Below are 68735 nucleotides of genomic sequence, written 5' to 3'. Positions count from 1 at the left end.
TGGTGAAGGGCCTGGAGCATCTCCCCTATGAAGAAAGGCTAAGTGAACTGGGTCTGTTTAGCCTTGAGAAAAGACGACTGAGAGGGGACCTGATCCAGGTTTATAAATATCTGAGGTGTGGCGGCCATAGTGCTGAGGCCAGTCTCTTTTCAGTGGTACGTGGAGACAGGACGAGGGGAAACGGACATCAGCTGCAGCACAGGAAGTTTCGCACGAATGTGCGTAAGAACTTCTTCACGGTGAGGTGACGGAGCACTGGAACAGGCTGCCCAGGGAGGTTGTGGAGTCTCCTTCTCTGGAGATATTCAAGTCTCGCCTGGACGCCTACCTGTGCGACCTGGTGTAGGGAACCTGCTTTGGCAGGGGGGTTGGTCTCGATGATCTCTAGAGGTCCCTTCCAACCCCTACAATTCTGTGATTCTATGATTCTGTGATTGTGGATGATAGTTTGGGTTGAGCTGCAGTTCAGTTGCTGGTGTGACAATATGAACTACTACTGCATGGCAGTGTGTGTTTGCATGATTCTTCACGTGCTGAGGGACAGAGTTCAGTCTTAGAAATTAAAAGTAGACTTTTTCTGTTCTAGAAGTACTGCACTTTTCAGATGTAAATTATTAACCACCTCCACAGTTTAAACATAACACATTCTCCAATACACTGTAATAAAATCAGTGTCATATAAAGTCCTACTGCAACTGCTTCTATTGACAAGTGTAACTGATAGTTCAATCTGAATAAGCACTGCATTGAGTCGTTTACACATCCTACAATATGCAACAGTCAGACTGATTTTACTGATTTTAATGATTTTACCTGATGTGTCTTCAGCTTCTCCATTATATCTTCTGTTCCACAGCCTATAGAAGGCAAAGAGAAGATGATAACCTCAGAGCAATGTATTTAGATAGAGTAGTAATGCTATGTGGAGATCTGAAAACCATATTTCATTAAATTAATATAATTATGAGAAGAAAAAAAAATCAGTATTTTTGCATGGGGTTTCTATTACCTAAAATGCAATGTCAAATGCAGTGTCAGATGCCTACTCTTGATTATTTCCTGCGTTTGTCTAGAACTGAATTTTCTTTTTCTCATATGAAACAAAAGAAGAAATAACTTTTAAGGAAGAAAGGAAATCTAAGTGACTGTTAAATGTGAAAGAGTATGCTAAAGTGCCAAGCATACATAGAAAAACTGGGGAATAAGGGGATAGAGTTTTTTACTCACTGCAACAACAGAAGGAGAATTTCAGAGTAGGAAAGAGATTCTTAAAGTTTTTTTAAGCAACTTGTTCATCAAATTGTAATTTTACCCATGCTTACATGTATGTGTAAGTGAGAAACCAGAGTGATAATGATTGTTCAGAACCTAAAAAGCCTCATAAGACAAACAAACAAAAAAGAAGTCATTTTCCTTCATTGTTCTGCTTGGGTCACTTGAATAATCATGTAATATAACACTTGCCCTAGTTATTTTTAGAAGATTCTTCTAATTCATACATTATATCATACATCATTCACTAAAGGCTTCCCTTGAAGGAAAAGGAAAGTATGGCACTGACAAGAGAATATATTAATCAAGTCTGATGAATCACAATACTATGGGCAAAATTCCTTAGTGCTTGTTAGTTCATGTCTGACAAGGCTGTGAGTTCTGGCATTCCTAGACCATGTTAAGACATTTTCAACTAGTTGAGACAGTTCAGTACACACCTTGATCTAGGCTTAGTGCAGGTGAGTAAGAATATATATATATTTTTTTATTATTTATTATTTATTTTTTTTTTTTTAATTGAACTCATTTATAAAGGTCTTTCTGAATCACAGAAAATGAACTTTTAGTCCAGGCAGGGCATAAGGGAAGTTATCTTTAAAATCTTACTTTAGTTATGGGATTGAATCAGCAAAAGACATTGAAAGAAAAGTTTGAAGACGATGCTCATAAGCAAGCTGACATGGCAGCCAACCAAAATTCTGCAGCAAATAAGGATGAATGTTAATTTTCTAGAGAGGATAAAAATCAATTTTTTTCCTGTTCATGTATTAGTTAATCTAATAACTGGGTATTATTTTCAAATATTCTTCATTATGTTTACCTCTTGTAACCCAAGACAAACCAAAAGCCCGAGAAACAAAGGACACACCCACATGCTTCAGTGATGGATAAAATAATGGAAGCTATGTCAAAATGACAGATACAACCTGGTAATACAACACCAGCATTTGTTGAAGGAAAGTTAAACAGTCCTCTTGTGATGACTGTCCTGATGAAGCTACACTATACTCAGGATTAATAACTTTTCATGCACTTGGACAATGGAGAATGACCTACTCAAAAGCACTCAAGACTGAACTTGCACTAAGAGGACTGGTCTGTGGCCCACCTGTTTTCTTCCCTGTGACTTTTCCACAATCCAAACAATTATTAAAATGAGCCAGGGCTATCATACTACTATTAGATTCTTCCTCTGTAAGATGGCAGCTAAACGTCACAGGGATTTTCCCTTTCCTGCCTCCCTTTGTTTTTTTTAATTAATATTACTTTATTATTATTATTATTTATTTTCTTGCTCCTGAAACTTACATAGGAATTCAGCCACTAACTAAAATAGTGGATTTACTTGCTTCCAAATCTTGCACTACCAAGAATTAATTTATTATAATCTGTTTGTAAAATCTCTACTTACTATGTAAATCCAAATCTTTTTTAGACTTTATAGAAACTCTTCTTATCTGGTCACTTGTCCCTCTGCTTCAGATGGAAAAAAAAAAAAAAAAAAAAAGTCATGATTAGTTATATCTGGAGCTGGCTCTCAGTCAAAGAAGTCACTCACCTGCCAACCCTTTCAAGTAGTGGTGAAAAGACTAAAGTGCTAAGCAATTTCATTTGATTACATTGCTTGGCAATGTGAAAGGGGAGGAAGAAATAAGGGAAACCAGTCCCTGGGTTTATTTTTCAAAGTGAAAAGAATTCTAAAGAGTTACAGACTGGAAAAAGGATAACTGCCAGAGTCTCAATGAGCAGAAAAATGTTTATGTTGGTCAACAGTTCACATTCTGTTTGCTTGGAGGGACTGCTTATTCTGGGAATAAAAAGTATTTAAGTGATGCCTTACATTAAAAATGTTGTGCTTGTTTACATTGCCTTATTGACCTATACTTAAAATAAAATGTCTTAAATTACCAAATACTTCTGCGAATCTCAACTAAACTAAATAAACACGCACTTAATTTGTGTGTGTGCACATGTGTATCAGGTTTAATAGTGTTACACTTCCTAGCATATCTATGCTATTATTTGTATAAACAATGTTTTATATGTATCTTTGGGCCTTTTATCTTGTTCCAGGATATGATTTTCAAAAATACAAGGAAGATTACCATGTAATTACCCTTAGTGATTTTTAAGAACGATATGCTCAAGAGTGACTGATACAAGTTAGAAATACCCATAATTAGTATTGTTACTTTATCTGTAATACACAGGTGAAGGCAATTCAGCTGTGTGACCAGAAGGGGTGGAGGCTGGCTGCACCTCTTCTAGACTCCATTTAAGGGCTGACTGCTACTGGGGAAGGACATCCAGTTGGAGATCCCTTCTTTGTGGAGTCTTTCATCACAAGCCTGGATCTTTGAAAATGGGTGAGCCTTCCTTCTCTTTTTGTTTCTTTCCATTTCTCCATGATATTCTTTCCAACCATAACAATATTTGAGTCCTGCATTTAGCTAACTTATAAAAACATTAAAGAGAACTGGCTCTAAAATGAAACCTAACTAGTCACTGGTTTCTTGAGTTCAACCCATCGGCCCATTTGTTGTCTTATAGTCTTGTCTGCTGAACGTGTTGTCCAGAAGACTACTATGTCCTATACAATACAGTATTGAAAGCTTTGCTGTAATTCAAAAATATTATATCAACTGCTACCTTTTAGCAAAATGGGTGGGTAGACTTGCTATAAATGGAGGCTAAGCTTTTTGAACAGAATTTTAACCCTATGAACCCATGTTGGCTATTGCTAATGGTTACATTGTCTTTCAGGTGTTTTTCAAAAACTCTCAGAATACTCTTCTTCAGAGTACTATGTAACTTTGTAAGGCTTTGTATTCCAACTGACAGGACTGTATTTAACAGGGTTTCCTTTCTTGACCTTCTTGAATACTGGGACACTGAACAGGCGAAGCTTGGGATACTGGAGAGACAAGGTAGACTCGTGTCAAGCTCACTACTGGACTTCAGTAGAGCAAACTTTGATTTTTTTGAGGATGTGCTTGGTAGAGCAATGCAGGGTGAAGACCTGGAGGGAAGAAGGCATCAAGAAGAGCAATGCATCCTAATAAAGTTCGTTCACACCAGTCTTCTTCATCTATGGCTTGCCTTACAGCATTCAGGAACAACCTGTTCTTGTGCCTTTAAGACTTCCATCTTGAGGAGCATCCAGGCTTCCTGGACCCCTTTACCCTTAAGGAGCGACTCCCAAGGGAGCCCTGCAACAAGCATCCTGAACAGGTCAAAGTCCGCCCTCTGCAAGTTCAAGATAGCAGTTTTGCTAGTCACCCTTATGGCATCTCCAAGAACAATTCTACAATTTCATGGTTGCTCTGCCCAGCCTTCACTTCTCCCACCAGTCCTTCTCTCTTAGCGAAGAGCAGGTCTAGCAGGGCATCACCCCTGGTAGGCTCTCATACCAGCTGTGTAGGAAGTTATCTTCTATGCACTCTAGAAACCTCTTGGACTGCTTCCTCTGCTCTGTATTGTATTTCCAGCATATATCAGGGAAGTTGAAGTCTCCCATGAGAACAAGTGCTGGCGATTGTGCAACTTCTGCAAGCTGCCCATAGAATGCCTCGTTCTTCTCTTCATCCTGACTAGGCTGTCTATAACAGACCCCAGCAATATGACATCTCTACTGGCCTTCCCCTGATCCTTACCCATAGACACTCAACTTTATCAGTGTTTCTAAAATACAAATTCACTTTATTACAAACACTCAAAGAAGCCTGATTGAACTCTTGCTAAAATCTGATTTTAGAGCAGATCTGGTTTCAACAGGAAAAAAATCAGCTATTGAAAACCTCTGTTGTAGTCACAAGTTGTAGCGGAAATGCAAGTCACAGCCTGAAACAGTGATTGACACCTGGTAGGAGCTCAGATGTGTGTAATGCACCTGAGTAACCAGAAGGGGTGGAGCCAGGATCTATCCCTTCCCAGACCTCATTTAAGGGTTGGCAGTGGAGGTGAGGGTATCTCCCTGGAGATCCCTGCCTACCTGAGGCATTTTGAAGGTAAGCAGCATCTTTTCCTTATTTCTATGCTCCGTGCTGTTGTTTTTGAGTGAATCCATACTTGCTGAAGCCAGAGATCTTGCTACTCTGCTATCACTGTCATGCTTTCCAACACTAATTAAATAAAATAAATTTTATCCTGTACCAACAAGTGTTAATGATAGTTTGCCTATTGATAGTAAAACAGGCTCACGGAGAACAGAAACAGGCTTTTAGTTGTTTTGTAACAAGAGAAACAGAAAAATATCTGAAGATCTATGAGCAAAAAGTCTGTTATCCTGATCTCAGTGGGGGACGATACCCTTGCTGCCAGCAATCCAGACAAAGTCTCACGTTAAAATCCAGCCTCGTATGTAAGCGGTTAGAAAAATACCTGTGTGGTTAGTGCTACCAAATTTCATCCTGAAAGTCCTGTTCTCTTAACAAGCCTTACTTATTCTATAATGTGCATAAGTAAAATGTAAGTAAATAACTGACTTCCTACATAAGGGTAGAAATGCAAAGCATCTAATGAGTCAAGAATTTTGATAAAGCTCAAATTTTAGCAGGCATATAAACCTGCAAAAAAAAAAAAAAAAAAAACAACATTTCTAAAATGTGTTCTCAGGAAATTTTGGAAGTGTCCACATGGCATGCATAGCGGAAGTGTGAGAGACTTTGAGCAAGTCAGACTATGTTCAAAAAATGAATGCTGTTATATCACTTAATATAGTGCCCTGTTTTTACAGTCTTCTCTCCTGAGAAGGTAGGGTTCCAGACTAAGGTGCTCTGAGGCTTCTTTTTTTATGTAATGCTACCTAACTTGCATACAGATTAGATGTCTCTGCTGAGAACTGTGCCTTTTAGTACAAAAGAAAAATACAACTGTTTCTAAGCAGGAAATATTACACAATATGTGTTAGTGAAATAAATAGAAAAATATCTCCTCAAATATTCCTAAAGGAAGAAAAATTTCCCTATTGCTTCTACCAAATATTTCATAAAGACTTTCATGTTGTTTAAGTGTTGTAAATATTGTTTTACAGAATTAGTGTATACTTTGCTCAGAATTTTCTGTGTTTCTCAGATTTATGTTACACTGGCAACTGGGCATTAATTTTGTCTGATTCTGAAGTATATTTTGGGGGTGTGCCTCTGTCACAGAGATATAATGCTTGCATGAATAGCATAAGTGCAAGTACTAACAAGAAAAATATCATAGAACAAGAAAAATGTGCGTTAAGGAGGAAATACTATGTAAATATAAATGTCTAACTTGCTAAGGTGAACACTGAAATATTGGTAGCTTCCACTATATACCATTCATATGCACTGTTCATTCAAACTATACTTTAAACTGCTAAGATTTTTCATCTGTTACAATACTGTGTCCAAATCAGATGATGAAAATGTGTTGAAAAAGAAAATATTCAAATTGGCACTGAGATCTACGATAGAATTAGTTGCCATTGAGCATGGGTTAATGTGAATGTTGCAGAGCAGGTGGAAGTACAGCAGACTGTTTTCTGTGAATATTGCATTTCTCACTAGTTTTGTTTTCCTTTAAAAACACAAACTCTCTCAGCCTCTGCGAGGAGAAGGCTTGTGCCCTAAACACACATACAAGATGTTTGTATTAATAATTTATTTGCTCACAAGTCTTCAGTTTTTGTGAATCTGAACATTAACCACAGGATCTCTCCCACTCATTCTTTTAACAGCTGGAAATTTTATCTCCTGAAATTCACCATCCTGATTTTGCTCTTCACCATGTCAACGTATCTTGAGATCGTGAACTCAAACAGGACTAGGTCATTACAGCCCAGTCTTGTAAATTTAATTTTTTTTACACTCTTAGTTACAGTCAAATGAAAAGCCACAATTCACCATAACTGTCAAAGATAAAATGTAAAATCTCTTTAAATTCCATACAAGTGAATAGAGTTATACAAACCACCTGGAGACCTTGCTTAGGTACACTGCTATTCAGATAAGAATAGCAGGCTTCTGTCCTTAGCCTCTGTTATAAGGCCTTCTCAAATGAAGGTAATAAGTTTCTTTTGTATACATGCATGCTTAAATGGGGGGGGAGGGGAAAAGGGAGGAAAGAAGGTTTGTTTGTTTGCTTGTTCTCTTACTGAAATACTTTTCAGGAAAACAATGAGAATGAGAATTCAATTAACAGAAGAATTTTTTTCATATTAAAAATTAGAAGGTGTAAGCAAAAAAGCTACTAATTTATCAGCAAAGATGTTTTGGCTGTGCAGAAATTCAACAGTGGGTGTTGGCAGCTAAGTAAGTTTCCATTCCCACCAATTTAAAAAGTGGTTGGGAAAATATGATTGTAGAATCCATAGAACTGGGAGGGACCTTTAAAGGTCACCTACTCCAAGTCCCCAAAGAACAGGGACATACACAGCTAGATCAGATTGCCCAAAGCCTGATCAGCTTGCCTTGACAGCTCCAGGGACGGGGCATCTATGATATCTCTGGGCAGCCTGTACTAGTGCTTCACTACCCACACTCTATAAGACTTTTTCCTTATATCTAACCAAACTCTACCCTCTTTAAGTTTGAAACTATTTCCCCTTGTTCCTTCACAACAGTCTGCTAATGAGTCTGTTGCCTGTTTTCCTGTAGCTTTAGATATTGAAAGGCCTCTACCAGGTTACCTCACAGTTGTCTTTCCTCCAGGCTGAAAAGCCCCAGTTCTTTCACTCTGTCCTCGTAGGAGTGGTGCTATGTCCCTTGGATCATTTTTGTGGCCCTCTTCAGGAAGCACTCCAACAAACAGGTCCATGTCTCTCCTGTACTGAGGACTCTACATCTGGACACAGTACTCTAGGTGAGGCCTCATCAGCACAGAGTAGAGGGGCAGAATCTCCTCCCTCGATCTGCTGGCCATGCTTCTTTTGATGCTGCCCAGAATATGGATGGGTTTCTGGGCTGTGAGAGCACACTGTCAGCTTGTATCCGGCTTCCCATCCACCAGTACCCCTAGGTCTTCTCCGGCAGGACTGTGCTCAATCCTTTCATCCCCCAGCTTGTATTGGTAAAGGGCATTGCCTTGACCCAGGTGCAAGTCTTTGCACTTGGATTTGTTGAACCTCATGAAATTCACCTGGTCTCATTATTCAAGCCAGTCTAGATCCCTCTGGATGGCATCCTGCCCCTCTGGCGTGTCAACTGTACCTCTCAGCTTGGTGTCATCCACTATGTTGCTGAGGGTGCTCTCGACCTCACTTGCAATGTCACTGATGAAGTTATTAAAGAGTGTCAGTCCCAGCACTGACCACTCATCACCAATCTCCATCCAGACTACTCACCACCATTCTCTGGACTCAACTCTGCGGCCATTTTTTCCATCTATTGAACAGTTCACCCATCAAGTTCATGTCTTTCCAATTTGAAGAGAATGACACTCTGGAGTACTCTGTCAAAGGCATGGTAGTCTGAAGTCTAGAAGGCCACTGACTTGGTAAAGCAGGACTTGCCCTTGGTGAAGATATGCTTATTCTCCCATATCACCTCCCTGTCTTCCATGTGCTTTAGCAAAGCTTCCAGGTGGATCTGCTCAATTATCTTCCTCAGCACAGAAGTGAGACTGACAGGTCACACAAGCTATCAGGTATAGAGAAGTTTCCATAACAGGTGAAGCTAAACAAATCAGGATACTCAGACAGGAAAAGAAATAGTGGAGAGAAGTTGTGTAGAGGTCAATAAAGTAACAAATATGTTATTTTACAATGTAAGAGTTAGAATAAATCTCTACTTTCCCAAGTAGCTTACAGAAAAAACTGAGTACAAAAAAGTAGGCTTAAACTGTAGAACTTAGTGTGGACTTTAGTGGAAATCAAGAGTAAGAGAGTCAAAAGGAAAGGATAAAATCAGATACTAAATTAAGGTCCAGAAGAATGTAGAAAAGAATAAGAAATTATGTATATATAGTTGATGGTCAGATTTTCATGGCAGCTTTTTCCTCCACTTCCAGACACAAGATTAATTTACACAAGATTAATTTGAATTTACATTTCTGCCACTCAGTTTATTTGAAATAATTTCTAATATAGGAGTCCCAACACTCTATCTCAGCCAAAGCCTGGACGATGGCTGATACACTCTCTTCATTTGGTCAGTTAACATTAAATCTCATGAGTTGTAGAGCAGGGGGAAAAAATCAAATTAGTCGATGTAAAGAGAAGCATACAGTTTCAATTTTTAAGATCAGCTGCAGTGAAATACTTCATGGTAGGAAACTTGTCAAGTACTTCAACATCCTACTCAAAGCAGGCATAATAAGACCAGGTTGCTCAGGTCAATGTCCAGTCAAGACATGAACAGGGGTTGGAGACCCTATATCCTCTCTGGGTAATCTGTGATTCAACCACTCTCGTGATTTTTTTCTCTAATATCTGATCAAAATTTCTGATGTCCCAACACAGATGGAAAATCAACTACTGTCAGCCTGAACTCCATATCAGGGAAGGTATGGAGCAGATGATCTTGAGAGCAATCGCACAGCATGTGTGGGACAACTAGGAGATCAGGCCTAGCCAGCATGGGATCATGAAAGGCAGGTCCTGCTTGACCAACTTGATCTCCTTCTATGACAGAGTGACCCAGCTAGTAAATGATGGAAAGACAGTAGACGCAGTTGATATAGACTTTAGTAAACCCTTTGACTCTGTCTCCTAGAGCATTCTCCTGGAGGAGCTGGCATCCCATGACTTGGACAGGTGTATCCTCTGCTCAGTAAAATCTGGCTGGATGGCCGGGCTCGTAGAGTTGTAGTGAATGGACTTAAATCCAGCTGACAACCAGTGACAGCTGTTACTTCCCAGGGGTCAATATTGGGACCAGCCTTGTTTAATGTTTTCTTGTCCAACGCAGTAGGTTTTGAGGGAGGTGAATCTTTTCCTTTCTCTTGAGTTGAGCCTTTCTTAGTCAGAAGGAGTTGTTACTGTGATGGAGTCCTCTAAGGAATATTACACATCGATTTATTGAGAGCTTTCCTAAGAACAACTAATACTCTATTTGAAGGTAAAACTGGCTATTTGCTAATTACAATTAATAAGCATTATAGGTAAGACAATATTAGGCAATGGCTACTACAATGATTAAAAGAAGGCAAAGCGATAAGGTAGAAAATAGGAAGAGAAAGGCAGATATACAAGCAAAGTGGCTCACCATTCTTCAATCCAGCAATGTCTTGGTGTCAGGTGCTGATCTTCAGTAGTGGTGGGTTGTCCAAGGTTGTGCTGGGCAGTTGGCAATTACTAATGATGACAGTACGAGCTCTTACTTATAGACCAAAGTGGTCAAGCCTAAGCTTTTGGAGTGACAGCTTCTGCCTTTGGGATTTCAACAGGGACTCCTCTGTTCCTGTCTTCCAGGCCTTGCAAATTTAAGACAGCAGATAAGAGGAAGCAGAGAGACGCCAGCTTGTATCTTGCCTTCAAAGGTATCATCTCCCATTCTCCTGTATCAAGCTGATTTAATTTGCTCCCAGGGCAAGTCTTCAGCCAATAAACACTTCTGAGCTCTCCTATTTGAAGGCAAACAACTCTAAAGAAATGCTTTCAAATGTAAAACTGTCTACAAAGTGATGTTGATTGCCTCATGTTGGTTCTAAATGCTCCTTGCCAGCCTCCGACAAATGTCTTTACTGATGATCTGGAAGAGGGGATTGAGTGCACCATCGGTAAGTTTGCTGATGATGCCAAGTTGGGAGGAAGTGTCTGTCTGCCTGAGGGTGAGAAGGCCCTACAGAGGAACCTGGACAAGCTGGATTGATGGGCTGAGGTCAACTGTATGAGGTTTCGTAAGGCTAAGTCCTACACATTGGTCACAACAACTCAGTGCATCACTACAGGCTTGGGGCGGATTGACAGGAAAGCTGTGGGGAGGAAAAAGACCTGGAGTGATAGTCAACAGCCATCTGAACATGAGTCAGCACTGCACCCAGGTGGCTAAGAAGGCCAACAGTATCCTGGTTTGTATCAGAAATAGCATAGTCAGTAGGTCTAGGGGAGTGATCATCCCTCTCTACTCAGCACTGGTGAGGTTGCACCTGGAGTAATGCATTTGGTTTTGAGCCTCTCACTACAAGAAAGACAGCAAGGCTCTGGTATGTGTCCAGAGAAGGGCAGTGAATAGTCTGAAGTGCAAGTCTGATGAAGGAAGTGAGACTGAGGCTTGAGAAACTGTGAGGGAACAGAATTAGGACAGCTGTCTTAAACTGGTCAAAGGGCTATTTCATACCATATGACATCACACTAAAAGAGTTTTGAAGGGGTCAGGAGTTCATCTGTCTCTCTTCCCCACACTTGGGGGCTAGATGTGCATCTGTTAGGTGGTGGTGAGCAATTGCTTGTGCATCAGTATGTAGTCATAACTACTATTCTTCTCCTTTTTTCAATCTTATTAAATAGCTTTTATCTCAAACCATAAGTTCTACTTTTTTTCCCCCAGTTTTCTCCACCTTTCCAATGATAAGCGGGGAAGTGAGTGAATGAATATGTGGTGCTTAGCCACCTGCTGGGTTAAACTACATCAGCTCTGTTTTTGTGATTCAAATCCTGGAGGAACCAGGGAAGCTCAGCAACTGCTCCGGGTAGCATAAAATCACTTTATATAAAAGATATAAAAATCTTATTTTATTAAAAATCCCTATTTAAAAATGCATGGCAGACAAAGCATAGCTGATTTAAACAGTTCTTGAAAAAGCTATATAGCCTATCGTACACCTGCAAATAGGCTCTAGCCAGCTAATGAACTCTATCAGTTATAGACGTTCACGTATTTGTCAAAAGTTGGCTCCAGAGATTGAGGTTAAACAGTCTGTAGAAGCGATGGCATCACCATTGTGACAGGCTTTAAGTGGAGCAACAAAAGGAGCTATTATGTTTCCTCTAGCTCAGCAGGTGTGTAGCAGTACAAAGGGCATTCTCAGAGGAATTCCCTTACATGAAATTTAATCAAACTTAGAATGAGTGTTGAGTCTACTATTTCACTGCTTGAGAAATGAAAAGTGAACAAGTGCTCATTCAATTTACTTTGCAAATGATCTGGTAGACAAATAATTTTGAAAATCTACCAATTACTAATATTAATTCATCTCAATTTCATTGTCACTTTTCTTATTTCTCCTGCTTGTTTTGTGTCTCATATGTTTATCCTTTCTTCAGAAAAGTTCTGAAGCCCAATTCATTTGATTAAATCTAAATGTTTGTGTATTTTGTTCTAGTTTACTGTAGCCGACTTTAAAAACAGAAAATTCAGACAAGATTGCACAGACCCAAAGCCAAAAGCCCAGCTATATCTGTACCAGATACCTCATATCCTGACATTGTCAGAATTTGTTTGTCAGTCTTAATTTCACAACAAGTTAAAGTATAACTAACCATTGAAAACAATTAGTGATTGTTTAGTGAAAACAGTAGTTATGCAAGTTTCCCTTCTCTTGCTCTCTAATGGAGAGAAAAAAAAGGAAATGCATCACAGAACTTGTATGCCCTATCAGCTTACTCTTTACAAAGCTTTGATTCTTGTTGGTGTTTATCAGTGCAGTTCCTATCCTGGAATCTCCTGCCTTGACCGTGAGACATTTCACAGTCACATTTCACACTGCATGTGTGATGAGGATGATTCACAATTCTGTAATCCCACAGTATGCTCCAATCCAAACAAAGTGTGTCCCTATATCTGTTCGTCATTCTCAGCAGGTCAAGATACGCAGGATACATTTCCTGTAAGCGTCTATTGAAGTGTTCTTCCTTTCTATACAAGTGGAAGTATAAAGAATATTTTAGCTCCCACAACTTAAAACAAAGACTGGATATTAGTCATCATGCAAATAGGCTCTAGTTTCTTTTTTTTTTCCCAAGTCCTATGTCACTAGAGTAACTGAGTCCTCTCAATTCCCAGAAATGTGGTAAAAATTAGGCTGGAAGGAGGAGATAGACGGAAGAGTGAGGGGAAAGTAAAAACAGACTAAATAGCTGTGACTAATAAAATAAGCAGAAAGAGAAATAACTGATATATATTTTGTTTTAGTACGTAATGAAAATGTGGCATTGTTAGAACAGCTTGTTAATTCTGCACGCTTAAAGTGGGATGGCAAATTCATGAAGCAGTCCTGGATTAGATTCAGTATTACTGGAAATTTTGAAAATGATGTGGTGAAATTATATTAGCAGTAGCATATTATACCAAAACTCCAAACCAGCACATAATGAAAAAACACTCCTTGTTTGAAACACACGCAAAAAAAGCTTATCAAATGTACATGGAAAAATTGAAGTGCCATATGAAGTGAATCTCTTAATGTTTACATCGAATAACAGTATTGTTATTGCAGATAAACACAGCCACATATTTAAGAGAGCATGCGCAAACAAAAGAGAATTGCAAACAAGCCTCAGAGCTAATGAGCCTAACTGAGACCCTGTGATTGATAGTAAATCTCTGTGGCAACTTCTGGTATCTATCTGTTTTCAGTTTCGGGCCCTCGTGACAAGAAACGCATTGAGACTCTGGAACACGCCCAGAGCAGGGCAACAAAGCTGGTGAAGGGTCAGGAATACAAGTATTATGAGGAGCAGCTCGGGAAAGTGGGATTGCTTAGTGCCCAGAAGAAGGGGCCCAGGTGAGACCTTATCAGTTGCTATAGCTACCTGAAGGGATGTTGCAGTGGAGGTCTGCCTCTTTTTCCAGGTAACTAGCGGTAGGATGGGATGGACTGGCTTTAAGCTGTGCCAGGGGAGGTTCAGGTTGGATATTAGAAAAATTTCCCAGAAAGAGTGGTAAGGTACTGGAACAGGCTTCCCAGGGAAGTGGTGGATAACCATTCCTGGATGTTGAAGAAAATGATACATGTGGTACTAAGGAATATGGGTTAGTGAGCGTCATTGGTGGTAGGTGGATAGCTGGGCTAGATGACCTTAGATGTTTTTCTCAATCCTAATGATTTTAGTATTCTGTGCTTCTAATTAGTCATTTTTCTTCCTGTTTCACTAACTTGAATTATTCTGGAACCTGAAAATATATTACAGAAGACTCTAAAAGTGTTATGTTCTTCTTGGATACATTTTTAAATGTGACCTGAAAAGATGTTCTTATTGCTCTATTTCTGTTATATCAGAATGTGTTTATTTTTTAGTGCCAAGGTCATCTACAAAATAATTAAACAGGACTATTTACAAAAACCTTCCTCCAGGTTCACTATAAACTCATTCCAGACATTGTCAGAACCAGTTTCCAAAATTTGACTGTTACCTTCTTCCAGTATGGTATCTTTCTTACTATTTTATTTCCTCACATACTCAATGATAGCTTTGTATGTGGCACTGAATGCTAATAGCATTACAAAACACAAGAGTGAAGTCTAATTCCGGCCTACAGATGTTTAAACATTTTAAACAAAATAATTTTGCTCTCAATGCATATAGTGGTTTGTAAATGCTGAAGTTGTGCTGTAATTTTTTCTTATTTTCCGTGTTTCTAATTATTGTTCCATTCAAAACTCTCATAGTTGTTCTGAAAATTTAATCTATTGAATTTAGACAAATTTTGCTATATTTTCTGGATTATATTTATGGAGACATGGAGAACTGTTAGGCTCAAGATGTGAAGCTGCTGAAGCAGGTCCACAAAGATGATCAGAGGGCTAGAATACCTCTTCTTCTTCCAAGAAAGGCTGAGGAAGCTGGGCTTGTTCAATCTGTAAAAAAGAAGGCTTTTGAGAGATCTCACTGCAATCTTTCAGCAGTTAAAGGGATTTTACTAAAAATATGGAGACCAACTTTTTACATTGGCAGATAGCGATAGGACAATGGGAAAAAGTTTTAAACTGAAAGAGGGAAAATTTAGATTAGGTATAGGAAATTCTTTAATCAGAAGGCAGTGAGGCATTGGAACAAGTTTACCAAAGAAGTTGTGGATGCCTCACCTTCGGAGGTGTTCAAGACCAGGTTGGATGTGGTCCCGGGCTACCTGATATAGTGGGTGGCAATCCTGCCCACTGCAGGAGGGTTGGAGTTAGGTGAGGGAAAGATAAAAGCGCTCACAAGTTGCAAGACTGTCTCTGCTGTTACTGCTCACTGCTGTGGTGTGTGCTCCCTGTCTGTCTTGCCTTTAGCATTAGAGTAAGGCCTTTGGTTCCAGACACTCTCTCTCATTTCATTTGATTTATTAGCTTCAATTCCAATTATACTGTATTATATTATCTCGCATTCCACTATCATATATAGTAGATCCGTTTTTCTCTCTTAGCTTGTTGCTGCTGTTTTGTTTTTAGACCCATCTCCCTACCTTTTCCCTTTTTCCCCCTCTCCCAGGCCATAGTCCTGGGGGTCCCTCCACTCTATTTAGTCATGGAACTGGGCCAAACCAACCCAAATCTGTGTCACCTATTAAGCAGTACAAATAATTTTATGCATTTTGATACACTGGCTAAACATAGTCCTATGAACAGCAAGGTTTACAGTCATGCTTTCCATTCTGATAAAGGAAATTGAGAATAGCTTTCAAGATTGCTGAAAATAACTTTTTTTTAAAATATTTACAATTCTATTTTCAATTGACATAAATGATAAATAATTTGGAAATTTTCAAATGGATTATATTGAGTTGTGGTCAAATATTCAACTCAAAGAAAAAATTGATCATGTCTCTTTACTAGACTTCAGTAAGAACTCTCTTACCAGAGAAAAATATCTCTTGCTTCACAATCATGCCTTATTCATGTCATTGCTTTTTGGCAGTGCATACATTTGTGAACAACTGTTTCTAAGGATGAACAAAATTTCATGAAAAATCTCTGAGAGGATCCTTGAGAACTCATTAACAATTGCAGGATTAAAATAAGTTTTGTTGCTTATATATATTTACTATGTTATATTTTTAATGAGAGCTGCTTTAGAAGTAATGCCTCCTATTTTATTTTGTCAGCCCTCAATGTCAGAAGCAGATGGTAGTGGCATAGCAGTCAAGGCTGAACCTTTCCACCAATATTCCATTACATTTTGTTGCTGTGTGACCAATAACAGCAGAGTATCAGTTTGACAAAATGGCGTATGGAAGTGTACATGAAGCAAAATCTGTAACTGAACTCCTCCATATGGGAAAAAAAAAATAAATTGTACCCACTGATATTCACCAATGTTTACTGAACTTTTATGGAGACCAAACAGTGGATGTGAGCACAGTGAGGCGATGGTTGATGTGTTTCTGCAGTGGCAATGGTGAGGGGTCTCCTCTGCTGTGCAGATTTTGTGGGGCATAGCATGCAGTCTCTTGTTCATCACTGATGAAAATGCATAGATAATGGTGGTGACTATGTTGAAAAATAGCGTTCACACCTTAGGCAGTGCTTGGTCCTGATGGAGTCAAAATTTCTAACACCTTTTTTGTGAAGTTCAAAGAATACACCACACTTCCTATGATGTTTTAACATTTCTTCTAAAAATGTGAGGATGCAGAAAAAAACTACAACTCCTGGTGGAAAAATATGACTAGGATACCTTGTTGGGTAAGTTCTATGTGAACCTATCATAAGAAAAAGTAATTTTTACACACTTCATTTAACATAAATATGACAGAAGTATCAACAAATTAGGTACTGAGTCCAGTCAGATTTAAAATTATACTACCAGTTGTAGGTATTTCATTTGTGACATTGGGGCTTTTTTGATTAAACCCAGAGAGTATTCATGGAATGAACTAGAAAAAAGAGAAATTTATTAATAAATACACACAGTTTCAGATTAATTCCTATGTTTTCCCCTCTATCTTCTGCCAAGATATTTCTCCTTGCCTCTCACCAAATGTGGTCTTCTATTTTTTAATTCTATTCTTAAATTTTGATCAATTTTTAAACTTGGCAATCATAATTTGACACACACTAGATTTTATCAGGATTAACATGGATAGCTGTACTGAATTTAATTTTTGTTTGTGAGAGATGATTATGTAAATCACAACTAAATCTTTGTTTATGAAAGAAATATTACATTTGTTTTCTACATTGAACTGACGTTTCTAAGACATGTTGACCTCAAATATAGCAAATTATGCATTTTATACATACCAAGATAGCAGCTAGATATTCACAGATAAACATATGGTTTATGGCTCATGGTTTTATTCCTTGAGTACACTGTTCATAGCGTTATTGTTTGTTCTTAGGTTTGTTGCAATTTGTGGTTCTCCTTTTGATTAGTCTAAAATCTTGAAATGGCTAGCTATAGCACCATTTGATGGAGACAGGAAGTAAGTGAAGCTCCTTAATACTTTGCTGCCATCGTGTGGCTGAAGAGATAACTAAAATGGGGAGGAAAATTAGCTGACATGCATCATGCACCTATCTGAAAGACAGAAGAGCTTGAATAAAAAAATGAAGATGAGTAATAATTTGCCAATAAGCTGAATAACTGGAGAGCAGTACTGAGCTATTTTTTGATCACTGCCCTTTCTTGATAACTCTCTAAGACACCAATGATTAAACAGTGTCATCTCCAGGTAGCATTTATTACCCTTCAGCTAGCAGAAGTATGGATTTCATTCAATACCTTTCATCATAAAGCTCTAAATAAAAGTTCTACAACTCCACTGGTAGTTTGCTCTTCAAATGAAAAACAGAAATACCAGATTTTAGTCTCACAGCAGCACTGATTTGTCAAGAACAAATCTAAAGCTGCTGAACAGCCAACTAAAATTTGATAAAGGACAATGAACTATGGCAGCATTACAGTATTAACACTGGCCATAGCCCTCTACACAATACAGCTGAAGAAAATAATCTAATTGTCAGTGCCTACAACCATCGTGGCCGGAATTTCCTCTGTAAGACTGATGAGTAATCTTACTTTCCTTATGAAGTTCATTTTTATGTCATTGATGCCTAATGAGTCCATAGAACTTACAGTGAACTCACAGGGAGATGTCCAAAATCTAGAGGAAAGATTGGTTAGACAGAAGGAAAAATTATCTGAAGGGGGTATCGGAAAAAATATAGACTCTAAGAAAATAGCTTAGCTCTTAACTGCAGTTAATACATGTTATTTTCTTAAGAAAGAATTCACTTAGTCCTCAGATGCCTTTTCAAAAATTGTTACTTACCTTGTAATCTATAACATAGTGTTCTCAGTACATATTTAACAATTTACAGTGCTATGGTACAATGGACTTTTACTCTTTTGCCTTCTTTTAATTAGAAAATAAGAAATTACAAACATCAAACATAGTGTTTCTATGTAGCTTTCTGATAGATATTTTGGGCAGTCATTCTAGCAGCAGTCATTCTACCAGATTTATGGCTGATGTTGAACAAAGTAAGACTTTGTTCTTAAACAGTATTTCAGTCCCAGCATGGAAGTATAGGTATCACTGGATTTTGTCTGGTTTAGATATTCATTTATTGTACACATTCTTACTGTACTCAAATAAGAAGTACATCGACAGATTGAATACTCTACAAGTATTCTGTTCCACAAAAATAATAGTTTCCAAATATTGCCAAATTATATTATGTTTCTTATGTAACATACGATCAAAAGCCATATATCACTTTTAAAAATTTCAATGGATTCTCCCCAGTGTACAATTTTCTTCTATAATTCTACTTTCATGTTCATGAGCCATTTCTTAAGCCAATAAAATCCAATGTCTCCAACACTGCAGTTGTATATAATTCTGCTTTCTTTCCAATCCCATTTTCATTTCATTTTTCTTTCCCACATAGGATAAGTTAGAGTAAAATATATCCACTTTAAAAAATCTTCTACTGCTTCTTCATTTCATTTCGTACTTTTAGGGCATGTCAACAATAACTCTTACAAATTTAACCTGCATGCCAGCAACAGTCATAACTGTACTCCCTCAGTATTGCTTTTGAAAATGGCTAACTTACTATGTTAGAAGATTCTTCCTTACCTAAGTCACCTTCTTCTGAGGAACACTGAGTAAGGAAACAGATGTCATTTTTCTGTCATGGTGTATATATCATGTATATGGCAGGTTAGACTCAGTAAACAGCCAAACTTTCATGCAAGCCACCATAAGGATTGTGCTCCAGAGCCCTCACCAGATTCCTTGCCCGTCTCTGAACATGTTCCAGGGCCTCAATGTCTTTCTTGTAGTGAGGAGCCCTAAACTAAACATCAGGACTGAGTACAGAGGGATGGTCACTTTTCTGCTCCTGCTGGCAGTGCTATTTCTGGTACAAGCCAGGATGCCATTGGCCTTCTTTGTCACCTGGGCACACTGCTGGCTCACGTTCAGCTGAGCCTCGACTAATACCCCCACGTCCATTTTTTCTACACAGTCTTCCAGCCACTCTGCCCCAAGCCTGTAGTGTTGCCTGCAGTTATTGCAGCTAAAGTGCAGGACCCAGCACCTGGTCTTGTTGAACTTCATCCCGTTGGGCTCAGCCCAGCTACCCAGCCTATCCAGATCCTATTCCCAAGCAGATTGACACTTGATCAACACGTGATCTGCGAGGGGCACCCCCACCAGTCTGTCTTGCAGTTTGTGTTTTTTGAGCTACAACCAGTCAGATCTCTTCCAAAGTGGAACCTCAAGATCCAACCTTTTAGTGCCTTCATTTACAGAGTCTATTTTATGCAGGTTTCCTTGTACAGAGTCTCCAGTAATTTCTAGAGAGATGTTCCAGATCTTCCACAGGGGAACGATTGGATTAGTTTTTTTCCCCAGCAATATCTCAACCTGTCTTTCAAGTTTTTCAACATGATCACAGAATAGCTGATTTTCATTAGCCAGAGCCTTCAGTTATGTTCAGCAGATTGAAAGCCATCAACAGTGGCCATACCACAGGGGTGGGCTGGGGTACGAGCAAATCTTGAAGGCTCTAAGTGCTTACGCACTCCTGGAAGCATGGCCAGAAGCACCACAGAGACACAGAGGAAGGATGGATTGATCCTTCAGTCACTCAGGTGCTTACCTACTAGACAGCTCCTGACCTTCACATCTCCCACCAGTCCTTCTCTGTGATCAGCAGGTCTAGCGGGGCACCTCCCCAGTAGGATCTCTTATCAGCTGCATCAGGAAGTTGTCTTCCATACACTCTAGAAACCTCCTAGGCTGTTTGTTCCACACTGTATTGTATTTCTGACATGTATCACAGAAGTTGAAGTCCCCCACATGAACAAGGACTGGCAATCATGCAACTTCTGCCAGCTGTTCACAGAACGCCTTATCTGTCTCTTCATCCTGATTAGGTGGTCTGTAAGAGAGTCCCACCAAGAAGTCTGCCTTGTTGGCTCTCCCCCTCATCCTTCCCTATAGAGATTCAACCTTAAAATTCCCAGCCCAGGGCTCAACAACATCAAAGCTCTCTCTAACACAAAGAGCCAGACCACCACCCCTCCTTCCTTGTCTTTCCCTTCTGAAGAGTTTATAGCCATCCATTGCAGCACTCTGGTTGTGAGAGCAATCCCACCATGTTTCCATAATGGCAACTAAGTCACTGTTTTCCTGCTGCACAATGCCTTTCAGCTCCTCCTGGTTGTTGCCCATGCTGCACACATTGGTGTAGATGCACATCAGCTGAGCCCCTTGCCTCAACCCCCATACCATCGTCATTCCCTGAGGCTCAACTCTAGTGGGCCTGGTTTTATGCCCTTCGTATCTAATTTAAAGCCCACTCAACAAGCCCTGCCAGCTCCCAGGCTAAGATCTTTTTCCCCCTTCGAGACAAGCAAGACCTCTCAGCAGCCCTCAGGCCAGATGCTGAGTAAGCTACCTCATGGTCAAAAGAAAACAAAATTCTTGCATTTGCACCAGCCTGTCAGCCACATATTTATGAAATGGGTTTTCCTGCTCCTCTCAGTATCCTTCCCTGCCACTGAAGGAATAGAGGAAAGTGTGACCTATACTTCCACTCTATCCTATCTAGCCTGAAGTCCTTTTCGATAATCCTCAGACTTTTCTCAGTGACTTCATCGCTGCCAGCCTGAACTATCACTTAAGGATAATAATCAGAGGGGCAAATCAGACTGGGAAGTTTCCTAGAAATATCCCTCACCTGGGCCCGAGGAAGGCAGCACACTTCCCTGCAGGTAGGGTTGGGCTGACATATAGGGCCCTCTGTTCCTCTCAGAAAGGAGACACCTGTGACAGTAACCTTTCTGTCCTTCCTGGTGGAGGCAGTCTTGAACCGTGGAGTCGATCACCTCACGCTAGACAACCTCGAGGGTGGACCTCCCACCACATCCTCACTTTTCTCCCCCAAATTCCAGAGCCTCCTGCTCCCCAGTAGCAGGTTTTATACACACAGGGTTTGATTCCACCTCTGCTCCTGTCTCCACTCCTGCATCATCAGAACACCACCGCCACGTGGAGTACAATGGCACCTGGCAGCTGCTCACCGACAGGGCTATCCCTCAACCAGCTGAGGCAATTCCCTGCTTCTGCATGGAATGCGTCCACTCCAGAGTCTAAAACCTCACCAAAAAGCTGAGTACCTTGCCAAGAAGTGAGGCGCTCACTTTTTTCTTTTTTCATTTTTAAAAAATGTGCATTCTTTTTCCTCTTCTCCAGGCATTGGACTGTCACAACTTCTCCAGTGTGATGATTAGTGGCAAAGCAACTTCATCCACCAGTTCCCTCAGGACCCAGTCAGTCTGAAGGAGCTATGCATATTCAGGTTCTTTAGGCACCATACACCTCTGTACTTCTCTGAGTATATATCACATAGTACACCCTACAATACTTCATTACTTAACAGAAAACATGCTAGTTAAAGGAAATTCAAGCAGACAGGAGCGTAGTATTTCACATCTCATTCTTTTTCCTGTTACACTGAATTATCACAGGACAACAAAGACTCTTAACCCATTTCTCTTTCATACCCACAGAACGGTAAGCTCTTTCCTAAAAAGCTAACAATTTATAGGAATAAGTGGTACATATAGGAAAAATGTCTCCATCGATTTTCTCCCTGGGAAGGTTTAGAGTACAATCTAATTCCCTCTTTAGGCCAAATGTTGTCCTTGCAGCTAAATAGCACACTGTTCAAGGCCAAAATGTGTTTCAGAAAATGAGGTAAACTAAGATTTCAAATCTAACTTTTAATAAAAAGAAAAGAGGCCACATCAGTTAAACTTCATTAAGAAACATGTTTCCTCAACCGATAGCTTGCACTGTTTAATTTTTCACTTCATTAATATCCCATTCCTACTGTTCTTCTCTAGTCCTTGATTCATAAATAATGTATCCTCTCAACATACTTCTACATATAAAAGTATGAGGAAATTTCTACTCTTGTTACTGGGTAGACATGCAGAGAATTTGGTATATGACTACCCAGACAAGACTGTAAGTAACACTCAAAGAGTACTGAGAAGATATATGCTGCATTAGCTATTTTGACAGATTTTCTTCAAGCCAAGCCAATAAGGTTCTGACCCTCCAAGAGAACTGCATGAATACCACGGATGGTTCTTAAGAAGCATCCAGACTGTTATTTACAGAGTAGATTTTATTTAAGAAATCTACTCCAGAAAATACCTACCACCTCCATTCTGCTGAGAATGTAAGCCTCTCCACTATCAAGCTCATCCTTTCACCACATGCTATAACTACTCTGCCAAGGAATAATACTGATTACATGAAAACTGGAACACATCATAGGAGACAAATTTCAGATAATTCTGGGAAAACTTCTGTGTAAATTCTCCTGTTTACCTATACTTCCTCGTAAGCTCTTCAGTTGCCCTTCCAGAATAGCCAAGCTTCCAGCTGCTCTCAGCTGCAGAAAATGTATTTATATTTTTCAAAACTCATTTCCTTGTTTGTTTGTTTGTATGTTAAAGACAGAAAGGAAATACATCTTTTGAAAAAGTGATGCGAATGTAGTATAGTGGGCGCTAGATGCCAATTAGCTGTAAGAAACAGACTATGTTTTACAGAACACTAATATTTTCTCCTTTCAGTGAGAGATTTTATCTTCAGAAAACAACATGGGTATTTATGAGTAAAGGAAGAGTAGCCACGCTGACAACAGTATAGGATCCTGGAAAACACAAAAAGTCTAAGAGGAGAACGTGATTGAATATCTCTTGCTTACTATTACTTTACAATTTAGAACATCAGTTAATCTTCTCGATTCTGAGAAAAGCTCTTCTGACTATATTTCCACCAAAAGAAGATGCAAGAGGTCTCATAAATTTTGACTTTGTTTATTCTCTTTTCAGCACAAATTTGGACATCTAAGATAAATTTTGAGTAAGTATATAAAATTTGTGACAGCTCATCCAGATTGAACTTTTGAAACTTATCTTTAGCTAATTGTTTCATAAAGCCTTTGATTAAAGTATGGGCATCCAACCTTTTCTCTTGCCTGAGCCATGCTGAGTGAAGAGGAATTGTCTTGGGCTGCATATGCATAGGTTGCACCAAAACAAAAACCTCCTATTTATTTCCTATTATACAAAGAGCACAATAACACTATTTAAGAGAGCAAATTCTCAGATACAAAACATCAATTTTTGTCATAGTCACCACCATTACCTATGCATTTTTGTCAGCAATGAACAAGAGCCTGCACGTCACACTCCTACTGCTGAAACACACCACCCACTGCCACACTGTGCTCACATCCACTGTTTGGTATCCACTAATGTTCAGCAAGCATCAATAAGTGTCAGTGGGTGCTACTTTTTCCATTTGAAGGAATTCAGTAGCACACTTTTGCTTCTAATGCGCTTTCATGTCAAATGCCATTTTGTTAGACTGCCTCTCTGCTGCCATCTGTCACATAGCAGCAAAATGGAATGTAGGGAAGGCTCAACCTTTACTGCCATACCATAACCATCTGCCTCTGATGTCGTGAACAAACATAATAGATAGTAGACATTACTTTTGGAGCAGCCCTCATTAAATATATAATACAGTTAACGTATATAATGTTACCAGTATTCCACATCATAACATCATGTAGTGCACTGGAAGGTAAAGAGTTAATGTTCCAGTTCTGGGTACCTGTCCCAGAAAAGAAGAAAAACTACATTTGCTGTTCTGTTAGCATTTCTGCTCAGAGAGAAAGATTTGATCGTAGATCACTTGACCTTCCCTTTCGATTGTCTAGTTTGTCTCTGTTGCTATCACCCCAGCTCACTTAGCATAAGGCCTTCAGTTTTTGGACACTCTCATTTTATTTGATTTATTAGCTTCAATTATATTAGAGTGTGCTATCTTGCATCCTAATATCTTATTTAGTAAATTAGTTTGTTTCTCCTGAGATCATTGATGCTGTTTAGTTTTTAGGGCCATCTGTCTACCCTTTTCCCTTTCCCACAGCATGGATACATGAGAGATCTTGATGAAGAAGAGAACAGGTAGAAGTATTATGTCTGTAACTAGTAAGCCTCCAGAATTTTGCTGCATTCTATTTTTTTTGTGTGTTTTGTGTTCAGCACTGAGCATCTGAATCAGAAAAAATCAAGTAGAGAGAAATAAATGCTAGCCAGGCTCTTTTCCTGAACTAAATATACTATTGAAGGAAAAACAAGGACAAAGTGTCCTTGCAAAATAACCTTTCGGAAGAACAAAAGAAGGATAGGATAGAGGGTCTCTGCAAAACAAGGTGAAGTTGAAAAGAAGAGTTTCAGTCACAAGAATCTGGTCAAACAAGCTTATTGTGCAGATATGTGGCTGGAGATGCTAGCTTAACACCTGTGTGTAAATCTTGTTTGCTGGGCAGAGCAAAGATTGGTAGGCTTTACAGGATATAAAGACACTTCTAGTTGGGCAAAACAACAAACTCTGATTACAAAGTATGTATACACAAAGGAAAAAAAAGGGTGTACCTACCAGTGGGATGGCTGATAGTCCAGTCGAGATGAATGTGAACCCCAAGTACCTCAACCAAAGGGGAAAAGGGAGGAGGGTTCACTAGCATCGAGGTATAGGGATAGAAGAGGGATTGTGTCCCCCAGTATTTTGAGAGACTATGCAGGAGTATGTCCCAGTGGACTCTCCTTTATTAAAAAAAAGAAAGCTGAAGGCTCTCCTCTCTCTCTTTTGGGGATAAAGATGATTAAGCAAGCTTTTTGGGGCAGAAATTTTCCTAACACTTTGCAATGCTAGATTGGGTAGGTCTCTCTTCCTCATTCTTTCCCTGTTTGCCCCTCTGCCACCAGTGCCACTAACATAACTGGAACTTGCATCAATCTGTAAGTGTTTTACTTCTCCCCATTTTCCACAAGCCAAAGCAGGAAAAGAAAATAAGCAAATCCTCCTTGAAAAGGGTTAAGCCAATGTGCTTCATATGGTTGGGGTTTTTTTGTTTTGTTTTTGCTACAAGAGTGCTCAAATATTGAGAACATACAGCTAAAAATTTCACATATCTATCAGTCGCATAGCAGTGGATCAAATTCCACAATGTTCAATTCATACCCTCTACAGATGCTCAGTGGAGGCAGGTTTTTATGCCAGAGAAATGTTTTCCTTGGCACTCACCCACACATTCCTAACTCAGTCCAGAGCGTTTTTCATTTGGGACAGAACAATAACTCACTGCACCAAGAAGCAAGCTAGTTAGCCATGAAAACTTAACACTTTCTAGAGAAGTAAAACAATTTTATCACATAATCCTGCTCACAGATCCAGAACACAAGTGGAGGCAGAAATCTTCTCGTTGCACTTTGTGTTGTCTAATATTTTCTGCCTATAGAGCTGTTGCCTTTTTTGTCCTAATAATAATCAGTGATCTTCCTTTCCATCAGCACATGAACTCTGCAACGTCAGTTGAAATAAGATGTCAAAAGAACTATTCACCGTGGTGAGCCTGCCAAATAGTATCCAGAGATTAGAAAAGATCTAGTAGATTTCCCACCTACTGACATGAAATCTTGCTAATAATCTTCAAAGCGGGTTATTAACAGAAGTGAGAGAATTAATGGATTCACCAAAACAAGACTTCACCTCTTACCAAGTCCATGCAAGTTAATCTTATCTGATTTTGTTGGTGGCGTTGTTGCTAAAGCAGATTGGTGAAAACTCAGCAAACCTGACTACTTTTATTGCACATCAGGGACGTTTTGCAGGAGACAGAACAGCATTGTCTAAATTGTGATGGTTTTGGATAGTTTCTAAAAAGAATACCTCAGATTTTGATAATAATTTCTCAGCGGCACAATTTTAATTCATAAAAGAAATTAAAATCTAAAGGCAAAAGAGCAAACTGCAGTGTAGTTTACTACCTGTGATCTCCAGGTGAAGTAAAAGTTTGAGGTGAGGGAAATGTAAGAAGTCTGTGGGTCCACCTGCCCCCTTAGTCATGGAACCGTGCCATAACCTGCTGGCACCTTCCCCCCTCAACCTCTCCCTTTTTGGGCAGTGGGCCTGCAGTCCCCCTCTTACAGACACAGACAGATCTAGAAATAACTCCGTGACAAAAATGAAGAGGAGTTTCAAAATAAAAAAGAACCTGCAATTTATTTTTTTCAAATTTAAAAAAATTTAAGAATGAACTTTATGAAATACGTAAGAAATGTTCACAAATCCTTTTTCCTTCAGTCAGTACCACATATGCCGCATTCTGCTCAACGCTAAAATCACAAACTGCAGATTGCAGTAGTTTTCATCCCTTCTATATTTCCTGACTCTTTCCAACTCCTTATTAGAACAAATAAATATTTAAGTTACATTACGTGTGAAAATAATTTCCTATGATAGAAAAATAATTAAGAAAATGTTTAAAGATCACATAAAATATTCACCATTACTTTGAAAGTAATGCCTCCTATTTTATTATGTTGGCCCACAGTGTCAGAGGTGAATGTTGGTGGTATGGCAGTAGAGCTTGAACCTTCCCAACAATATTCCTTTACGTGTTGTTGTCATGTGAGAAAGAGCAGCAAAGGGGCAGTCTGATGAAATGGTGTCTGAGCATGGAAGGGCGTATGCAGTGCTGACAGTAATGTGAAAGACAAGCCCGATTCTGAATGGTCATGCAGAATGCATAGCTAATGATGGTGACTATTTTGAAGAATAGGAGACATTCTGGTATGGCATCCATGGAAATAAAGAGGAGACATTATTTTCAGAGTGACCTACATACATAACCACAATATATTCTAATACATACAAAACATTTGTCTTTTAGTTCCTTCCTGGATGGCTTATTCCTCCTCTAACAAGGTACTACTGATTTCACCAAATATTTTCCTGCCACGGTCATTTGGGCAAAAAAAAAATAAACGTATTATGTAGCAAGCTATAATAGTGGACATCCTGTACTCACAGTAAAGGAGACACTTTACAACTGTTTTTTCTTTAATAAAAATTTAACACTTTGTTTCTTATAGAACATTAGTATAGCCAGTATACACCAAAATGTACTATACTATCCAAAATTTGCGTGTCAATAGTCACGTTACACAAAAGCTTGCAAAGGTAATTAATCTATTTCCCAAAATATCTTATCTTGCAGTCACTGGTAGGCCTAAAAAATACAGCTCTAAACAAATGTGAATTACATTTGTGGAGTTTAAACAACATATCAATTTATTTTTGGCTTTTGCAACGTAGCCACAGAGTAAAATTTAGCATCTGTAAATGGTTTCTGTGTCCTAGTGAATGGACTCAAGTTAAGGAGGGGAGTATTATGGTTGGTCCCTCTCCATAGTTTGAGGCTTCAGGCTACATTCCTGGGATTTGCTGTCCATGGACTCTTTTTGGCTATAACTAGGCAGTTCTCTGTTAGAAATGATGGCATCGAATCAATGTCCTTTTCATATTACTTGGTGTGCTTTCATAACCTCTTAGAGCTCAAAACCCGGAGAGGTTATACTTCATTCCAGCTATACATCATACTGGTAATTTCCTGCTGATTAACAAATATGCTACTAATGTTTACTAGTGGTCCTAGCCTAATCCTTATGTGTATTCACCACTTCCTGCCTGGCAGAGATGGCTGTGTGATCTGCCCAGGGAGTAGAGCAGACATTCTCCTGGGTCAACTAGCTTGGCAGCTATGGAAATTTAATACAAGAAGATAAAAACAGTGTAATGTCGGGAAAACTCTAAGAAAGATGCTCTAACTAACATACCTTCTTAAGGATTTGATGAGAGAATAAAGAACAAGATGACGGGGGAGCCTTTTCTTCTCTCTTTCCTTATGTCTGCCTTTGAGCAGAATTTGAATTATTAATTACAAGGTCGCAAAGACAGTGTTGGTACAACATGTACTTTTCTTTATAAAGATACTGTACGATTCCTCAAAAATAAAACATGAATGTGTTACATGGACATATGATCGAGGCACTTGAACATAAATCTGTATTGCTCTTAGCAGCGCTGCTTGATATGTGCATAAGAAACTGCAGATTTTCAGTTATGAAATCTGATCCTATTAACAAACCCTCCATGCCTTCGTTGCACAGGGGTATGAAGTCTACAGTCTATGTTCAAGAGTCTCTATTCATCCTGAGTAAGTAAGTGATATTTCTCTGGCAGTCCCAATTCCCAACACATACATCTTCCTGAGCAACTGTACACTATACACTATCACTTATCAGGAGATACAAAAATTTCTGAAGAACTAGTGTTTTATCAAGAACTTGAAGTCACAAAGCAACTCTGAAGCCTTTAGAGCTGACTAAAGGCATGAATGAATGGCAGAGCACAAAACAAAGGAAAGAAAAAGAAAAAAGCAGCATGACTCACTGTCCTCTACAACTTCCAGGAACTGGAAAATGGAGAGGAAGTTGCTGCTCTCTTCTCCCTGCTAACAGATGACAAAACTCACAGGAGTGTCACAAAGCTGTGCCAGGAAAGGTTCAGACTAGATAATAAAAGCTATATCTGTGTTGTAAGTGTGGTCAAGAAGTGGAACAGGCTTTCTAGTGAAGTGATTGATGCCCCATGCCTGTCAGTGTACAAGAGGATTACTTTTGGTTAGCCCTGAAGCGATCAGTCAGTTGGACTCAGTGAACTCTGTGGGCCCCTTAAAACTGAACGACACTACTTTTAACATTTAGACCATGGTTCAGGAAGGCAACCTAAAAATATGAGGAGATCTTTCCACTTCTTGCTAGTCACTCTAAATCAAGACCATGGCTCAGATGATGTGTGGGACAAACAATTGCATCTTAATAGCCAATTTGAAATATCTTAACACAGTAGAACCAACTATTAAAAAAAAAAATCTAAATTTCTGTATCTGCTAACATAAGGTCTTCAAAATTGTCCCAGATGATTCATCTGGGATAAACACCTCTCCAATGAGGACAGGCTGAGAGCTGGGGCTGTTCAGCCTGGAGAAGAGAAGGCTCTGAGGTGACCTGATAGTGGCCTTTTGGTATCAAAAGGGGAGATCCAGGAAAGAAGGGGACAGACTCGTTAGCAGGGTTTGTGTGATAGAAAAACAAGAAATGGCTTCAAGCTCAGTCAGGGTAGATTTAGGTTAGATTTAAGGAAAATATCTTTTACAGTGAGGGTGGTGAGGCACTGCAACAGATTACCTAGTGATGTGGATGATGCCCTGTCCCTGGAGACTTTCAAGGCAAGATTGGATAAGGCCCTGGGCAACCTGATCTAGCTGTGGTGTCCCTGACCATTCCAGAGGAATTGGTCTAGATGGCACTGAGAGGTTCCTTCTGACTCTAAGGTTTCTATGATTCTATGATAGTCAAAACTTGCACTGATGTGAAAGTGAGAAGACAGGCTCTTCAAACAGAGCAAATAATAGAATTTTGGTTGTGTTTGTGTATAAAAATTTAAGAGCCAGAATAATCCAAGAGAAGTTCCTTCTTGTGGCTTTTTTTTCACTTTGTACCTAGAGTCTGAATTTGTAAAGGCTTACAGTAACTCCGCATTCATTCTCTCTTGAGGAGACTTTGCAAAAGTTTTTTCTCTTACATACTCAAATTTTAAAAGAGCAAGAGCTGAAAAAAAATTATCATGAAGAATATAGCGTGAGATTCTTCCAGTATGTAACAATGTGATTCAAATACACATATACATATATATCTCCCTGAAGTATTCAAATATATCAAATTGGAAGTGAGCAGTGGGCAAGGAGAACTTCATGAGGTTCAACAAATCCAAGTGCAAGGTCTTGCACATGGGTCAAGGCAACCTCTACCACCAATACAAGCTGGGGGATGAAAGGATTGAGTGCAGCCCTGCTGAAAAGGACCTGGGGGTACTGGTGGATGGGAAGCTGGATGTGAGCCAACAATATGTCCTCACTGCCCAGAAAGCCAACCGTATCCTGGGCAGCATCAAAAGAAGCACAACCAGCAGGCCGCGGGAGGTGATCCTGCTGCTCTACTCTGTGCTGATAAGGCCTCACCTAGAGTACTGTGTCCAGATGTAGAGTCCTCAGTGCAGGAGAGACATGGACCTGTTTGTTGGAGTGCTTCCAGAGGAGGGCCACAAAGATGATCCAAGGGACATAGCACCTCTCCTACGAGGAGAGAGTGAAAGAGCTAGGGCTGTTCAGCTTGGAGAAGAGAATGCTCCAAGGTGACCTGAAGGCAGTGTCTAAAGGGAAGCTACAACAAAGAAGGGGACAGACTGTTTATCGGAGTCTGTTGTGATAGAACAAGGGAAAATGGTTTCAAATTAAAAGAGGGCAGATTTAGGTTGGATATAAAGAAAAAGTCTTTTGCAGTGAGGGTGATGAGGCACTGGAACAGGTTGCCCAGAGATGTGGTGGAAGCCCCATCCCAGGAAGCATTCAAGGTCAGGCTAGACCAGGCTCTGAGCAATCTGATCTAGCTGTGGATGTCCCTGTTCATTGCAGCGAAGTTAGACCAGATGCCAGTTCCAGACTAAAAATTGCCTTTCCAGACTGAATAAGATCTTCTTATTTTGAAATTTCTTTCTTATTACAGTAACATATAGTTTAGTAATTTGTGCATTCTTTTACATAAGAAGACATCTAATGAGACAAGCAACTGTTTCAGAAGGCTCTGTCTTATCTAAGGGCTGACACTGAAAAATCTCAGTAGGATTATTTATAAATGAGTGACACCTGCTGGATAAAATAGGTTTGAAAACGTATCTCACTAGAATTGAAGAATTTTATTACTCTAGAAAACTGGATAAGGAAGGGAAAGGGGGAGGAGTAGGGAAAAAGGTTAATTACCCTTCACTAAACCTCTAGGTTGCTCTAAAAGAATGCCTCCCATTTATTTCTTATTTATGGAAATTATAACAGATACAAAGAGCAAAATAACACCATTTGATAAAGCACATTCTCAGCTGTGAAATGCTATTTTTCAACATAGTCACTACTTATGCATTTCACCAGCAATGCATAAGAACCCGCATGCCATGCTCATAAAAACCTATACCAGCAGAGCAGACCCACTGTCACTGTTGCCACTGCACCACCCACAACATCCTCTTTGTGCTCAAATTCATTGTTTGGACTCCATAAACATTCAGCAAGCATCAATGAATGTTAATGGATGCCATTTTTTTCACATGGAGCATTTCAGTGACACACCTTTGCTTCGTATGCCCTTCCATGGTCAGACACCGCTTTGTCAGACTGCTCCTCTGCTTCCTTTTCTCGCATGACAATAAAATGTAAATGAATATTGGTGCAATGTTATGCCTCTTCTGCCATACCACCAACATTCACTTCTGATATTGTGAGCCAATATAATGTAATAGGAGGCATTACTTTCAGAGCAGCCCTCGTGTTCAATAAAATTTCTCTTCCAGCTGCTGTCTAAAGAAAACAGTTCACATAAAATCTATTGTTCAAATAATTTCCCATATACATTCACAGTATATGAAGCAACCTCGTTTACCTAGATGCAAAGTTACATCATCCCAGTACAAATAAATTAATGTTGTATTCTAAACCTGCTTTTCATATGTAACTTCTGTTATTGAAAACTGGTATTTAGATGAAGTATTCTTTTCTGAAAAAGTTCAAAGTTTTTGAACATCGTTACTATTATCTCTTCATTAAATTGCATCCTGTTGTTTCGAACAAATATTTCAAAATACTGCATGGATGCTATTGTTCTTTTTTGTTTGTTTGTTTTTGAGTTAATACCTGACCCCGCTTTCTTAAGCAAGTGAAACTCCTGCAGTCCCACTGCTTGTGGAATTGATTTTGACCAGACAGTAGAGAGTGAAGAGGAGATTCCAAAGCTTCATGGTATTTGATCTCTTGGTTGAAAGGTATCTAAGAACAGGAAGGTGGCAAAAAAGGTTAACTGAAGTTCTGGTGAATGTCTACATACCTGAAAGCTTGCATCAGTTGTCTGGCCAACAGAACTAAGGAAAGGATTGTCCCTCTGTACATGGCATTGGTGTGAGCACACCTCAGAAACTTTGTTCAGTTTTGGGCCCCTCACTACAAGGAGGATTGTTTGTAAAGCTTTATGCTTATATTTTTTAGTTAAATACTTGTGGAAATTATACAGGAAACTTTTCAATTCTGTTAAAGATTACTTTTTCTGCAAGAGTACTAAAGGACTCTGAGGGAATTAGTAATCTTCTATGGCTCTGAACAGCCTCCCCAACTATAGCCACTCACTCACATGGACCTAGGAGTGACATATCAGCTCTGGCTATGGCAGACTTCCCTGCTCTGGTGGAAATCACAAGGTAAGCTGGGTTTCAGTTCGTGGATGGACCCCTCAGACCTGATAGCCTTGCCTCTGCCACTTCTTTAGCCCTGTTTGTTTTTCCTTCCTTCTAAATCCTGCATCCAGATTCTGGACTTGGTTCACCATCAACCTTGTCCAGGCTTGTTGTTGAAATCCATCACCAGTCCCCTGTTCTGTCTGCCTGGCTCTGACCTTGGGGACTTCAGCACATCAGCAAGGGTACAGCATGCCAAATAATGCACAGTTCCTGGCTTAGCCACTTCGCACAGTCTTACTGCTGCTGCTTCTGACAAGAAAATTAAGCCAATATAAAACACAAAATTATCTTTACTTTCTCTTTCCTAGATCTATGACTTATAAACATTTAAGGCCTTTGACATAGGCTTCATCTGTTTTGCTTCATCCAAAGGCTACAAGGCCCTGGGATGGTTGGTGAAAGACTCTGGAGCGCAAGTTAATTTCTCTTCCCTCCTTCCATTTTCAGTGAGGTTATGGGACAGAATAGAAGGATCCAGTCCATAAATGCTTGGCTACGAGACTGGTGCTACAGGCAGGGCTTTGGATCTTTGAAAATGGCTGATTTCATAAGACACCAGGCCTAACAGTAACACATGGGAAAGGTTTATTTCTCAGGGGCAAAAGGTTTCTGGGACAGGAATTAGCAGGGCTCATCTGGAGAGCTTTAAACTAGATTTGAAGGGGGATGGGGCTGTAACTGGGCTTGCACTAGTGGGGCAGAGCTCTAGTATTGATGAAGACCAGGAAGCCTCCCACCACCCTATGGTGAAATCGGCATGCTCAGCTCACCCCGAAATGTCTGTAGACCAATGCAAGCAGCAGGAGGAGTTAGAAATCCATGTTCAGCCAGGAGATTATTATCTGGTGGCAATTACAGAGACATGGTGGGACAGTTCATGTCACTGGAATGTGGTTATGGATGGCTAAGTCCTTCTCAGGAAAGACAGGCCATTAAGGCAAGGTGCTGAAGGTGCTTTTTACATGAGAGAGAAACTACAATGTATGATACTGTCCAGGAGTGGATGAGGAGTAGTTGAGAGTTTGTGAGTAAGAATTAAGGGGCAGACTGGCATGGGTGATACTGTTGTAGGTGTCTATTAAAGGCCACCAGATCAGGACGAGGAAGTTGATGAGGCCTTCTTCAGGCAGCTGATAGCAGCCTCGTATCTGGTTATCGTGGGGGATTTTTGCTGAATATTTGCAGGAAGGCCTACTCAGCCAGCCAGTCACAGTCCAGGAGGTTCCTGCAGTGCGTTGATCATAACTTCCTGATACAAATGGTGGATGATCCAACTAGGAGAGGAGTGCTGCTGGATCTTATTCTAGTAGAAGCGGAGAAGGTTGAGGACAGCCTTGTTTGCAAACACCATGAGGTGGTGAAGTTCAGGATCTCATGTGGCCAGAACAGAGTACCGAACAGAATCACAGCCCTGGGTTTGAGTAGGGCCAACCTTGGCCTTTTCAAACAATTGCTAGGGGAAATCCCACGGTACAGAGTACTTGAAGGTAAAGGGGCCCAAGATAGTTGGTTAGCATTCAAGGACTGCTTCTTCCAAGCTCAAGATCAGAGCACTCCAACAGGTAGGAAGTCAAGAAAAGGAGGCCTGCATTGTTAAACAGGGAACTGCTGGGCAAGCTCAAGTGGAAGAGGAGAGTTTACAGATCATGGAAGAAGGGGCTGGCCACTTGGGAGGAATATAAGACTGTTGGCAGAGATGTATGGAGGCAGCTAGGACAGCTAAGGCCTCCTTAGAATTAAACCTTGTGAGAGGAGTCAAGAACAACAAAAAGCGCTTCTTCAAATACACTGCAGATAAAACACTAGAGGCAATATAGGCCCACTGATGAATGAGGTAGATGCCCTGGCAACAGAAGATACAAAGAAATCAGAGTTATTGAATGCCTTCTTTGTCTATACTGCTGGAGGCTGTCCTGAGGAGCCCCATACCGCTGAGGTTCCAGAGGAAGCCAGGATAAAGGAGGAGTTTGCCTCAAGACCAACCCCAAGTACAAGTATAGGTTGGGAGTTGACATGTAAAAGAGCAACGTAGGGGAAAGAGACCTGGGGGTCCTGTGGACAGCAGATGACCACGAGCCAGCACTGTGCCTTTGTGGCCAAGAAGGCCAGTGGCACACTGGGATGTAATAGAAGGGGTGTGGTTAGTAGGTTGAGGAAGGTTTCCTCCCCCTCTACTCTGCCCTAGCGAGACCACATCTGGAGTATTTTGTTTGCTTTGGGGCCCCTCAGTTCAAGAAGGACAGGAAACTACTTGAAAGAATCCAGCACAGAGCCACAAAGTTGATTAAGGGCATGGAGCATCTCCCTTACGAGGAGAGGCTGAGGGAGCTGGGTCTCTTTAGTTGGGAGAAGACTGAGCGGTGACTTCATTAATGTTTATAAATTGATAAATGAGCGAGCGTCAAGAGGACGGAGCCAGGCTTTTCTCATTGACAGCTAATGATAGGACAAAGGGTGAAAGCTGGAATGCAAGAGCTTCCACATAAATATGTGAAAAAATTTCTTTACAGTGAGGGTGACGGGACATTGGACCAGGCTGCCCAGAGAGGTTGTGGGGTCTACTTCTCTGGAGACATTCAAAACTTGCTTGGATGTGTTTCTGTGTGACCTAAGATATGGAGGTTGGTGGCCCTGTCTGTGGCAGGGGAGTTGGAACTTGATGATCCTGGAGGTCCCAAGCCATTCTACGATTCTATGAATTACTAGCTTTAAATCTGGTGCTGGGAACATACCTACTAAAGTATTAAACAGGAATGCAATTCTCATTAAACAGCAAACAGCAGTTAATACTGAAGATTATAATCTGATTATAACTACGCTTTAAAAATTCTTCTCTAATTAATTGGAAATAAAGCTATAAAGATCCTTCTATTTGTCATTATTCTGTAGAAAAACACGCAGGAACTAAACCAATTATTTTCTTATAACAGCTGTTCATGAGAACAAGACACAAAATATTCTCCTTCTCAGAAAAGAGCTTCTTTATGAGGCAGTACATTTTTCATCTCCTTTCTCCTTCCTCTACATATAAAAAAAGTTTAGTTGATATCCAGCAATTCTGTGCACCATCTTCTGGCCACTCTCAAATAAAGACATTACTTGCCACTCCCTCATATCATCAGCCCGTAAAGAATCCAACAGTCTCTTAACAATTTAAGACCAACATAACGTAATGATGGAATTTGCACTCCTGAGGAATATCAGAGAGACAAAGAGTAAAATCAGGATGCTAATTTTTAGGGAAGCCAATTTCCAGATCTTCAGAGAGTTAGTTATAATGAAATATTATAAATAAATGAAATAAAATAAAACAGAAACATTCTCTGGTGGGATTTTTATTAAAAATATTAAACTTTTTTAGGAAGCCCACCTTTTAGGAATATAGCCAATTCAAAAGGAATTATCACAGAAGTTATTCCCTCTGTGTACAGGAGTTAAGAAAATCTGCAACGCATGAGTTATTCAAACAGAATATTGCAAATCTTCACTGATTGAGCTACCAAAAAACGTCTCGAGGGCATTCATTCATAGTTCATGTTGAAAGCAGGTAAGTAACATTCTAGTATCTTGTATAAAAGATAGTAGCAGAAAAATACTATGCTGTTTTTCTCCTATGCCTTGCTACAGCCACCTCTCAGCTGTCAAGAAGTGTACTGTACTTCTAGCAAGTTGAGTGTGAAGAACTGTCAGCCATACTATGGAGCATTATTCTACCCACCTTGGGCACTATGCTTTCCTTAAATACCCATTGCTGGTCACAATCAGGAGAATCCTGGGCAAGTTATGAAGTAAAGTGCACATACATACACAAATATAAGACATATACATATATGCACATTTATTAAAGGTGTTCAGATGCCTTTCTATGTTCAAGTCACAAGCTAAGCCAGCAAAATGTATCCCTATGCCTTACAATACAAGCGCTCCTTCTAGGGTTACATGCATCCCTCATGCATGGAACCTCTACTTTAAATTGACAATAGGAGACAGCAAGCACGGCAGCAAAGTTGCACGTAGTATGGCTTCAAACAGCCAATAATTAGAGTAGAGATAAGCAGATGTAGTTATAGCAAATAAAAGTGAACCATTTCTTCACCTATATATGTCACTTTCTTACTCTACAATTGGAACATTACTGAGATTACTACAAAACTAATATGAAATTTAAGCTACACCTTTGCCTAGGCCAATTTAATCATCCTATATAAAAAAATCCCTAAGAAAGATATGAATATACATATGATATAGGATACTCGAGAGCTTGGCTTATGTATTTATTATACTAGAGCAGAAAAGGACACTCACCCTATCCTGGGTTGCATAGGAAACTCCAGCAGAGTGGATCTCCAGAGAGATCCTTCCCCACTGGCAGTCAGCTCTTAAATGGCTCTAGGAGAGGTGCAGCCAGGCTCCATCCCTTCCTGCAGCACAGGTGAATTGCCTTCACCTGTGCTCCCATGGCTGACTCAATGCTTGCCTCAGGTGATCAATCAGAGGTTCAGGCTGTGATTCAGCAGCCCCATACAAAGATGAAGCAAATTTTTGCTTTACATAGTATTAACTCTTTTTTAGAGATAACCTTAATACAGATAAATGAGACACTTCTCCCAAAATGGTGTGTGTCACCAGGCAAGTTCTGCCTCCAAACAAGCACTGGAGTATTTAAGATGCAAGTTTATGGTTTGCAGCTGGCTGGCAAGCAGCACACCTCAGCTTGCTCTCAGTCAAGTATTTGCTCCATCCCTGCTGTTATAGGACACAGGTCTGGCTCCCAACACCTAGGCCAAGTCTTGTGGTGTCTTTGTATGGCAAAAGGGACAGGCACAAACACTGGGATGCAAGCTCATAAACCAAAAACAGACAGAAACATCAACACCTTGATGAATACAAACTGAAGTAATGCCCACAGATATCCTGCAGACCAACACAGATGTTATGTTTATGCAAACTATCCAAAACTGTATTTCCTTTCCTCTGAAGATATTGTCTCTTTCGCATAAAGCACAAGTGTTTGCCTTAATTTTAATGTTTTAATAATATTCACAGAATCACAGAATGAATGAGATTGGAAGGGACCTTTGGAGGCCATCTGGTCCAACCACCCTGATCAAGCCTAGAGCAAGCTGCAGAGGACCATGTCCATAGACCATGTACAGATGACATCTGAATATCTCCAAGGATGGAGACTCTACATCCTCTCTTAGCAACCTGTGCCAGGGCTCAGACATCTACAAATAAATAAATAAATAAATAAAGTTCTCTGATGTTGAATCTCCCATGTTTCAGATTCTGCCCATTGTCTCTTTCAGTGATACTCAGGGATAGGAGAAAAGAGCCTGGCTCTATCCTCTTTGTTCCCTTTTTTCAGATCCTCTCAATCCTTCTTTCCTCTAGGCTGAATTGTCCCAGCTCTCTCAGCCCTTCCTCATAAGAATCAAACAATCACTAAGATTGGAAAAGATTTCTAAGATTAAGCCCAACTACCAACCTATCGACTATGCCCACCAAACCATGTCCCTAAGTGCTATATCTACATATTACTTGAAAACCTCCGGGGTGGTGACTGCTCTACTTCCCTGGGCAGCCAATGCTTGACCACTCTTTCAGATGACAAATTTTTCCTCAAATCCAACATGAACCTCCTCAGGCACAACTAGATGCCATTAGCTCTCATCCTATTGCTAGTGACCTGTACAAAAAGACCAACTCTCACCTTGCTACAAACTCCTTTCAGGTAGCTATACAAAGCCATAAGGTCTCCCTTAAGCCTCCTCCAGAATAAACAATCTCAGTTCCCACAGCTGCTGCTCCTCATAAAGTATGTGGATTCAGCTTCAGGTGGATTTTAATCCCATCCACAACCAGTCTCTAAACCTGGCCACCCAGCCAATTTTTTCACCCAACGAAGAGCACACCCCTCTCAGCTGTGAGCTGCCACTTTCTCCAAGAAAATGCTGTGGGTGATGGTGTCAAAGGCGTTACCGACATCGAGGCAGACCACATCCATAGTCTTTCCCTCATACTCTAGGCAGGTCACCTATATAGAAGGAGATCAGATTGGTCAGGCAGGATCCTGCCTTTCATGAACCGCCTGATCCCCGGTTGTCCTGCATACGCAGCGTGACCACTCCCCAGATTATCTGCTCCACAGCCTTCCCTGATATTGAGGTCAGGATGACAGTCTCCCAGATCTTCCTTCTGACAACTTTTGTAGATAGGCATCACACTGGTAGGTCTGTAGTCTGGGACCTTCCTGGTTGACGTGGACTGCTAATAAATGACAGAAAACGGCTTGGAAAGCATTTCCATCAGCTCCCTCCGTTCCCCTGAGTGGATCCCATCTGGACCCTTAGATGTGTAACAGTCTTGGTAGAGAAGTAGGTTGCTGTTTCCTCCTGAATGTGGGGGACCTATTCTGCTCCCCATCTTCCAGTCAAGCACACAGAATGAGAAATTTGTCAGCCTATGCCTCACAGAAAAGGCATCAGCACTGTCTACCAGAGCTTATCATTCTCAGAAGTAATCCTAATAAAACATGTATATAATAAAACAACCTTTAATCTGGGGCTGCTGCACAGATTTAGTATACAGAGAGCAACTTCAACTAGGGGTTAGATTTCTAACCTCTCCACCTTTCATTCCACCCACCTTCTTCATGCTCCTCTGCAAGTTTGTGTGTGTAACGTAGTCACAGTGATGGAGCAGTGGCTACAGTTAAGTCATTTAAATGCACACAGACATCGCAGAAAGTGGCATCATAAATTCTTTCTCCTTAAACTGAAATACGCAGTGCAGGCAAAAGGCACTTTTATGCTGTTTTAAAAGCAAATGCACAAGAAAAATCACATAGTTTGATTACACTTGAATTGCTAAGATTCCACAGAAGTTTGTGGTGCCAGATCCTTGAAAGAAATCTTTATAAAACAAAACTAAACCCTTGCTTCAGCACTCAATCTTTTCCCACCTCACCAAGACTTCCTTCATTAATTGGTCTTGAATGCAGAAAAATAACTGTCCTCCAGAAAAGACTACCCTGTAACACTGTGCTGTGAAATTTCACGTTCATAATTTTATTATAATCTGAATCAAGGCAATATTTGGAAAGCAGAGAAAATGACTATACAAAGAATTTATAGAACATTAATTTACATACTGGAGACCTTCTGTTGCCTTACCGTTTCAAGAAAAGGCAAACATTTTCACAAGTAGGTAAATAAAAGAACATTACACTTTTAATGATAATGTTGGATACATAGAAACCATTTAATTAAAAACATGATTTTCAGCATTTTTTGTGGTTTAGTGCTGTAAAATTTTAATACTATAATTAGTATAATAAGTATAATAAGCAGGTTAACAGGAGCCTGGCTAAATATGTGTGTCAAATTGCTGGCATTAGTTATGAAACCGCATATACAGATCTACCAAAAACCTTCGGAAGAAAGTGCTGCATTAGCTATTTAATCCTGTATTTGTCACAAACGTAAGTTTAGTCAATATCCTTCTACATACAATACACAATGGTACATAATGAACTGTTTTGCTTTGTGCAATTTTTAATTCATTAAAAAGCAAAAGCATGTGACAATATACCATCCAATGGAATGAATATAGTAGAAGAACTCCCTTAGAAATGGGGAAATTTCTTTTTCCTACTTACCAAATAAATCTGAACAACCAGGAGTAGTAACATTCAATTCCTTATGTTCCTGAACTCAGAAGGCCACAAGAATGCATAAAGAATAAAAAGTGAAGCCTCATATTGAAATGACAATACATCATAAAAAAAAGACCAGAGGCCAAGACTTGGTGTCTAAAAAGGCACACTCAAATTCAACTATCGCCTAAAAACAGTGAAAAAAATATTTTAAAAATTCCTTCTCATTTAAATGCTCACAGCACATCAGATTTATTGTGTAACATTCTCCTCCCAGAAAATCTGACAATCTAATAGAGATGTCAGCTGAAGAAATTCACTGCACTCCAGCTTTCTGACCAGATTAGGTAACTGCATTCTTGGTACATCAAAAGAATACTAAAAGGAACTTGTGTCCACGTGTTTCAAAAGAATCAAAACTCCTAAAAATAAAAAAGATGTATTTCTGAATGGTACATATACACCATATACTTCTGCATCAGAAGAAGAAAATAATTTAGTAAAAATTAATAGCACTTGCTTTTGTTGCTTCAATGGTAGCTACAATACTTTGGATTGCTTCACCGTTCTATGACATCCAGTGTCTACTGTTACTAATTCACCACTTTCTGGTCCCAATATATTAGATTTCAAATCTAATCTGTTTCTTGCTCCCTCTCCTTCTGAGAGGTTACTTATAAGGTTATGTATACAGAACTACAGAACTGTTAGTTAACCAAGCAGTCTGGTAATATTTTGGGGTATGTGACTGAATAAGGCTTTCACGGTCCCAATACTTAAGGAAAATTGGGATGAAAGCTATTAATAAAAGTCAGATCACCAATTATACAGGACAAACACCATTCAGATTGGTGGAACCTTCTGACCACATAGCTCTATCATATTGTTCCATTCGATTAAGTCATTATTTAGTAAAATAGGATTAAATCCTCTAGGATACTTGTTAATCCAGTGCCTCGTGCATCCATTATGCTGAATTCATATTTTATTCCACAGGTTATTAATGAAACATTCACAGCAACTCGTAAAAGAAATAGAAGCAATAAAAATTTTAGTGCTGTCACACTGCAGTTGCTTTATTATCCTCAGTTCTAATATGGAGGTCTAGAACTGCTCTTTTTGGAGTGAACAGGAATTGCACAGTAGACCTCAGATGACTTAACTTGTGAATATTACCACTCTAACCTATTGTATCCATTTCCTGTAATATAGCATTGCTAGAAAGTTAACTAGTGTTCTGTCATGCATTTAAAATACAGATGTGTTTAGAAAGGGACACAGAGATACTTACAGATGTGACAGCTGTACAAATCATGACAGAAATATCTCAAGAAACTGGACAGAGTAACAAAATAAATTCAATTTCCTTTTGCATTTCTTGTCTCAAGGAATTATTAAAAACTATAAACCATAAAAATCCTTCCTACAGATTAAAAAAATCAGAAATAAATCCCCAGGTGTCCAATAAAAAGGGGAGCAAAAAGAACCCAATTACATAAGAATTAGACATGGGAACAAATATTACTGCCAGAGCAGTGTTGCAAAGAGACATGGAAAAGGGAATTAGCCTGTCATTGTAAAGCAGAAGTACAAATGGATACTCTGTCGTCTATAGCAAGGTGTGCTTCTACTTACACAAAATAGTGCTGAGTGGCAAACCTCCACATTCTTTTTTCACAAATACCCATATGAAATATCAAGATCTGAGGTTTACTATAAATAATCTGGCACAGGCGAAAATATAAGTTATAAAAATTTATTTGCTTTTCCCTCATTTTTATCCTGCGATTATTATTAAAACATCTTCCCTTAGTTCTTGGTACTAAAAAAATAATAAAATATACAATTACAGAATGTTTCCATGTAACCATTTTTTTTCTGTTCTGCTGTCTCTTCTGTTTTGAACCACTCCCATTAAAACTGCCCACTCTTCTTTACGCTAAATACAGTGCAATCTTCCACGTTGCTGCTCTTTTCTTATCAGAAACCAACTTACACAAGCCTTCTTGTCACATACATCTTCCCCTTTCTCCGTTCAGTTGCCATCACTGATTCCCAAAAAGATGAAGGAAAGAGCAAATGGTCTCCTTAAAAACATGTCTGCAGGACCTATAGCTACCACTGATGCAACTACATCAAGTTTCTTTGTGGAGGTTATATGAATTCTGCATAAAAACAGCACAGTCTAGTAGTGAGTATTTCTGATCCAAAAGATGAAATAATGAAATAAATGATGAAATGTGAAAATAATATTAGAAATCCTTCAGGAGAAAAGCTTTTCATTTATGCTTCTTTCAGATATGAGCTACAGGTTTGGGTGGTACCCAGTTTCCTTTGCATTGTCCTTTGAAATGAAAAGAAACAAATAATGCTTCGCTAAATCAGAGGCATCTTCAAACAAGAGGCTGATCTCTTCCTTGGGATTGACATTCCTGCTGATTAGGCTTTCTCCATATCACAGTGCTTTTCTTAAACGAAGTCAGTGAAGAGCTCTCAAATTAAGGTTGGGAAACAGTCAGATCTTCTTCTGGGATCCAATCATGACCTTCGACACAAAATTCACAATGGCACTGGCAGGCTGCTCTGGATCATGCTCTGCAAATAGGTGGCACACATTGTCTGTGCCACTGCCTTGCTTCCTAGCAACAAACCCAAATACTCTGCAAGGACAACAACCACATTATGTCAGAGAACAGACAGACAGACCTGCTTTCATTTCTTAAAACAAAAAAGACACTGTAGAAAAACAAAGTACCAGCAACAAATGCACAAAGCAGACTACATCTGTTGTAAAGGATGAGGTGCTGTGTGACTGTTAAATACAGTACAAATATACTAGCCAACTCAGGAACTCCCTCTGACTGTCTCAGAACGGCCAGAGAAAGGTTTGCACACTACTCCCTTAATTCTACTTTCTCTTTTGTGTCCTGCACTGTTTGCTGTCTCTGAGGATATTTAATCTGTTTCAGTACTGCTGTTCTCTTAGCTACCTTGGAGGTGGGAGTTCTGAATGTGTTGGGGTAGAGAGAGGTGTGTCAAAAAGTGCATAATGACAAGTTTTGAGGGTCATATATCTCAGTAGACAGGGTACTTAAAACAGGATGTGAGCCAGTTATTTCTGTTACTTTTCAGATACCACTGCCTGAGTTCTCTCTCTATTTTTCCTTTTTGTAAAAAGGAGACAATGATGTTGGTATTCGGTGGAAAACACTTGGCAATCTACTGGTATATATCTACTTATGCCAGACTCTAGTATTACTGGGACTGTTTTCATGTACATGCTGTGCTGGGGACTTTTTTTTGTTCTTAAGGCTACCTTCTAAGTGAGATAAGTCAGCTACTGTTAGTGCTGCTGGATAAGAGGAACAACTTAATCAAGTAGCAAATGGCTCTGTGTTAATTTCTGAAACTTCATGCAAACTGCAGATCTGCAATGTAAACAAGCCACACTAACTCTGTCTACAGACATCCTATCATCCCACTGAATTAGGCCTTACCTGAAGATGTGCAGTTGAAATAAATTAAGTATAATTGCAATAAATGGACTTTTATTCCTGAATGGCTGCTTTCCCTTTAACATCTCTGATAAAGTTAGTAAGAAGACTAACAAACTAACTACTGTAATGACAGTCCTAAAACATTCAGTTAAAAGAAACAGAGACAGCTGTGAACTCACTTTGCAGAGAGGCCATCTTTCATCCATCTTGATGTCCGTAAGAAAGAATTAAGGGGGGGAAAAAAGGAAATGAAGAAATAAAAATCACACTTCAGTTAGGTTTTTGTGGATCAATAATAAAAATAATGTACTAGTAATAGTGCTTCTCTTGCTTACTTTCTGTCCTGTGGATCCAAAGCACAGAAAATAACAGTGTTGACTGGATAATGTCGCCGAAAAAAGAGTCTGAATAGGAAGAAATGAAATAATTCAGAAAGAGTTAAGATGCTTAAAATTTTAAACAATAAGCAGAACAGACAAAACCAACTCTATCAAGATTTAACAATGACAACATATTGCTTTTGTTATCGCTGAGTCATACTCAAAAAGCTACATGAACTGCATGAATCACAGAACTATTCGGGTCAGAAAGGACTTTGAAGAACATACAATTCCAGTGCCCCTGTCACGGCCAGGGACACTTTCCACTAGGTCACGTTACTCAAAGAGCCATCCAACCTATCTTCAAACAGTTCCAGGGATGAGGTGTTCGCAAACTCTCTGAGCAATCTGTTCTAGAGCCTTACCACTCTCACAGTGAAAGATTTCTCCCTAATATCTTATCTAATATCTAATATTAGATATCAAATATCTAATCCAAATCTCTTAGTTTTAAGTCATTACCCTGACCTATGTCCTATCACTGTAAGGAGTCCCACTCCAGCCAAATAACGTCATATTTGAAGCAGTGACTTCTAAGTTTTGCACTACAAGAGAAGTGACCCCAAAGCAAAGAAAGGAACTAGAAGAATAATTTTTTTCTAAAAACCACACACTTAGATACTGTGTCAGTGGGAAATGCAACTTCAACACATTTTAAAATATACATCCTCCAGTCCAAACCACTGACAATCATGGAGGATAGCAAATTGTGTCATTCTTTAGATAATCCTGTTATCATCTGAATCAAAGACTGCAGAACACAACTAGGAAAAACAAGTCAACAGCAACTGACATTTGCAGTGCATAAGTGCACATATTACCTTCCCGCCCCTCCCTTGCTTACTTTCTTTGATTATCTGTCAGTGTGATTCCCTGTGCAGACACCTTGAAGTGGACAATGGTTGAGATGGGAGAAGGATCTTGCATCAGCGTCAGACTCAAGGCCTTCTGTACTGCCTGGTAGCCCGTGAGGGACTCCATCTCCACTGAATTCAGATACCAAACATTGCATGCTGCAGTGAAAGAGGGGAGGTCACTATCCAACAAACCAACAGGAATCTTCTGAACAAAACCAAACAAAACATACATCTTCCACTATAATATAGTGTAAAAGGAAAACAACAAACTATTTTGCCTCACCTTTTTCACACTAATGCTCTGTGGTTTGAGATGATAATTTTTGAGCTTGTTTTGGAGCCGTTTACTGTCCCTTTGCTTTTAATGCCATTAAACACATGCCAGGGAATGTAAGATTTCTTTTAGCCAAAGGCCCTGAAAGTTTAATTAATACAAGACAGCAGCATAGAGACGAGTCATTCACAAGTACGAGGGCTGCTGTGAAAGTAATGCCTCCTATTTTATTATGTCGGTCCATGAAGTCAGAAGTGAATGCTGGTGGTGTGGCAGTAGAGGTTGAACCTCCCCACCAATATCCCACTGTGTTTTATTGTTGTGTGGCAAATGGCAGCAGAGGAGCAGTGTAACAAAATGGTGCTTGATATGGAAGTGCATACGAAACAAAGGTGTGTCACTGAACTCCCCCACATGGAAAAATGGCACCCACTGACATTCACTGATGCTTGCTGAATGTTTAGTGGAGACCAAACAGAGGATGTGAGCACAGGGAGGGGGTGGGGGTGTGTTTCAGCAGTGGTGACAGCATCACCTCTGCTTGTGCAGAATTTTACAAGTGTGGCATGCAGTTCATCAGTGGTAAAAAAAACACATAGCTAGTGGCTGAAAAACAGTGTTTTGTAGCTGAGAATTTACTCTATCAGATAGTATTGTGCTTTTTGTATCCGTTAGTTTCCATGAAAATAAACAGGAACTGTTACTTTCAGGGGACCTATGTACTTCTACAGCAAAAGCATTCCTAATGGGAACGAATGGGGATATTTTGCATAAAAACTCAGTTCAAGCAGCCAATGAGAAGATACGTATTTTTTTTCAGTATAAATTGACACAATTCACACTTTTAAATGATGATTAAGCTACCCTCAAAAGAAACCATTTACTTGTTCTTTTCTTGATAAACATTTTCTCTCACCAAAGAACTGAGGACTGCTGCAGAATTCTTTTCTTATTAATTCTGTAGTGCTTTGTATGTTCTGCAATTTTAAGGCAAACAAAGCAACTTCCACAACCATATGAGTTTTAGGTTTTTAAATGTATGCTGAGGTAAAGAAGTTTAGGAATCCTACAGACATTAGTACTCCTGATATATCTCCACAAAGATTCGCTCATTGGTTTCTGAAGCTACCAAACAGTTAATTATTTTTAGCTGGCCTCAAAACAAATCTGACTGGACAGTAAGAATTATTATTAAGTAGCACCGTATGGCAGTACTATAGTACTGTATAGAACTAGGCAGCATTATATGGTATTAATAATATTATATAGTATTAGAAGTGTTCACTCAATTAAATACTTTCAACTTGTGTTATAAAGTCAAATTTACAAGCAGATTAATAATGCTTTTGATACTAAGAAGTCACCTTATTCTACAGCAGAAGAAAGCATATTTACATACTGTTGACAAACACTGCTACCAACAGACTTTGCATTTTGGTGAAAACATTTGTTTAGGTATCCAGGAAAGGATTTCCAACTCTGGCAGCTGGACTATGCAAATTACCATGCTAATATTTGATTCGTTAACAGTTTAGCCTGGTTTGCAAACCTTACCATGTAAACAAAGATCAAATGTAAAAGCTTAATTTTTTATATGGCTACTCTGTAATGGCAACTCTATAATTTGACTAAAGCTTTTTCTTATTACTATCTATATAAAATATATAACTAGATATCAGTATTTTCAAAACAGCTAAGCAATCATGCTGTTACAAACTAAAGAAGCCTAAGTTCGATTCCAGCATGAATATCATCAGCCTAGTAAATTAAGGGTCTGGGTGCTGCCAGTGAAAGGAGGAATCCAGGTACCTTACCTGCATGATTTCTAAGTCAAAGAATTCAGAAATGTGTTCAATCATTGGTGTACTAGTTTCAATAAGCTTTATTTGGATCAATCACTATAGAATTCACAGCAAGATTTCGCAAATGAACTGTGAGGCCTTTCTCACTATATAACATTCTATTTTGTCCATCCAAAATGGCGAATAAATTCCAAATCAAGAAGTTTCTTATTCTCACATCCATCTTACTTCGTAGGTTTAGTACAGATCTAGAGCTCTTCCTGAAAGAATGCTTAGATCTCGACTATATTAGTGGAAATAGATATGAAGAACTTGCATTTAATTGAGGCATAATATTTTGCTGCCGAACAGGAAAGTTAATAAAACAAGGTCTGTTTTAGGGAAAAGCCACTTACCTGTATAGTTTCTAGTCTTCTGTTGTCACTTCCTAGGATATGTTAGTTCATCATCTAGTGACACTGCTTACAAATTACTGTACAATTAACTGTTCGTAGAATCACCGAATACTGGAAGGAACCTCTGAAGGCCATCTAGTCCAACTCCAATGCAATGAACAGGGACACCACAGCTGGATCAGGCTGAAAGTCTTGAAAGTCTACATGGACAGGGCACCAACCACATCACCGGGCAACCTGTTCCAGTGCTTCGTCACCCTCACTGTAAAAGATTTCTTCCTTATATCTAACCTAAATCTACCCTCTTTGAGCTTGTTCTTCAGTCCAGTCTCAGCAACAGTTTTTAACAGCCTGTCAGATATAAAATTTGGAAAGAATCAAATACAAGGAAAACGTTTACCAACCTGCACCCTGTTTGAGAAGTTCTGTTGCTGAGTTTGCAGCGGTCTGTGGAGAAGCTTCTGCCATCTCTTCCAATGGATCTGCAAACAAATAACATTATCCATGTTTTGTTTGTACTTGAACAGATAAGTCAATGCATATCATCAAGAGTGAGTCTAGCTTTTTAAGTTGTGATCTCATGTACTGGTAAATCCTGGCGAGAAGCATTTAACAATCTTGCATCTCCATCTATAATCAGTCATGCCATGTCTCCCTTGTGATGCATCAGTTTTTTTCTGATAGTGCCGCAGGAGGGATGTTCAACATTTATTTCCTGATAGTCATAGACATAATTACACAACATATACTGTAAGGACAGCAGTAGGATGCTAGTCTCCAGATCTTCTCCTAAAATTAGTGAAAAAATCGTACTTCAGTACATTATTTCAGTTATATAGAAGTGTGTAAAATCTCTGTTATGTATTTAGCATGGTGTATACTGTATTTGAATACACTCAAATAAGGAAGAGAATAGTAATGCTATTTGTGAAACTACTCATGTTTAGCATTATCCACACTTTAAATACTTTGTGTACTGTGTCTAGAATCATTAACCACAGAAAATCAAATTAAAATAGTTGATCATACCAGATTCCAAACAAATCCAAATAAAATTTCACTCTGGTAAGTTTATCAAGGATGAAACAAATGTTTCCGTTCTATTTCCCTGCCAGAACAGCAAGAGCTGAAGAAGATAACAAGAATAAGCCATATATAGAAATCTCTGATCATACATACTGCAGCACACCTCTATGCTAAAATGGTTTCATTTTCTTTGCACTAGTCAAATGTTATGCTGGCATACTGGCATATGGTCTTTAACAAAAACTTGAAGAGTTCGGTAGAAAACCACACAAAAGTTGAACATTTTAGTGATAGATCTGGTGTTAGCTTCGTGTGTGACAATAACAGACAACTGAATTACGGGGCAAGTATAAATACGTTTTGCTGTTGTCTTAAGTTGCAGCTTGGTTAAGAGCATTCAGCAGTAGCAAACAGCTACTTTCAAACACAGCTTCTTTTCCTGTACACTCTTGTACAGATTTTGACTATTGATGTGTTCACCAGCCTTCAGACATTGGCACTTGAAGCAAAGCCTTGGCTGAGCATATTTCTTCTGTACTTTAAGAAGCATACCTCTGTTTGGGATGAGGAGCTTACAGGGCAATGCCAGTGGAGTAATGGAATGCTGGTACACCAGGGCGGTCAGACTCCCTGTGGTCAGAAAAGCAGCAAGACATACACAATTAATATGGTGGACAAAAGTAACAGTGACAAGTAAAAGTTAACAATTGTATTGGTTTCCAAGTATTTTACAGACCAAGCTCCAACACACCTCACACACATATACACACATACCCTTGAGTAATATTTTCGTGGCATCTAAACCAAGACCTTTTCCACTCAGCTTAAGTGGATTCACGTTCCCCAGCACTATTTTAGGTGGACACACTTGAATTACAGCCATTGATCACAACTATACGGTCCCTTGCTTGCTGAAATACACTGCTTAAATCTTACTCTAAAGGGCTTTGCTTCCAATTTAAGGAGTGCAAAGATGAAACAAACAATAACATACAGAGTTCCTTTCAGTACTCTTAAGAAAGCAAGAGCACAAGGAGTCGATGCTATGCTACGAAGCAGTGAAAGAAAAAGGAGTTCCGCTTCTTAGCCACCTAGTTTCTGTCTGGTGCTTTGTCTGCATGTACCTCAGCCTTGGTGAGGCTGCAACTTGAGTACTGTGTTCAGTTTTGGGCCCCTCACTACAAGAAAGACATTGAGGCCCCGGAGTGTGCTCAGAGAAGGGCAGCAAAGCTGGTGAGGGGTCTGGAGCACAGGCTTTATGAGGAACAGCTGAGGGAGCTGGGAGTGTTCAGTCTGGAGAAGAGATGCTCAGGGATGAGCTTATCGCTCTCTACAACGACCTGAAGGGAGGCTGTGGTGAGGTGGGAGTTGGCCTCTTCTCCCATCTAACTAGTGATTCAACTAGAGGGAATGAACTCAAGTTGTGCCAGGGGAGATTGAGGTTAGACATTATGAAATACTTCTATGAGAGGATGGTCAGGCACTGGAATGGGCTGCCTGTGGAGGTGGTGGAGTCACCGATCCTGGAGATGTTCAAGAATAATGATGTACTGAGGGATATGGTATAGTGGGAAATTTTGGTAATATGCGAATGGTTGGACTGGATGATCTTAAAAATCTTTTCCAACCTTGGTTATCCTATGATTCTCTATTGTATGCTTATGAAAGTATAAAAGACAGCCTAGGTAAAATTTCACTCCCTCAGTGCAACACTACTGTAAATAACATTCACCATTACATTATACTTCTCTTAATTATTGCAATATCACCAATGTTTAGAGCCTCTTTTTACCATTTGGACTTGGCTTCAATTTAAGTAACTGAATGATAGTCATCCTTGCCATGAGCATGTGAAACTATATACCATGACAAAATTCAATCCACCTTTACTTAAACTCAAATTTGTCATTTTACACTTGCTCATTTTATGGTAGAGGACCGTTTCACAAGTATATGGCTGTAAGTGGCAAGGTTTGGTAGCAAGCCCCTATGAGGTGAGGTGAAGCTGGTGATACCTGTGGTAAAATGCATTTGAGAGCAGAAAAGCTACACGGAGAAAAGGAATGAGCAAAAAGAGTGCCACATAGCAGGGGGAAGACCAAAGCCAGATAAAGAGAAGGTGCTCCATGTTTTTAATAATATACATCACACTGAAGCTCATGAACGTCCCCACACCAGAGCAGGTGAACATGTCCTGAAGTGGCTCAATTAGCTTTGTTATTTTTCTGCTCATCTCTGCTGTGTGTGCCCCTTAGCCATCTTGCCTACACCATTAGAGGAAGCACTTCAGTTTTCAGACACCCTCTCTCATGTATTTTTTACTTTGAATTCCAATTGTATTATACGGTGTTATCTCACATTCTGCTATCATGGTTAGTAAATCAGTTTTCTCCCTTAGCACACTGCCGCTGTTTTCCTTATCTAGGCCCATCTCCCTACCTTTTCCCTTCTTCCTTTCCCCTTCTTCTGGGGTGGGGGTCCATGGGTCCCTTCGCCTAATTAGTCATGGAGCCAGGCCAAACCATGACATTTTTTGGTGCTGAAGGGACTGTAGCCTGTGGAGAACCCATGATTCAGCACATGAGAAGTGGAAGAAGGAAGAAGTCACAGAGTAATTGTTAGGTACTGACCATATTGTCCTCAAACCCTCTTGTAACACCTTGTCTGGGGTGAGAACTGAGAGGTCTGGGATGAAAAAGTGAAGGAGAGCTTAGAAAGAGCAGGAGGAAAAAAAAGTGTTATTTTAACGTCTGTCCTCGTTTCTCACCACCCAGATCTATTTTAATTGGCAGTAAATTAAATGAATTTTTCCAAAGTAAATTCTATTCGCCTGCATTAGTCGAAGCAATCTTCCTGCATTGATCTTGACACATGAGCTTTGTCATCCTATCTTCTCCTCCTACCCCACTGAAGATGGTGATTATGGGTGGTTATTTGGTTGCTTACCACAATGCATAATTTCATTTCATAATATTATGTAGGCTGATGTGCCATAATGCATGGTTTTTTTTTATGTGAGTGATACTCTGTTGTCATTTTAGCCATCTTCTACTTTTAATACTGTATAGGACAAAATAAGGCAAAAATCTTAAATATATAAGGCCTTCAACATTCATCTAGCTAAGATGTGTATAGCAATGCTGTCAGTGGTTGAGCATGACAGTCTGAAGCTTGGTCATGTGCATCTGTGCTAGAGTGCTCTGCACATACACCTTATGTGCACAAGGCTGCTAGAATGGGTTCCCACAGAAATCTTAAAGACTTGAGCAGAGCGTTCTCTCAGCTCCACTCTGTCCAGGTCTATAAAACAGCTCTGGCAAAAACAAATTATTTTCATTTTCTATGTCCCTGTGACACACAGTACTTACCAAAGCATGGTTCATTTGGGCATCCTTTCAAGTGAACCCCCTTCTGAGAGCACTCAATCAGAAAATGCCTTACAAGTTCATTTGACAAATCTCCAACTGTGTTAAAAAAGAACAAAGAAATACATGAAGAGACGCAAGGAACAAGCAATAGTCTCACAGATTAGCAGGTCTTTACGATGCTCTTTTCCACATTAACACCATATGTTTTGTACACAAATACAAACACATCAGAGATGCTCAGCAACAATGTTATAAGACATAATGAAAAGGCAATTCTGGAAAAAAAAACACCCAACAACCAGGCAAATAGCTCACTTCAGATATACAGAGAATGAAGTCTTATAATCCTAAGTGGCATCCAAATATGCACTGGTGTCTAAGCACGGTCCCAAATACAGACAGGAAAAGGTGTTTTGAAAATTAATGGCTAGAAATTCTGACATGCGTGCCAATTAGAAGAAATTGTATCCAGTGTGACAAAGAACTAAAACTATGATACCCAGAGTTCTATGGACAGAATTGCTCACAGAATGTCTCCAGATCAAAACAATAGAAAATTTAGCTGCACAAACGTAAGGGGAATTTTCTTGTATCTCAGAATTTTTAAGTCTTCAAATGCTTTCAGTTTTACACTAAACCTCTACTCCTGGAGCAATTATATGAATTGCAGGCAATTACATGAAACACTCAGGTTTCTGTAGCTCTCTAAATTTTTAAATACAGTTTTTATCTCCCAGAGCTTCAAGACAAATTTAAAACTGTAAGTGGGGTGTAATGAAGAGATTCAAAGAATAAAAATCCCTTTTAAATATATACATTCATATGCACACATGTAATTAAGATAATTTCATTACTTCTTGAGCAACTGGTTCACAGTATTTCACACCTGTCTACAAACTGGAGCTCACTCCAAGCAATGACAGGATTAGTTCATAACAATAAAGAAAATCTGTTAAACCATTCAAACCTCAACAGAAGAGCCATGAACACAAATGTTCCTTTTGATTCTGAATGAATCAGCCACAGTCCAGGGAATACATGACATCAAAGGCTGACTTTCAGGCTAAGATAGATGAATGCATTAATCTGGAGAGCAAAAGGTTCTACTCAAGCAAATACAGCAAAGATCACCATTTCAGACAGCCTACTGTTTGTCATTATACTGATAGAGTATTAAAAACAAATTAATACAGAGGCATGTAAGAAGGGGAAGTCCAGCACAAGAAACTTTGGAGGAGACTGAGCAGATCTGTGCCTTGGACTAAATAGTGGAAGCCAAAGCTAAATTTCAAAGAGAGAAGTGGAAGGATGTGACACTCTTGGCTATAACTTCTTTTGCTACCACTTGCCTATGGTACAACTAATATAAACTGGCTCTTAAAGGCTAGTAGAGTTTGAACTTTCATGTCTTCCTGGACTTTATCAGTGTGATGAGATTAACCAGAACACCTATAACCACTCAATTTGCCTCGTTGTTGCTGTCACCAGCACACCTCAAGTTAGACATTGAAGAGGTTCTGCTGATACTTCGTGACAACACAGAGGATTTCGTGACAAATTTTTAGAAGAAACTGCCTCAATGTACCAGATTAAGCATACAGAATTCAGAAGCATTATTGTATTACAGATAGGTTACTTCTCTTGTCCCTAAGTAAGCATGAAACCTTAGTAAAAAGAAAAATGAGAACAAAGTATTTCTATAACCACAGCACTAAAATTCACTGCATTCTTGTGATCTTTGTTGCTCTTCTCATCAAGCATTAGCAATGAAAATCACCCCACGCCCCATGCAATAGCACAAATGGAGTCAAGAAATGCTACAGATAGTGCCCCCCACATTCCCACAGACTGATTTATGCTTTCCAAATGTTCTTTTCATTTTAATTTTCACAACTATCAGGCGTAACTTACGAACAGAGGCAGTGGTGACGGGAGACTGCACTTATTTCACCATACCTTTTAAACAACTACCGTCTCTCCTTAGGGGACCTCCTCAGATTTATATTTAATATATAGCTGTCTCAAAACAAAATACCGGGGTCAAAACTGTAAAATCTCCCAGCCAAGTGAAAACTTTACATGGTGGCAATGTGGATCAAACACAGACTTGTAATTGCTAAGGAGGGCACATTACTGAGATGGCATTGTTTTGCTATCTGGTTGATAAAGTAGGGCCTACCACAACGTACAAATATTTACAAACCATGGTGAAACTGTTAAGTACAACAAACATCCAGTTCTGTTCAATTAAATACTACTGCAAGGAACCAAAAGGAGCCTGTAATTCCAGACGCGCTTACTGGAAGTGGAAGATTCCTCCAGATTAACACACAGTAGTTCAGACTTCCTACCACACATCGTTTGTTTAAAGACAGAAAGAAGGCAAACAGTACCTTTCTTGTTCATCTGCAACACAGAAGGAGGTGGTGAAGCAACTTTTATTGCTAGCCCATAGGCTCCCCGGAAAGAATGACTGTCTCGAACAACAAATGACCCAGGCTCCTTGTCCTTGAGAACAGCAATGGCTGTAAGGAATTTCAGAAATGAAAGAAAAAAACATTTCCAGAACAATACATACACAAAAAAATTACAGTTGCAAATCTATAATTAAAAAGAGTAAAGAAGATATTTTTATGTTCTGTAAAAGAGACTACAATCAAACTGCATGAATCTCATAGATACTTATTTCAAAAGAAATCTGAAGTACAGATCCCCAGTGATTTTTTTAACTGTAAAGGGTGTGCAAATCCTACCAGGTCTTATGCAAACAGTATTTCCAGCAGAAAATGCTGGCTAGTGGTAAACTCCTGATACACGGAGCAGGCAAACAGATCTCTACTGCCCACTAGGCTGCAACTGACAATTTGTTATTTTCACACAATAGTGTAGATCTGTACCTCAGGTCAAGTGCCTGCATGGAATTAGTTGGAAACACTTGCATCTCTGAATGACAACTATAGTAGCTGGAACCTCTGGATAAAGCCAGAGGTCGTCACATGCTTTTTCATTTGTTGCATGCTTTTTTATTCATCATAGAACCACAGAATCTCCAAGGTTGGAAAAGACCCACAGGATCACCCAGTCCAACCATCCACCCGTCACCAATAGTTCTCACTAATCCATGTCCCTCAACACAGAATCCAACCGTTCCATGAACACCTCCAGGGTCGGTGACTCCACACCTCCCTGGGCAGCCCATTCCAGTGCCTGACCACTCTTTCAGAGAAGCAGTGTTTCCTAACGTCCAGCCTAAATCTCCCCTGGCTTAGTTGGAAGCCATTCCCTCTAGTCCTATCACTGTTACACGAGAGAAGAGGCCGACGCCCAGTCACTACAACCTCCCTTCAGGTAGCTATAGAGAGCAGTAAGGTCTTCCTGGGCCTCCTCTTCTCCAGACTGAACACTAACAGCTCCTTCAGCCGCCCCTCATCAGCACTGTGCTCCAGACCCCTCACAGCTTTGTTGCCCTTCTTTGAACCCACTCTAGAGCCTTGATATTCTATCAAGAATGCTGTGCAAAAAATAGGTAACTGTTGCTGCAGTAATGACCTAGGTTAGTATCTGGTATTTGTGTCCACAGCTGACACTGATACATACAAACTTCCTGGCAATGCAGAGACAGCTTCAAGCTGACAGTGCTAATGTAAGCTTCAACCAAAGTTCAGGTTTAAGTTCATGAAAGACTATCCTCCCTTGAGAGAAGTAAACCCAAATCAAATAAAATTCAAACAAATAAAAAAGACTTCCAGTGCTTATAATAGGAAAATGTGCCAAAAGGTGAAACGGATCAGAACAGATACAGAACTGATCTTAGCCAAAAGGCAATGCTAACATAGCTCATGCTAGTGACCATGATGAATAGTGCTTTATAGCTGAGAATGTGCTCTATTATACAGTATTATTGTGCTCTCTGTATCAGTTGCAGTTTCCATGGATATCAATAGTAGGCATTAGTTTCAGTGTAACCTACATATATGCAGCCCATGACAATTCCTCTTCACTCACCTTGGCCCTGGCAAGAGAAAAGGTGCTCCCTTCCTCAGTGAAAGTCTCTTAGAACTCTTCTAAAAAGTTATTTTAATTGGTACGGTAAAGAGAAGTATACTAAAATGTTAGGAAGAATTTTTTAATTTGATCACACAGTGAGGTTTAAACTTTCTTTATGATCTCTTCTATTTGAATTCACATCCAGTGAACATTCTCTACATGTTTTCTGGAGCAGAAAATGAGAAGGGGGGTGAAGTGAAATAACATAATCCAGAGATTAATAAATAATCTATTTTCTATGATCTTTATTCTCCCAGGTTCAAACTTACTACCACAATATATGGGCCACTCCCACAGTTTGACAGACCGTAAACTAGAAAGACACAGTAATTCATTTACCAGTACTGAAGGCTATTTGGTTTCACTTCAAGTTTTATGATGTGAACTTCCTTTTCAATGCAGACCTTATTTGTCATTTTCCTTTTCAACATTTTAAGAATCCAAGCTGCCACGTGGTGCCAAAGTTTAAAATGCTGCCAATGATGGCACTGCCATAACTCACTAAATAGTGTTCAGTATGATTGAATGTTACAGTATAGACAAAAAACTGTCAGACCACCAGCATTTACAAAGGACCCAACATCCTTCATTTACAAATATTTTGTCCCTGCAACAAAAAGTGTGCAGGTATACACTGCCACATACACAACAAAACAAAGGTTTTCTCCATCTCGCAATACATCCACATATAGACGTATCTGTGTTGTACATCATAAAGATGTTATTTCACAGAAGAGTTACATCTTGACTGTCCCAGCTGCAGAACAACTGGCAGATGAGGATGCTTTTATGGTGAGTTCTAGATAAAAAGTTACGCTCTGCTACTTAGCGTCTCTCACCTATCAACATTGGGAAACGCACATGAAATTATGCCAGAGCAGCATATTTCTACTCAAATGATTTCTGAGAGCAGCAGTTGTTTGGTACTGGATCGTGCATATGCGCTATTCCAAAACTTGGAGACCAAAATAGTTCTGTCAGACACACTGATGAGAACTCACTGTAACACAAGACTGCATTAAAAGAGCACATTCAGCTTCCATTTTCCTTCAGCACACCTTAAAATGACTTCCACTGTCGCGAGGAGGCTACAGAAGCTAGTTTCTCATTCAAGTACTTTTGCAGCAGCTACCAGAGCAAGTTCTAAGTTACTGTGTGTTTAGTTAAGTGAAGATAATAATTTGTATGATTAACTCAACATTTTCTCAGACATGAATGCCCTTCACTCTCAAATACAGCTTTCAGACAAAATAAATTCTGTCCTTCTATATTCTGTAATTTTTCTTATAATTGCCCTATACATCCAGTAGTCAAATAAAAAGTTAATATGCACACCAGCTAGCCTACTAGTAAACATATACCCCAGAATATACCTCAGCTGATATACCTTGTTCTCTTGAAATATCTGGTTTATACCAAAACTTGGACGTGTCCTGGACAAATTTTACAGTCACTTGTTTCTCTGTTGTGTTTTCTGTGAAATAAAAGGGGAAAAAGAAGTCAACAAATTTTTTAAATATTAAAGCATTTTGGCTTTTCTTTCCAACTTCCAATCACATTAATTGTTCTAAAATCTAATGAATAGAGAAAAAAACCTGAATTGTTTTAGAACCAAAATGTATAATAACCTACATTAACATTCTGAAAGCTCTCTTAAAGTTTAATTTTGCAAAATGTGTAAGATATGGAAAACTCTTATGTTTATAAAGTTATACCAAAGTTATATTCTCAGTAAGACCCAATGAATACACATCATTATTTTTAACTATTCTTTGCACATGTCTAGCAAAGATGCAGAAATAAACCATCCATTATTAAGAGGTTGGATTGGATACTGCTTGTTTCACAACTCCAAAGGTGGGCTGACAGAGAAGGATGGAAGTAGCACTTCTGCACCACAGTCTTCAGAACAGTACATATAAAATAGTGAACTAGTGCCTCCTACTGTAGATCAAGTCCTCCATTTTCCTTCTGCTGCTTTTTAGCTCCTTTTCATTTTAAATCCCTCCTCATTGAGAGAAAAAACATTCGATTCTGATATGTTATGCATTTCTCTGATGCAGAACCTACCTGGCACCAGGGAAGCGTTTAAAGTGTTTGAGAAATCTGGGAGAACACTTGGGAAGGGGATGCTGATTGTGCTTCCACTGTGGGGGCTTGAGAAACCACTTGAAGAAGGTGAGATGGAGACGAAAGAACGGTCCCCTTCAGAGGACCTCTTTTTCTCTGGAAGAGGTGGTTGAGAATGCAGGTTCCCACCAAGGCATGGATGGACTGCACTGTTCTGACTAATATGTCCAGAGGTCATTGCAAGGAAGTTTTGAGCCAAAAAGCCATCGTCTTCTGCACTTTCTACAGATGAGCTCATGGTTTTAGGAGAGATGCTAGTGTTGGCTATGAAAGCAGCTTGTTTCTCCTCTTTGGGGGAACTAATGCCCACGTTGGCCCCATTGTAGCTTCGATAAGCCTGAGCACTGTTACTGACAGCAGGTTCTGGCTGTTGCTCTGTTGGTGATTTCTCCAGGTTGCTCAGGGTGACAACGTGCAGCCCTGGGGTTTGGAAATGAGACAAAAGAGAACCATCTTGCACAGGGTTTGAAAATTCAGAAGGCACATGATAACTTCCTGTTGGCCTGTTGCTTTCTATTGAAAGCTGGAACAATTTGGAAGATTTAGGGCTGTTTTCAATCCAAGAATGTTCCGTAGCAAGAGAGCTGTCAGGAAAAAAAAAGAAAAGAAAAGAAAAGAAAAAAAAGAGACAAAAATTGAACACAAAAATAAAACAGGCAAATCATTTTCTAAAAATGTCATAACACAGTCTATCCTCTGGTCATTACTGAAAGCACTCACTCACTCAGGACAACAACTGATGTGTTTGATAACGTGCAGGACCTGGTGATCAAGTTGCAACCAGGGACTCCAGCCCCATCCTGAATACTCACTTCTTCAGTGTAGTTCATTACTTTGTCTCATTTCACCCTCAATCCAGCCATGGTGATGACAGAGATTCTGAGTTTGCACTGTAAGTCAGGCCATCAAATTAATCATTGTTAAAAACACTCTTCTTTTCTCCCATTTGAGAGCGTTACCTTTAATATGAATTAATTCTATTAGACTGCTCAAAACATTGCTTCACAGAGCTCCTGGACATCTATGGTGAACCGCAGTGCTGGCTGAAAAAAGAGCAGTAGGAGGCAAGAACTTCTTAAGCCAGACCTGTCACCAGAGACAGATTTATGGAATAAGATTGACACTGCTACAACATTACCTACATGCAGTGTCTCTTACATTATTTTAATAAAAGGGAGAAAGGAGCTGAGACATGGAAAAAGGGGAGTAGGTTAGGCAGGTGGAAAGGGAAGTGGAGAAAGGGGAGAGAACATCTCTACTTATCTGCAGATTGAAAAAAATGACAGGAAAGATGTTTAGAAAGAAGGAAACGAAACTTTTGAGATAAAGCTTATGGCAGGAATCCAAGCTTGATAATGACCACATTGCCTTACAAGCTCTTAACTCATATCCACTTATAATGAAATGTCACATATTTGATTCAGTCATAATTACAGAAAGAAATTTCTTTCTCAGTTCAAGAAAATGAAATCTATTAAATATGAAGATAGATAGAAATCAACACACTCTAAGCCTTTAATGAGAGTTTGACACACCAACATTCCAAATGCTTACTGAGAAGAAGGAGCCAATTATTCTGAATATGAATAGTTAGCCACAAAGGAATGCTGTTGTAGAATGACAAAGAAGGAAACTATTACAGATAGACAAGTACTATTTTGTAAATTTATGTTATTAAAACTCTGGTTCAGAGCCCTACATGTTTACCTCAGTACAACCATAAAATGATAAAAATTCTCACTCTGATGAAGGGAGTCAGTTATTCACCACCAAATACAAATCCTGACATTTTACTGACTATAAACATGGGTACTGCAGTGAGCAGACTGCTCTCTCTCTCTCACATACAACTCATTCCAATGTAAAGGTTCACAAAATGCTTTTCAGTAAAGCATTAGAGAAGTGGGTTAAAAACACAGCAAATAAGTATGAGCTTCTGCTAGAGCATAATAAAGTAACTGAGCTATAAAACCCTATTCGTTTTTGCATTCCTAATTTATCCTTAAAACTGTGTATTCCGTCTCGGACATACAAGCAGCATCTTTGAAAGTGGTAACTTCCAGATGGTAGGCAACATCATTACAGGTTACACATCAAAGCTGGTGGCCAAATGGTCTGCAACGAAGATGTAAACGTAACACATGGGCTGGAAACTACAGTAATGAGAACTAAACATTCAGAGCAGACAATCATTTCCTACCTTTCTCCCACTGGCACAGAACTGTTACTTGAGGCTGTACATGAGGACACTAAACAGCGTTGAAAGGAAGGATCCACCTGCGTGCTGGATCTCAGCAAAGCAGGGTTAGTGTCGATGGTTTTGTCAGGCACTACTGGAGGATGGTTAAGGGCTTCTGCGTAGCTCTGAGATTCTGCAGCAAATGAAACAAAGTAAAAGATAAAATTAAAAAAAACAACCCACATTTTTTATGGGCCTTACACTGCCTGAAAGAAGGGTTTATAGAACAATTTTTCTTTTAATAGGACCGTTTTTCCCTTGTTTAAGCAGTGACATTTTATTTCACAACAGTGCATTGATTGCTAAAAACATCCAGCAGGAAAACAAATAGCAGAGACAAGTTGTTCTGCATTCCACAGTGTTAAGACAGCTATTTCTAGTCAACTTTCCTATATAACTATACACACCGTCAATGTTCACTTACACACCAAAGCGACAGAAAACTGGAGCGTTAATTCAGCTCACTCATTCAGCCTGCTGCTGAACGGGGCAGGGCACCTGTCAAGAAGTATTGGTTAGATAAGTGAGCAGTGAGGTGGACTGAAATGGGCCCGCCTCTAAGCCTGTCAAGATCCTTCTGGACGGTACCCCTTCCCCCCAGCATGTTGAACACAGAACTCAGCTTGCTTTGGCCAGCACACTTGCTGAGGGTGCACCACATTCCCACTCCCCGAGTCACTGACAAAGCTGTTAAATAGAGCCAGTCCTAATACTGACCCCAGAGGAACACCACTCATCACTGCTTTCTGCCTGGATATTGAGCCTGTGAACACAAGTCTTTAAGTGAGACCATCCAGTCAGCCCCTTATCTCTGCGTGGGCCATCCGTCAAATCCATGTCTCTCCTCTGTAGACTCAAGGATGTTGCACAGGACAGTGTCAAATGCCTTGCACAAGTTCAGGTAGGTGATGTCAGCTGCACTTTCCTCATCCACCAATGCTGTAACACCGTCCTAGAAGGTACCCCTCAAGCACAACTTGCCCTTGGTGCAGCCATGCTGGCTGCCACCCATCACCTCTGTTTTCCACCTGCCTTAGCATAGTCACCAGGAGAATGTGCTCAGTGATCTCACTGGACACAGAGGTGAGACTAGCTGGCCTGTTGTTCCACTTTAACTTCTCAAAAATGGGGGTTATGTTTCCCCTTTTACCTGTCACTGGAAACTTCACCAGACTGCCACAACTTCCCAATGGATATTGGCTTAGGAACTTCATCTGATCAGGACTATTTCCTCAGTTCCTTATTACTGAAGAACTTTATAAAAGAACAATTTCTTCATTTCTTTACAGATGCTTTGTTATAACTAGAGACAGCCTAGTGAGTTTGATGTTATTCTGGTATACTCTAAAGCGATTCAAAACCAGTTCACATATGCCCAGGTTCAATGGCACTATTTTCTACCATAGAGAATACGGTATTGTGCAAGCTTACGCATCCGAATAATTGCATCTATCTAAACAGCTTTAGCACCTGCAAGGTTGGAACAAATGAGGAGACCATAGGTGAAGTAGTCCCTAAGTACTATCTCTAGAATACTAGGAATACTGGGAACATTTTAGAAGACTGAAAAGGAAAACAAGAACAACAACAACAAAAGATACAGAACAGCTCCACCCCGACTAAGAGTTGAGGTCATAGAGAAGTCTTACAAATAGTGCAAAAAGAAAAAGTTTCTTCCCATTTCTGTGAACTCCGCTGAAATAAGTGTAAGGAAATCTCCATGGCACAGTCTGGCTCTGTTCTTGTTTGCATACATAGGATGCAAGGTACTTAAAAGAAATGCTTGAGATAAGAAAGCCTGCCAATCAGTCATCTGAATGAAAACAACTTGAATTCCTCGCATAGCACACATACTGTACAGAGCTACCACTGAAACGGATGAGGAAAGCACTAAAAAACTACTGAAATACCTTCTAACTACACCCGTTATTTTAAGTAGATCCACACCAGCCGTTACTGTGAACTTCAAAGGAAATCCATCAGAAATGGGCACGTTAGGGAAGAACTAAGAAAATCTGTATCTGTAACAGTTCAGATATATTGTAAATACTGTATATATACATTGGATATACATTGGATATACTGTGTATATGCTGTGTATTTCGTACTGGTGGAAACACAGTCTTAGGTCACATTCCTACTGAAATCAGTGGCCCTTCCAAATATTATAAAGATTGATGTTACGCCATGAATAATTATTTCCATACAAGATAAAGCATTACTGCTTTATTATAGCTATTATCTGAGGAAAAAAAAACGTTTAGTTGAATGTGGGTTGGTCAAATTGATGTGTATCTGATGACCACCTGATCTTCTCAGGAATACAACCTTCTGTAGGCTAAATGCAGCTGGACCTACTGAGAACTGCATCTGTAAGAAAGCACATCTTAAGTGTAACAGACATCTCATTTCTGCATATGAACCTCTAGACAGGTGCCTCCCAATTATAACACAGGTTGAGATGACTGCTACAAAACAGGAGAGGCTAAAGCCTGTCTACAACCACAGGCTTAACTCCATTTGCTTATTTTTGTCCGTGCCTCTGTGCCCACTGCGTGGTATCAGACTACGCTGGGGAGTCAGTGGAATTCAGTAACAAAAAAATCTAGGGGGAGGAAGGGGAGAGGAGCTTCTTATGAAATAATATTTGAATCTTCTCCCATTGTTATGCAATCAAGACCTAACCAAAAGCATTTATACATGGCAAAGCACTCCCACCACTAACAGCACTTGCTTGAAATAATAAAGTAAGGCTCGAATCATCCTTGTTTCAGGCCATGGGTTGTTGCTATTATCTCTACAGCATGGAGGCTGCAAAATGGAAGGACCACTGTGATGCTCGCTAACATGGCCCTTTTTTTTTCCGAAACCAATTTTTTGTTTTTACACAAGCACAAGAGTGGAAAACCACAATCAGCCTGGTATGCAATCTGCAAAACAAACAAAAACCTTGTACAACTATTTCCCAGCTAGAAATAAGGGTGTCTGAAAGGCACTTCCCATGAAAGCAGCTTTGTTTATATTTCAATTAAAAATAAGCTTGTGAATATTTCAGCTATGCCCTCTTTATTGTCTGATAGAGACCACAGTCACCAGTCAGCTGTTAACCCTTTACTATGCAATCCTACAGTTTATTTCCTGTATGTATGGTATGAACTCCTCTCACACGTTTGCTGCAAATTACTGGTGCTTCTTGCTGCAGGTCTTCTTAGCTTACACCAGACGAGTCCAACCTGCAGCCCAGCACAGCTCAAAATGAGGCCAGGCCCCCACCTCACCACCATGATGGGGACGGCCCAGCCTGACCTGGCCCACAGACAACCCTTAGTCTGCAATGGCAAAACACAGTGTGGTATTAACTCTACTTGGACTGAAAACAAGGCACAGAACGCAGTGCAGTACAAATAATTGTACGGATTTTAATACATTGGCAGCCTTACTTGCTGTTTTGATTCAGGAATTTGAGAACAGGTTTCAAGATTACAAAAGTTTTCTACTTTCTCTGTATACCTGAGACTCCATTTTCAGTCAACATGCTTACTTACAAATTTTCAAATTGAATGCATTGAGTTGCAAATATTCAACCTAAAAATCTGATCATGTCTCTCTATTGGTCTTCAATAAGCCCCATCTTAGCAGAGAGAAATATCCTTTATTTCACAGTCACATCTTATTCCTGTCATCATTTTTCGGCAGTACGTGCATTTGTGAACAACTGTTTTCAAGCATGATGCACAGGAGATGTAGAATTTTATTAAAAATCTCTGACAAAAAAGGCAATTTCTCTTTACCTTGTGGAGCACAGGTAAGCCAAAGAAATTGAACACCCACAGTCCACACCATTAGCTCTCTTAGCAGACCGATGACATTACAGTGCAGCTCCCTGCCTGCAGAAGGGACATAACAAAACCAAGCTCTTGCTCACATCTCTTCAAGCACTTGGGTCAAACCTGACTTTATTAAATATACCTGCACTTCCTAAAGCTGAACATCAGCCTTATAAACAAAAGCTAAGTAATGAACTGGAGCCTTTGCAATATATGTCAGTAAAAAGCGACACTCAGGAAGAACAGAAAGCATTGCACCTGTGTGCGTTTTAGAAGAAGACCCAGCTCACTATTCTATCACCTCACCTTGAAGAAAAGGAAAAAAAGCTACTAAAAGCTGCAGAATTCTTCTAATTGTAAACAGAAGCTTTTGGAAGCACCTGGGAGACAGACATATAAAATCAAGATGTTACAGATTAACTACTATTTGAATTCACTAGATGTCTTGTCTGAAAGTTTAAAAAAAACAAAAAAAAACAAAAAAAACCCAGAAAATTTAAAATAATAAAGAGAAACCAAAGAAAAGAGGAAAAGGAGAGAGAAGGGGAAAACGAGGGATAAGGGGAAAAAGAAAATTTATAGAAGTTGAAAAGTGAAAAACAAAACAAAACAGAATGGCTTAACCCAAGAAAACATTCCACATAAAAGATATGTAAAAGCATTCAATTCACTATTTCTTGTAAGCAGCTGAGCTGCACAACCACCCCAAGGCTTTTGAGACACTGGTCCAACAGCAGCAGCAAAGTAAAATGTATCATGCCCATACACTTTGCATTTTAGCAGGCCCTCATTTAATCCAAAATTTGTATTCCTTTTGAAGAGAAAGTGATAGCTAACCTGTTTGCATGCATTTGAAATTTTCGGTCAAAATCCTCAGTTACTTCTTTTGGGAAAAGGAAGTTCAAAGTTACCATTCTGCTACCGAAGTCTGAGCTGGCCCCTCTTAAATTATCTCAAGGTAGTCTAAAAGCAGAATGGATATAGAAAAGCATGTTCCTCTAAAGAATGCAAATAGCTGAACTGCTGTCGGCCTTAAACAGCAGCAGAAAGCTGAGTACTGAGAAATTTACAAAGTAATACATAAGCTATCTTTTCACACGCCCTTTGATGGCTTGCATCAGCAATGAATTAATCTCTGTATTGACAAGACTCGTTCCACTTCCATCTCATTGCTCACATTAACCCGTCACTTTACCAGCAGGCTCTGTCTCAGATGAATCCAGGACAAGGGTATTTTGCAAATACAAAATAGTGGAACTGAAAGAAGTCTGTCATCTCAACATTTTTATTTTTAAATAAATTGTAACTCAAATGGGCACTACTGTAAAAGCTAGTTCTGTGGTAGCAAACCTGATTGCAAAAAAATCAGCTTCTTACTGATGGTGAGTACATTAAGCAACACATGGACAGCACTGCAGATACAAATTAACCTGAATTAAAAAAAAAAAAACACAAAACCAACAGATTTTTCTAAAATTATTTTGTCTCACCAGACTATTGCCAGGCAAACTGAGGAAACAGAAAAACCTGCTCACAGAAATTTGGAGAGCAAACTGGCAGTTTCAAATTCCATGCTTTGGTGATGTCACAAATATGGCTCAACTTGCCGTTTCTACTGGAGGTACTGATAACAAATGCAACATCACTGAAGAAATAATTTCTTTGGTGCCATTAAAAGGCACAACTAAATCCCTTGGTTTGCACAGAGCAGCAGAAGTTACAAGAAAGCAGTTCTCTGTGTCAGCAAACCTGCACCGCTACTGACGGTGCCCTGGCAAGGGCTGGTAAAAAAAGAGGCACTCAGACATTTAATAGAAGATGATGCAATTCACGTTTGGTATAATAGCACTGCATCACACACCATGAAAATGAATGTGCAGAAAGCTTTAAAAATGGATGGTGTCATGCAAATCATCACAAAGCTCTGGATTCCACATGGCCCAAGGGACTGAATCACTGCCAGTTCCAGGAGTCCCTCAGAAGTAAGGATGGGAGTAAGAAGTCAGTTATGGGGACATCATTTACTTTTCTTAAGTAACGTGGCTAAGTCGGGGTAAAATGCAAAGATGGTTTTAGGATTTGCAGAGTAAAATCAAGTCCCCTTATGGAATCAAAAGGAAACTTGTGACAGAACTTGGAGATGAAAAATGGCTCACGGATTTAGCATTTTTGGTGGATTTGAATGTTCATTTAAGCCATTTAAACGTGCGTCTCTTCAAGGAGGAAATCAACTTATCCGTGCCATGTTTCAAACAATTACAGAACTCAAAATCCAACTGAAACTATGATAATCTCTAGTTATGGCAAATTATTTTATGCACAGTAATTCACTGGGTAAACATGGTCTCACAACAAGGTCAAATATCCCATCCGTTTTATGGGAAAATTGCTCTCTTTTTTTAGTGTTTTAGTAAAAAATATTAAAAATATAATAAGTTTCATTATTTATACCCAGTAACTATGTAATATTTGAAGACTACTCTGAAAGTAATGTCTCCTATTTTACTATGTTGACTCATGATGTCAGAGGCAGATGTTGGTGGCATGGCAGTAGAGGCTGAGCCTTCCCCCAGTATTCCATCACTCACGCGACTGATGGTAGCAGAGAGAAAGTTTGACAAAATGGCCTCTGACGTGGAAATGAGTATGAAGCAGAACTGCATAACTGAATTCCTCCACATGAAAAAAAATGGCACTCTTTACATTTACCAACACTTGCTGAGTGTTTACGGAGACCAAACAGTCTCCATAAACTGGAAGTTAGCACACCGAGGTGGTGGGTGGAATGTTTCAGCAGTGACGACAGCAACATGAAAGACAAGCTGTGTTCCAGCAGCCACTGTCACCCCACAAAAAAAAGTCAGCTCATCCACATGCACCAGGGTGCATGACTAAGGAACTGTATATGGGCCTGAATACCAGCTTCAATGTACTAGAAATTATGGTGGCAATGTTGGAACACTGCAAGTTTATAGGAGGTGGGTCCCACAAGTCTGCAAGAAAAGAAAAGAAGAGTCTGCAAGTTTATCAGGAACTACTATACCAGTATGGCCACTAAGGTGAAGGACAACAATAAGTACTTCTATAAACACAGTAAGAGGGGGGCTAGGGAGAATCTCCATCCCTTGTTGGACGCAGAGGGGAACACGGAGACCAAGGACCAGGATAAGGCTGAGGTACTTAATGCCTTCTTTGCCTCAGTCTTAATAATAAGACTAGCTGTTCTATATAACCACTTGCACTGGACGACAGCAGTGGGGAACAGAATAGGCCCTGCACAATCCATAAGGAAATGGTTTTAGACCTGCTCTGAAAGCTGGACACTCACAAATCCATGGGACCTGATGGTCTGCACCCTAGAGAGCTGAGGGAGTTGGCAGATGTGGTTGCCAAGCCAATCTCCATCATCCTTCAATAGTCCTGGCTAACCGGGAATGTCCTGGGGACTGGAGACTGGCAAATGTGACGCTCATCTTCAAAAAGGGCCAGAAAGATGATCCTGGTAGCTACAGACCTATAAGTCTCACCTTGGTGCCAGTTAAGGTTATGGAATGGATAGTCTCAGGAGCCATCACAGTTAAAGGTCAGCCAGGGGATCCATCCTAGTCAGTATAGATTCACAAATCATGGGTTCACAATCCTGCTTGACAAACCTGATTTTGTTCTATGACAAGGTGACCCACTTAGTGGATGAAGATAAGGCTGTTGATGTGGTCTACCTGGACTTCAGTAAAGTCTTTGATGCTTTCACCCACAACATCCTCATGGAGAAGCTGGCTGCCCACGGTTTGAATGAACACACGCTCTACTGGGTGAAACACTGGCTGGGTGGCTGGGCCCAAGGAGTTGTGGTCAATGGAGTTAAATCCATGGCAGCCAGTCACGAGCGGTGCCCCCCAGGACTCAGTAGTGGGGCCACTCCAATTTAACATCTTTATTAATGATCTTGATGAGGGGATTGAGTGCACCCTCAGTAAGTTTGCACATAACACCAAGTTGGGAGGGAGTGTTGATCTGCCAGAGGGCAGAAAGGCACTGCAGAGGGACCTGGACAGACTGGATGGATGGGCCGAGGTTAATTGGATGAGTTTCAATAGGGCCAAGTGTCAGGTCCTGCATTTTGGTGACAACAACCCCAGGCAACCCTACAGGCTTGGGAAGGACTGGTTGGAAAGCTGCTTGATGGAAAGGGACCCTGGGGTACTGATGGACAGTGGGCTGAATATGAGCCAGCAGTGTGCCCAGGTGGCCAAGAAGGCCAATGGCATCCTGGCTTGGATCAGGAATGGAGTGGTGAGCAGGACCAGGGAAGTCATCCTGCCCCTGGACTCGGCACTGG

The 68735-nt window shown here is 39.8% G+C and overlaps 1 protein-coding gene and 1 long non-coding RNA gene across 2 annotated transcripts; one reads left to right on the top strand and one right to left on the bottom strand.

Moving 5' to 3' along the window:
* The first annotated feature begins 12405 nt into the window (after nt 1-12405).
* Nucleotides 12406-39121, top strand: LOC116216411. The gene is made up of 3 exons (XR_004159088.1): nt 12406-13908; nt 36329-36444; nt 37944-39121. It is a non-coding gene; the product is annotated as an uncharacterized LOC116216411 (long non-coding RNA).
* An 825-nt stretch (nt 39122-39946) lies between these two features.
* Nucleotides 39947-65310, bottom strand: LOC104910078 (tensin-3-like). The gene is made up of 14 exons (XM_031552685.1): nt 65234-65310; nt 64703-64776; nt 64361-64456; nt 60531-60702; nt 58271-58914; nt 57588-57674; nt 54547-54678; nt 52154-52249; nt 49338-49415; nt 48164-48241; nt 45276-45444; nt 44387-44455; nt 44231-44257; nt 39947-43214 (listed from the first exon to the last, which is right to left on the bottom strand). Exons 1-14 carry the CDS (start codon nt 65308-65310, stop codon nt 43070-43072), a joined length of 1944 nt encoding a protein of 647 aa, XP_031408545.1. The 3' UTR covers nt 39947-43069.
* Nucleotides 65311-68735: the final 3425 nt, after the last annotated feature.

Source organism: Meleagris gallopavo, chromosome 3 (assembly GCF_000146605.3).
Source record: "Meleagris gallopavo isolate NT-WF06-2002-E0010 breed Aviagen turkey brand Nicholas breeding stock chromosome 3, Turkey_5.1, whole genome shotgun sequence".
Taxonomy (NCBI): domain Eukaryota; kingdom Metazoa; phylum Chordata; class Aves; order Galliformes; family Phasianidae; genus Meleagris; species Meleagris gallopavo.
This window is presented reverse-complemented; position numbering and strand designations above follow the sequence as displayed.

Excerpts from the sequence above, each read along its gene's own strand:
- LOC104910078 (XM_031552685.1), bottom strand. The coding sequence starts at position 65,310 with ATGGTAACTTTGAACTTCCTTTTCCCAAAAGAAGTAACTGAGGATTTT. Across the intron at positions 57,675-58,270 it reads AAACGCTTCCCTGGTGCCAG|AAAACACAACAGAGAAACAA; the intron begins GTAGGTTCTGCA and ends TTTATTTCACAG. Across the intron at positions 52,250-54,546 it reads GTTGCAGATGAACAAGAAAG|TTGGAGATTTGTCAAATGAA; the intron begins GTACTGTTTGCC and ends TTTTTAACACAG.